At 34.6% G+C, this 72,089-nt stretch overlaps 2 protein-coding genes and 2 long non-coding RNA genes across 4 annotated transcripts in view; 1 reads left to right on the forward strand and 3 right to left on the reverse strand.

Annotated features, from left to right (window-relative positions):
* The first annotated feature begins 11,941 nt into the window (after nucleotides 1–11,941).
* Nucleotides 11,942–15,036, forward strand: LOC126891105 (uncharacterized). The gene is made up of 3 exons (XM_050660281.1): nucleotides 11,942–12,234; nucleotides 12,464–13,074; nucleotides 13,221–15,036. The coding sequence occupies exons 2-3, from the start codon at nucleotides 12,470–12,472 to the stop codon at nucleotides 15,034–15,036; spliced, it is 2,421 nt and encodes an 806-aa protein (XP_050516238.1). The 5' UTR covers nucleotides 11,942–12,234; nucleotides 12,464–12,469.
* Nucleotides 15,037–37,940: 22,904 nt separating this feature from the next.
* On the reverse strand, nucleotides 37,941–40,110 carry LOC126892874 (uncharacterized). The gene is made up of 2 exons (XR_007701030.1): nucleotides 39,699–40,110; nucleotides 37,941–39,074 (listed from the first exon to the last, which is right to left on the reverse strand). It is a non-coding gene; the product is annotated as an uncharacterized LOC126892874 (long non-coding RNA).
* Nucleotides 40,111–53,802: 13,692 nt separating this feature from the next.
* Nucleotides 53,803–55,947, reverse strand: LOC126890902 (uncharacterized). The gene is made up of 2 exons (XR_007700486.1): nucleotides 55,562–55,947; nucleotides 53,803–54,936 (listed from the first exon to the last, which is right to left on the reverse strand). It is a non-coding gene; the product is annotated as an uncharacterized LOC126890902 (long non-coding RNA).
* Nucleotides 55,948–66,653: 10,706 nt separating this feature from the next.
* Nucleotides 66,654–72,089, reverse strand: part of LOC126891106 (piggyBac transposable element-derived protein 1-like) — a 6,570-nt gene continuing 1,134 nt past the window's right edge. The window contains exon 2 of the mRNA XM_050660282.1: nucleotides 66,654–66,678. Within this exon, the coding sequence (XP_050516239.1) occupies nucleotides 66,654–66,678 (25 nt within the window). The remainder of the gene's footprint in view (nucleotides 66,679–72,089) is intronic.

The raw sequence follows: 72,089 nt of genomic DNA on the forward strand, positions 1-72,089 counted from the left end.
GCGGACATATGTTTATAAAGTAAACGGTCATTATTTTTCCATGCAGAATTACACTTTAAAGTTGACGCACTTATTTAGAAACAACCTGTATTGATGAAGAACGCTGCTAGTTATTAACGTACCTAACTTTTTCATTATCCAACATAAGCGAATGAATCAAAAAGCAAAATGTTAAGATAGCCTAAGGTTACAGTTGAGTTGTAATTTCAATATTTTATATACGCTAGAATATTCCACAGGGTGTTCCAAACTTTGAGGAAAAAACACACTATCATTGTTACATCCGGTATACAATGACACTTATCATCTGTTTAGCAACAATATTATTACACCGATATTCTTGAAGAATAAAGCTATAACATATTAAAAAAATCACTAAAATCGGACAACAGGTTTAGGAAATATGAGACATTATAAATGTCCCATTTTGAAGATGGTGCGTTAATTTTGGCGCTTAGTGTATAATAATGTGTGTTAAACTTCAATAAGTCATTTTTAGGGAGAATTGACTTCGTTTGACCGTTTGACTTGACACACCGTTTGACTTCTGAGGCATCCATTTAGTGTGTTTGTTATACAGTGATGAGCGCGCTAATAACCCGCAAAATAGCACAAAAAATGGAAAACGTATTAAGTGGTGAGATAAAAAGAAATGAAACTAGTCGAGTTGGGAAATTTAGCTATATTAACCTAGAAATTTACATTTTATTGATTGTTTCTCACTTTTACACGTATCAGAGGAGTATGTCAACTAAAGCTGTCACTGTGACAGTGGCAGTTTCCAAACTCGTCCGATACGTCTAAAGATGGGACACAATCAATATATTGTAAATTTGTAGGGTAATATCGCTAAATTTCCCAACTCGACTAGTTTCATTTCTTTTTATCTCACCACTTAATGCGTTTTCCATCTTTTGTGCTATTTTGCCGGTTATTAGCGCGCTCATCACTGTATATACATGCATAATATATCTACATTTTTATGTGTTCTGACTGGTTCTTGCTGAAGTTTTAATTCAAACATTTAAAATTATGAATCATTTCGAAAACAAGATAATTCCACCAAAATTAAAAAATTAATAACAAAAAAATCAAGTAACATTTAGTCATTTTTGTCTTTCGAAAACATGTATTTATAATACATAATATTTGTATAAAATATTTCCTCTCAAAACAAGGAACCTGGTGATTTTTGTAAGAATGCTGATGATACGTAGAGTAGTAAATGTAGTGGACTAAACAAAATCTCAAAAGCAGATGAATGCAGTTTATATTTCCATTGTGCTCTTGAATAATACTTTTTATTATTAACACTAAAAAATAATTATTAACTTACATCTTGTTCATGTACTGGCTGTGAATCAGAGACTTTTTATTTGCCTCAACAAGCTCTATATTTTCACTGCAGTTGAAAATTTCTCTGGTGGCACTTGACGACGAATAAGCTGGTTGTTTGTTTAACAAGTCTTCCGACTCTCTAGCCTGGATCTCAGACCCACGAATGTATTTGTTGATCTCGTTATAGTAGTATAGGTTTGATATAAATCTGTAAATGATAATAAATCTTAATGTTTTTTACTTATTCGACAGTAGACAAATCAGTACAGTGGAACCTCGATAAGTGAGATTAATCGGGACTGCAGCCGATCCGGGTTATCCGGAGAATATGGTAAAAAGTAATAAAATATGGTATATATACTTATAGATAAACTACATTATGATTGCAAAAACATGAAATATATGCACAGTACATCTAAATTACGTACAGTTGTATACACTACTGTTTATTTCTTGTTAAAAAACTCAGTCAAAGTGAAAAAATGTTTGTTTTGTCTTGTGGGTTATCGGAGGCCGACGTATTGGGGTTCCACTGTAATATGAAGGCTTACTTGCCTTATAATATAAAATACTTACATCGTCAGAACCTGCACCACTTTTGAGGGAAGATGCTACTTTCTTGGCTTCGGCCAAATAGGTTGCCCTAAGCGAGTTATATTTTTTCGAGACATCCACTGCTGTGGTGCCTGGTCTCACCTCAGACAGCTCTGTAGCAATTGTCTCTAATGAGCTTTGCCAGGCATGTCGATTTTCGTACAATGCCGACTTCACATTGTATAAATTACTATAATGTCCATAAAACTCGACCAAAATTAATACCTGCTGTCTGGTCCACGACATTTTTTAAATGAAATGTTTAATTTTAAAAATTCTCCAAATGGAAACAAAAACCACGCTACAAAGTAAAAAACAAACAAACAACAAACATCAAATATCGGCTGACGCTGTAGTAGGCAGTACTACCAATGTAACGTGTCGCAGGGTGGCAAACAAAACTTCAACCAATCACGTGCCGAATTTCATGCAATTTTCGATACAAGAACATGCATAGTTTCAAACAGGGCACAAATGTACGTACAAGAAAATGTATATAACTTTCTAATATCAGAAACGATATAAGAAAATGCATAGTGTCATACAGCCTTTATGAACGGTGCGGATTACGGAAGCGCACTTGACATTCTTGCCAATCGGGTGGATGCACGGTGTGGCTACTATAACATCAATTCATTTTTTGCCAGAGGCATCGTTAGAGATCTGGACGCTCTATTGAATGAACCCAATGAACTGCTGAAACTATTCAAATGACACATGCACAAATTACAAAGTGACAATCACGCTATTTGACAATCAGGTCATCAATCCTGATAAAGCACCAGCCAGAGAGCACACATATAAATTCAATGAGCCTGTTATTGACGACGTTGCTGGAATCATGGTTGGCGATCATACAGCTGCACGAGAAATTGTTATTAGTAGAAGAAATAATTATCTATAGTTCATTGCTGATACACACCGTTCATATGACGCTCTCCAATATCCGCTAATGTTGTGGAAGGGACAAGACGGATATTGCATAAATATTAAACGAGACCCCGTTACACGTACTTCATTCATATAAACTTTTAACTTGATCATTGCTCATTTAACAAAAAATTTAATTGATGAAACTTAAATAATTTGAATCAATAATTACAAATATATTATTATAGGAGCCGAAACAAAAAAAAACGTTAGCTCGAAAGATTATTATGCGTATCGATTGATGAGTAGACGCGGTCAACATCTAATCATACCGTTTATGTATTTTGCACCTAGGACTTTTCTATTGGTTCTTTGCGGTACGCGGCATTATTTCAACCATTGGGCGGTGAAAGGCCAAACACGTATAGGAAATGTTATTTGGTGCGAAATGAATAAATGTAATGTTAAATAATATTAATAGACCGAAAAAGAGGACTTTTAGTAGGCAGTTATAAGAAGACTGATTTTAAAATATTTCTTAATGTATTATGAAAGAATCAAAGAAAAATAAAACCAAATAATTTACATAATTAATAAAAAAAATGAAATTTTTAAAATGTAATATTTATGCGAAATTCAATGTCCTTCGCTATATTTAGTTATAATTGTATATTCTTATAATGCTACAAGTTCAATAGACATTAGCTGTACTGCCTTAGAGGAATACTATAGAAGACGGCTTCGAAATTTTGCAAATAGTACCTAGAGATGCAGCCTAAACATTACTTTTTAAAAGGCAATTAGAAAAAATAAATATTTACAACAGGAAGATATAATTAAATTCTCTAAAAAATTATACAAAGTTCCTTGTGAGCAAAATAATAGTGTACTTTACGAAATCGATATAGCAACAGGATTTTGAAGCTGCGCAATTGGAAGATTGCGCATGTTGCAAGCATCAATCTACGATTGCACACTTTTTAATATATCTTTTTGCAACATTCTAGCTACTAATCCTGAATATCGATAAAAAAAGATCCTGAAGATCCTGAAGATCGAAAAAGTTCAACCTTTTTCATTTTATAGCGGGCTTGCAGGATCCAGTAAATACATTAAAGAACATTATATTAATAACAGCATTAATAGCATTGACAAAAATAGTGTTGGAGAAGATATTCTTTTAAACAAAAACGAAACAACTGAACAACAAGAATTTTCTTTTGTAGATTTTATTAATACGCTACAAGACAAAAATATAGAATTTGGAACTGATTCATCAACGTTACAATTACTGCACGAAAGATTATCCCATAAAATCAAAACGGCTTGGGAAAGTGTTTTAAATACGGCAAGAAGTTCCTCCGCAAGGCGATTTGGACACAAGGCCAATGTAAGAGTTCAACCAACATCAATCAGCCGAAGAAATATACTAGAGGGTATATAACACATTACCATTTCAAGGACCACCTAAAGATGAACCTTCTAAAAAAGGCTAAAAAGTCGTCACAATCTTCTGTCCAACATTGCAGCAAATCAAACAAATACACTGAACATGGAGACATTGAATTTCGCATACATATGACATTTAAAATATTTAATTTTTATGTAAATATATTTTGTTTTATTTAAATTGGATTGTTTTATTTTTCTTTAATAATACATTAACAAATATTTTAAAATCAATATCCTTTTGACTGACTTCAATAAAAAGTCATCTTTTCTGGTCTACGAATATTTAACATTCCGTATATGAATTTTGCACCAAATAACATTCCACATACGTGTTTGGCACCTCGCCGCCTATTGGAAATATAACTGCATGCCGCTAAGAACCAATAGAAAAGTCCTAGGTGCCAAATACTTATACGGAATGTTTAGATGCACGTGATCAGGATAACGCCATTCTACGATATCGTGAGCTTTGTCAACAATTCATGGTCGACATGTACGTAAAGATAGAGAGCGAACGACGATACCTCTGATTTAATTAAAAAACCTGCATGCGGAAGAATATACATATTCACTTGGGAGACGTTATTATTAACAACGTTGACGCCACTGAGATTGGTAACTCTGTCATTCTACCATCATTGTACCAGACAGTCCACGTCATATTCAAGAATATATACAGGATGCTCTGACGTTCGTACGTGAATATGGACAACCGTGTTTATCCATCACGTTCACATGTAATCCTAAATGGCCGGAGATTACATCTTTGCTATTGCCTGATCAAAATGCAATACATCGTCATGACATTACAGCACGTGTGTTCAAACTAAAATTGAAGTCTTTAATAAGGTTCATTACTAAATTACATGTATTCGGTCCCATACGCTCCTGGATGTATTCGGTTAAATGGCAAATGCGAGGTTTACCTCATGTACACATTTTGGTTTGGTCGATCGACAGTAGTATGACTGTGTTTCGAGTTAAAAATACTAATGTGAATGCTCCTCCTGTTAACAAAAACGCTCTACCGATGGAATAACACTGTACCAAATTGGCTGTTACATTAGTACCAATGAAGCTGTTTGGCGTATTTTTGGTTTCCCAATTCAAGAACAGGATCTAACAGTTATTCATTTAGTCATCAATCTTGAAAACGGCAGCGCGTATATTTCACGAATGACACAGTGATTAATCGTGCTATAAATCCACCAAAAACTACACTCACCGAATTTTTCAAACTGTGTAATCGTGGATGCTTTTGGCGCCTTTGCTCGAGTATTATTATATTCAAAAGTACCAAGCTATTTCACATGAGCTCGAACAAAAGAATGAACGCCCCGCAAGCAAGGCACACCGTTTGATGCATATCCAATTCTATTCAAATCAAACACCTTGGGACGGGGCGAATATTTACAGTCATTCCAAGGCAAACTGAGTACTTTTATCTTCGACTGCTATTGGTTTATTTTTCTGGTGGATCCTTTTTTTTTTAGATGTACCAGGTGGAACTGGCCAAACATTCCTTATTTCACTAATTCTCGAAAAGATACGATCAAAAAATAGCATCGTATTGGCCGTTGCATCATATGGCATTGCAGCAACTTTATTGGTTGAAGGCAGAGCAGAATATTGAGTATTTAAGATGCCACTAAATATTCATAATAACCCAGATGCAGTGTGCAACATAAAATACAATCGTCCATGACCACTGTTTTGAAACTGGAACCTGAAACTGAAACCTGGAAACTGAAACCATGACCACTGGAAAATTATCATCTGGGATGAGTGCACGATGACGCACAAACATTCGCTAGAGGCGTTGAACAGGACATTAAAATATATAAAGAACATCAACAAACTATTTCACACTGCGTTAGTCCTATCAAGTGATTTCAGACAAATACTTATTGTTATTCCACGTTCAACGTACGCTCATGAGATCAATGCTTGTTTAAAATTATCGACATTGTGGCGTAATGTTGAAAAAAATACAGCTGAGTAAATATGAGCGTTCAAACGCTTCAACAATCATCCATTGAAATTTTTTCAAAACAACTATTAAATATCGGCGATGGAACAGCTACTACAGATGAAACTGGATGCATTAAATTACCGACCGATTTCTGCATACTCGTTGATTCGCAAGGTGCTCTCATTGAACAGATATTTCCTAATTTCCGCACACAGTACATAAATCATGAGAGCTGGCAGAAAGAACAATCTTGGCAGCAAGAAATGTGGACCTGAAATATATCATTGCTGGTCGTAAGTCTAGATTATTGGAAAAGGGAGAGAAATGTGAAAATGAATACTTGCTACGCTTGTAACAGATTTAATAGGTTATTTATTGGTTATGGCTATCCCCAAAAATAGCTCTAGAGTAAAGAATTTTTAAAAGAAACCTTAAAATTTATATTTTGTAGGCAAACAAAGGATTATTTCAGAACAGAATTTAAAAAGAAATTTAAAATCTAGGGGTTCTTCAAAAATTAAATAGAGCTTGTACAAGTCAAATTATTTGAAACAAACTTATGGATGAAACTTGTTCTATAATTTATTATAAAACTCATTATGAACATCAAGAAGAACTACAACATTTAAGAATTTCTAAAGCCAGCAAAGAAACCATTGCCTCCAAACTGCTCATGTACGTTTCTCCAAATTAGTAAGAACTATATCATTAATAAATTATTCTTAAGCAGTGTTTTAAATTTTATTTTTTTAACATTATTGACTCAGTACGAGACAAAATTTCCAATGATCTAAAAGGAGATGATCTTTTGAAATGTACGAACATCGTATAACAGTCATTTTAAAGATTACCCATACTAACAGAGGAAGTCAATAGAAAGAAAATACCACGATTAGTAACTCAATAACAATCCATAACATATCGAGTTAGTAGATATTTTATATTTTAGTATTATTTATTTATATATCTACATATTATTAATATTATTTATAATTTAAAATAAGATATGTATATATTAAGGTCAGAATTTGATATTAGTTTTGAAAGTAAACTAAAATAAGACCTAATACTTACGATGTCGGGATAGTATCACGAGGTTTTTTCCTGGTTTTCCCTCGTGAATTTTCCTGTCACAGTTGCATGTGGTTGTCTTTTTAAAGACAGATCACATGTTATGATTTTTTTGTCACGGATATTCTTGAGTTGGGGTTGATTTCATGTAATCGAATGAACTATCTTTCAGTAAAGTCGTCCCAGCAACGCAACTCATAAATATTGGCAATATCATTTTAAAGTCTTCTACTTTAAAATGTATAATATATGTCTGAATTGCCGATATAAATGAGTCAGATTAAATAAATTATTAGAAGAATTTTTTACTAAGCAACAACATTTTTGTTTATATTCATTAATATTTTTTGTAATTTGACAACGGCATCCGATTTGGACGTCGAAACGTTGATAAAATATTTTTTTTAGTAAAATTGTGGCTTATTTCCCATCAAAACTAGTTAATTTTAAAGATGGATATCGCCAAAAAGATAATTACATAAATGTCTTTTAACGAGTCCAACAATGGAAAAAGTGGAAAGAAAATCCTGTTCATTTTTATTAATATCAAAATGTTGAAACTAATTTATATTGTTTACCAATACGTGATTTCTATTGAATATTTATGAACAATACACAAATACAAATGCTCAGTAAATTTGGAACAAACACAATATGTGTAGATAGTACAACAATTTTAGTTATTGATGAATTTCACATGGGATTTCCAACTGCATTTATGTTACAAATAGAAAAGATACGTATATCTATGAGGTGTTTTTTAATGAGGTAAAAAAGTTGTTGGAGAAATAAGGACAAAAACATTTATGTCAGATATAACCCCAGAGTTTTTTATGATGATTAATCAAAGTTCATGGGATCTACTGAAAAACAATTGTATTGCTCCTGGCATGTAGATCATTCCTGGCAACAGAATCTTAATAAAACAAATGATTCAGATGATAGCAAATGGGTATAAAAACACTGAAATATCTTCAAACTACTTTGGATGAGATGGAATTTGAAAACGAATTGAATGTGTTTTTAAATAGTCTTCCAGCAAAGTATGTACACTTTTGTTGAACATTTTTCAACCTATTATGTACCTAACAAGTTAAAATGGGCAAATTTCCATAGAAAAAAGTGTGGCATAAATACAAATATGCACATAGAAAATATGCATAAAATTATTAAATATATTTATTTAGAGGGAAGTCAAAGCCTTTATTTCAGAGCATGATCTGGACGTTATGTTAATATCTGAGGCACATATGACAGACAAAAGCTACTTCAATATACCCAAATTCTCAACATATATAACTCAACACCCTCTAGGAAGAGCCCATGGAGGCACTGCTATAATTATAAAAAACAGCATTAGACACCATGAAATAATCAAGCATAGTGAAGTAAACTTACAAGCCACGTCTATCTCAATAACTGATTGGAATAGCCAGCTTATACTATCTGCAGTTTACTGTCCACCAAATAAAATTATTAAAGAAGAACACTTCACGACATACTTTAACAAGCTCGGAAATCGCTTCATAGCTGCTGGTGACTATAATGCTAAATACCTTCATTGGGAATCAAGACTCATAACTTCTCGATGTAGAGAATTATTAAAAAGTGTCCAAAACAATAATTTACTAACGGCATCCACGGGTCAACCGACGTACTGGCCAACCGACACACGAAAAGTGCCTGATCTCATCGACTTCTGTATTGTCAAAGGTATCTCTCTAAACTACTTGAAAGTTCAACCTTTGTTCGATCTATCATATGATCACTCTCCCTTCATTATTACTCTAAGTACACAGGTGCACCACATCACAAAACCACTAGTTTTATCCAAGAGCCTGGCAAACTGGAATACCTTCAGAAATATAATAAAAAATAGTATAAATTTAAACCTACCACTAAAATCTGAGCAAGATATAGAAGAAGCAGTCAAACATCTAACTGTAAAAATTCAACAAGCCGCATGGGAAGCTTCACCTGCTATATCATATGCTAAGAGACCGGGCTCATACCCGCTCTATATTAAAACCATTATATACGAGAAAAGACAATTAAGAAAAAGATGGCAGACCACCCGTGCTCCAGATGACAAAACCAAATACAACAGAGCAACCCGTCAATTAAAAAAGGTCCTACACGAACACAAAGAACAAGAAATAAACTATTTTCTAGAGAATCTGTCTAGCTCTGAAGAAAAGAACTACTCGTTATGGAAATTGTCTAAAAAACTCAAAACACAATCACAAACTAAAGCACCGATAAGAAAAAATGATGGCACCTGGTCTCGAAGTGACGAAGAGAGGGCTAACACCTTCGCTGAACATCTTCAGTCAGTTTTCCAATAGCACAAGAGAGAGGTTCCCGAGAACGAAGAGAAATTTATTACAGATATAGCAGATGAACCAGATGTGTCTTCCCACCAGAAAGTTAAAATTACCGAAATTGAAGAGGTAATCAAAAACCTAAATACCAAAAAAGCACCTGGATACGACCTGATAACAGCACTAATTCTCAAAGAACTACCTGAAGAAGCAACAAAGCTACTAATATACATATACAATGCTGTCCTAAGATTGTGCTACTTCCCCTCCCAATGGAAGGCAGCACAAATCATCCTAATTCATAAACCCAACAAAGACACAACCCAACATTCATCCTATCGTCCTATTAGCCTTCTGCCTTTACCCTCCAAAGTGTTTGAGAGGCTTCTCCTGAAAGAATAGACACTGTCATTACAGAAAAAAACCTAATACCTCATTACCAATTCGGATTTCGACAACAACATGGCACAATCGAACAGGTCCATAGGAAAGTTAGAACCGCAAGAGATGCACACGAGAACAAGAAATATTGTACAGCAGCCTTCCTGGATATCTCCCAAGCCTTTGACAAGGTATGGCATAAAGGTCTAATATCAAAACTTAAAAGACAATTGCCTCATCCAATCTGCATGCTCCTACAATCATACCTCACCGGCAGATCGTATCAGATAAAACTAGGGGAGGCCCTCACTACTCTACATCCCATCCATTCTGGCGTACCCCAAGGAAGTGTCCTTGGACCCACACTGTACCTCCTGTTCACAGCAGATATACCAACTTCAGATCGTACAACAATTGCAACATATGCTGATGACACTGTCCTAATGGCTTGCCACGAAAAATAGACTTGAAATATGGTTTAAACTGTGGAGAGTCAAAGTTAATAGCTCCAAGTTAACACACATTACGTTTACACTAAGGAAGGGGATCAATCCAGCTGTAACCTTTAACAACACACACTGCCAATAAGAAGTGACGTCAAATACTTGGGGATTTACCTAGACAGCCGCCTAAGCCCGGCCGCACATCAAAGAAACATGAAACGTAAATTACGTTTCATGGAAATAAACCACTGCTAAACAAATATATATCCGGCCATTTATGAGACTCTCCGAAAATAAAAATGTGTCATGAGCATGAATCACACTCGTTTCATTAGTAGGCGGACTTTGAGATTTTTATAGCAGTGTTTTCTTTTCATGAAACATGTTTTTCGTTTCATGTTTCATGTTTTTCGTTTCATGTTTCTTTGGTGTGCGGCTTGGCTAACATGGCAAAAGCATATTTGGAACAAACGACTGCAACTGGGACTCGTTTATAGAAAGATGTACTGGTTCATGAATCAAAAATCACGCCTAAGTCTAGACAATAAACTTCTGATCTACAAAAGTGTACTGAAATCCATCTGGACGTATGGCATCCAAATCTGGGGAACTGCCAGTGAAACAAATTTACTCACGATACAGCGCTTTCAATCAAAAGTTCTAAGGCAACTGTGCCAAGCTCCTTGGTACATTTCCAACGATAATATACATAGGGATCTCCAAGTCCAAACCGTCAAAGAAGAAATTGTTTCTCTGTGCTCCAAGTACCACAATAGACTACAAGTTCACCCAAACATATTGGTCACCAATCTCCTGACACCCCTACAGAACAGAAGACTAAAAAGAACAGACACTCTTGACCTCAACACTAATTAATCATTCCCACTTATTACTTTATTACTATTGTATTACTATTCAAATTAATTTAATTAATTTATTAATAACTGTACTAATTCAATCATTATTGTACTCTTTTAGGTATTCACCACTGGGTGAATACTGACTGTGTCACACTCTTAACACTCATATGTATTGTTTATTATCATTATATATAAAAAAACTAAGTTGATAAAATGTGTGTGCCGATAAAACTTAAAAAGGATTCCCGATACGATAAAGGGACTTATATAGTGCAATAGCCCTTTATCCCCCCTCGAACAAGTAAGTTCCCGATTTAACTTAAAGGGCGTATTTTTAAAGATATAAGGGCTTTTCCTAGCAAGCTTGGCTAGCCCTAGACCTGGATCCTCCACCAAATTTTTAAATATTCCCAATTTCGCCCCTTCGCCAAACTTTTAAATATTCCGGTATTAACATCATTATCATCATTATATATAATAAATATATATATATATATATATATATATATATATATTTGGAGTTAAAGCGAGATAAGTTTAGTTATTCAAATTATTAATTATTAATTCTGAAAATATTTAAAAATTTAAGTTTTCAAATTTCGCGCCTTTACTACTTATGCTATAGCTGCAGAACTTATTGTTACGGCGGACGATAATGTCGAGGACATTCTAGAATGTGTAAAAGAAAATACTCTCGAACTTTTCCGAATATGCTAGAGCCTAGCTCTCTGAATATATAAGGGCCCGGTATCACCCGCCAGAGTTAGTTCGATTTGAAAAGCGATTGCGAAAGGAACTGAAAGAAGTTATCTGTGAGCATTTATTTTGAAGTATCACGTGTCAGTATTTTTAATAGTGTGTTTAATTAATTCTCGATTTTGAAGCCGAGAAGAAAAAAGTCGTCTGTGAGCCTTTATTGTGAAATATCAAATGTAAGTATTTTTAACCGACTTCAGAAAAAGGAAGTTCTCAGTTTGATTATTAATTATTTATATTAATTATTTTTGAAAAAATAATTATTTTTGAAAAAATAATTATTTTTGAAAAAATAATTATTTTTGAAAAGATAATTAATAGTGTCTTTAATTAATTCTAATGGTTGTTTTTCTTTTTCTTTTAATTGTTTGTCTATAAAATGTTTATTTAATTTATATTTTACAGAATACAATGCCTAGACGTAAAAAAGGAGGAGATCTTGCCAGTTCTGCAGCGAAACGGCGGAAACAAAAAGAACATAGAAGAAATGAAACGGAAGAAGAGCGCGAAGCACGTTTACAAAATCAACGAACTAGGATGAGAACTCTGAGAAGCACAAAAAATGAAGAAAGAAAAGAGAACGAAAGTATAGAAGAATCGAGAATTTTAAAAGATAATTTAACAAAGGAAGCATTCCACTACGAACCGACGAAAAAATATTACAATCATAAACATGTTGTGATCGGAAAAATGGATAACATTTGCCAATTTTGCCACGCGAAAAAATTCAGTAAAGAAACAGCAGGTCTCTGTTGCATGAATGGAAAAATTCGACTACCACCACTGGAAGCACCTCCACAGGAATTTCTACATTACATGACCGGGGAAACACAAGAATCAAAACACTTTCTTCAAAATATAAGATCATATAACTCCTGCTTTCAAATGACTTCTTTCGGTGTTACTTCGACCAACACTAATAGAAATAAATTTGAATATGTATTTTCAATTCAGGGGCAAATTTATCACAAAATAGTATCGTTACTGCCAATGCCTAACAAAGACTATAAATTTCTGCAAGTATATTTCATCGGAAATGAAGAACAAGAAATTGATCAACGATGCACAAATTTTAATGGATTGAGTCGCGAAATAATCCGAAATGTACAGAAGATCTTACACAGATACAATCAATTGATTTACATATTCAAAACAACATTAGACCGCATGATTTTAAAATTGTAATTCGAGCCGATAAAAGACCACCTGGAGAGCACGAACGTAGATTTAATGCACCTCAGATAGATGAAGTTGCCATCGTAATTGTAGACAATGAAAATACAAGCCGTGACATAATTGTACAACGAAGAGGAAAAGGACTACAACGCATTGCAGAGACACACCGTTCCTATGATGCTCTTCAATATCCATTAATATTTCTGCACGGAGAGGACGGATACCATTTCAATATAAAACAAGTGCATCCTGAAACAGGCATAGAAACAAACAAAAAAGTCACTTCCAAGGAGTTCTATGCTTACCGCTTAATGATCAGAGACAATGAAACATACAATCACATACTCAACACTCGCCGTTTATTTCAACAATTTCTGGTAGATATGTATGCAAAAATAGAAGCAGAACGGATGCTTTACATAAGACTGAATCAGAAGAAACTACGCACAGAAGAATACATCCATCTTCGAGACGCGATCATGAATGACGGCAATATTGACGATATTGGAACAATGGTAATCTTACCCTCATCATACACAGGAAGTCCAAGACATATGCATGAATATACTCAAGATGCCATGACTTACGTAAGAAAATATGGACGACCTGATCTCTTCATAACATTTACATGCAACTCATCATGGCCAGACATCAAAGAACAACTAAAATACGGACAAACCTCCATGGATCGACACGACATAATAGCCCGAGTTTTTCGACAAAAACAAAAAAGATTTATTGAAGTCATCACAAAATACCACATCTTTGGAACCGTTCGATGCTGGATGTATACAATTGAGTGGCAAAAACGAGGATTACCTCACTCACACAATCTCATATGGCTACACGATAAAATTTATCCCACGGATATTGACAAAATCATCCAAGCAGAATTTCCCGATCTACAAAAAAAACCGGAACTGTACAACATAGTAGTGAAAAACATGATTCACGGACCATGTGGATCATTAAACTTCAATGCACCATGCATGAGTGATGGAAAATGTACAAAAAAATATCCAAAACCGTACTTGGATGATACAAAAACTGAAGAAGACGGCTATCCGAAATATAGAAGACGATCACCGAAAAATGGTGGCTTCACAGCAAAAATAAGAATACAAGGCAAAGACGAACTGGAAATAGATAACCAATGGGTAGTACCATATAACCCACTACTTTCGAAAATGTTCCAAGCTCACATAAACGTTGAATACTGCAATTCAGTAAAATCTATTAAATACATATGTAAGTACGTAAACAAAGGTAGTGATATGGCAGTATTCCAAATAGTCCAAAATAGCGAACAAAATAACAGAAATGATGAGATTCTTATGTACCAAATGGGAAGATACATCAACAGTAACGAAGCAGCATGGAGGATTTTTAGTTTTCCCATACATGAACGCAAACCAGCTGTGCAGCATCTAGCAGTACACTTGGAGAATGGACAAAGAGTTTACTTCACAAGAGAGTCGGCTAGAAAAATTGCAAGCGAACCACCTGAGAACACAACATTAACAGCTTTTTTCCAACTGTGCCAAACGGATTCATTCGCAAAGACATTACTGTATGTTGACGTCCCTATTTATTATACGTGGGACAAAACAAGGAAAATTTTTCAACGACGAAAACAAGGAATGCCTGAGGAGGGTCATCCAGAAATCATGAAAGCTGACACAATAGGTCGAGTATCCACTGTACATCCAAACAATGCCGAATGTTTCTATCTCCGGATGTTGTTACACGAAATACGGGGACCAACAAGTTTCACAGATCTCAGGACTATTAACGGCTACTAATGCCAGACGTACAGAGAAGCATGTCAACGCTTAGGATTATTGGAAAACGATAACCACTGGGAATTAACACTACAAGAAGCTACACTCATAGCTTCAGCTGAAAAACTTCGAGAGTTATTCGCCATAATTCTAACAACATGTAACCCATCGAACCCAAAACAACTATGGGACGCTTTCAAGAGGAGTATGAGTGATGATATATTGTACCAAATACGACAAACTAATCCAGAACTGACTATAGAATTCAATGATGACATCTTCAATGAAACACTCATTCGCTTAGAAGATAAATGTTTAGCAATAAATAACCAGGCTTTAGTAGAACTTGGAATGCCAGCACCACAAAAACGACAGAAGATTAATATGGGAAAAAGGGAAAGACAACATAATAGCCGACACTCTAACACAGGATGAGGACACTGAAAATAAGGAAACAATTACTCTACAGGTGGGACTAATTAGAGTAATACAAGAAGAAGGGGTATAAGACGTAGATTAAAGTAAGGAAATATACAGGGAGTTGGTTTTGCCTCGAGAAAATTTATTTAAAAATGCAGATAAATTTTATCGAATACAAGGCGGGGATTTGTTATATTTCTATTTGATATAAAAATTAAAATTTGATAATTATAAACAAAATTCAATTTAATATAAAATATTTTCCATTTTCTCAACCACGGGCATATAAATTTAAAACAACCTGTATACAGAAAATTGTTATATTTAATTTTAAGAAGTGATTAGAATAAGCGTACGAAACTCGGAACAATGTGATTAGACAAACAAAGTGAATGACGCGTACCATTATCGTTCTTCTCGGAAGGTCGATCATTAGCCTATGCTATAAGACTAAGTGGAAATAGAGAATAGGTCATTAAAATTTGTATATAGTAGAAAGTAATTTTAGAATGGGAATTAACTATTTTCTTTGAAATCCATTAAGCATATTTAGAAAGTTTAAAAATTGGTTTTGAGGAATACTGCGAATGAGAGTTGGTGGTGGAAGTTTGATTTGTGAATCTGGAAGGGATATTTAGAAAATAGGGGAATGAATGACAAATAGAGATCAGAATGTTTTGAGCTGTCGAGAAGTGAAGTCGAGTAGTAGACGGTAGTGTACGGAGAGTGAGAAAGCCGGTAGTTCCGTGAGTGTGGAGTATCTATCGTGGAACGAGAAGTAGGCCAGGTCGAGAGTAAAAGAACCTCCTTGAGCCAAGAGTGTCCCGGTAGCTGATAGCAGTTTCGAAAAAGGTAGAACACAGCATCACGACCGAAGCAGGAACGAGAGCTATTCGAGCTAGTTTTTCAAAGGAGTACATTACTGGAAGCCAGGACGAGGTTTGATCGCAGCCAAGGATAGCAGGAACGGGTTTTGTGTGAGGACATTTTCAGTTCACCAGGAAAAGGTCAGTCTCATTTGTTTGGACATGAATGTATGGGTTTTTTCGTATTAAATTCCACATAAAAATTGAATAACATAATCAATAATATCAGAAAAGCTTCATCAAACTTAAATAGAGTTGTTGCTAATAACTCCTAATAGTTAAATGTTAATAAAAACTTTCAATTGAAAACCAAAAGGAAATAAGATTCCCATTTGTAAATGTTATGTTTAAGAATAATAAGAAATAGCAAATATTAAGCAGTGATTGCTTTTTAAATAAAATAAAAAATATTTTAATTATAATTGTAACCCATATTTGTATTTTTTTTACTCTTTTCTTTTCTATCCCGATTAGGAACCATTAAGAAATATTTAGAAGCCACGCAAGTAAGTAATTAATTTATAATTCGCCCTGAGATTGAAAACATATTGATATGTGATCTGGTTAATTAATTAGATTAGTATTAATACATTGATTAAATTAAGTGACATATAAGAATATTATCTCATATCAATAATCAAGATCACAACAATATATATATATATATATATATATATATATATATATATATATATATATATATATATATATATATATATATACATATATATACTCCAGACAATAAAATGAAAAACGTTGTTTATAAGCAAATAGTGTAAAAAATGAGCGAATGTTTTCAATAAATTTTTTTACTATTACGTCATAGTTTATTTTTTTATTGCAACTACCGCGTAATCTCATATCAACTCCCGGGCGAAGCCGGGTATTATAGCTAGTTTTTTTATAAAATAGATTGCAATAAAATGGATGTCAAAAAAAATTAGAGGGAAAGACTGTACAAAGGCTTGATAAAAGTTTAAATATTTTAGAAAAATTCCTTAGGAGTAAAACTATAGAAAGAATCATTAAACTACCTAAAGGTCAGTATAGGGAACATACCAATAAAATTTACAGTAGACATCGTAGTGCTTTAACTATAAAGTATAATTTAAAAGTTGAATCCCAGGGATTTACTTCAAAATACTAATACTGCTGGATTAACAGAGGATAATATTTCAGTAACAAAAATTAAATCTACACTATGTTGTGAGCTGACATGCAAATTTTGCAACATATGTGTGCACATTATGAATGTTCGTGTATGGATTACAGTATTAAGCAAACTATTTGTAAAGATATCCACTTTGTTTACAAATAAAAGATGTACATCCTGGAGTTACCAATATTATTAACAAAGATAAGTCTTTTGAAGTTAAAAATTTAACTGTAAATATAAACAATGCAAAAACAATGTATTATACCAGCATCGCTAAAGAAACTCCTGGTGAAATTCTCATAAAACAAACTGAGTCGACCGCATTTCAAGTTGTTGAAAATATTAAAATAAAACCTCAGAGTACCGAAATACTAGAACAAGTTTTGCAACACCTTAAATCAGCGGTCCTTCTTAGTGGTTTAACAAACATTCCAAACTTTGATCATAGTGCGCCTCCAGTCTCAATATCCCCAAACAAAAAAATAGAAAAACAAATTTTATTTTCAACAAAGGAAAAGCGGTCAATTTTTTTTATTTACACAAATAAACCCGCATCAACCACTAAGGGTTATTAGCGGGGGGACATACACAAACAGTAAGATACATATCATTACATAAAAATGCTTTACAATCTTTTATATAGTTTAGTCATTTTGAGATAATTTAAATTAAATATTTAAAAGCTTGCTGGATAAGGAAAGGATGTGAGAAATGTTTAGGGAGATCATTTAGAGACGTATGTATTTTTGGAGGTTTGATCATCCAGGGAGGAAAATTTACATAAATGGTTATAGTAAGACTGAACTATTTTAATTTAAAACCAATACGTTTTATTCGCTCAGGAAATGGTAGCATGTTTCTTGCAATGTTTACGTAATGATCAGAAGATATATTTGTTCTGTAGAATACTGTTGAGTAGGTTACGTTGCTTTTGTTTGCTGAAATTCTGGCAACGTAATTTAGTGATAGAAGTTGCCTTCGTTGGCTTAAAGTGAGTTCATTAGCCAGAACTATTAAGCTACTTACTGGACTAGTTCTTGTGGCACCTAAAACTAATCTCAAGCACGTATTTTGAATGTAGTCAAGTTTTTTAAAGATGTTTTGTTAGCAGTATCGTAGCATAAACAGCCGTAGTCTAATTTACTTCGTATTAATGATCTATATAGATTAAGTAAGGTTGTTGTATCAGCTTCCCAAGAGGTATTTAACGTGGCTTTTCCATTTTAAGTCACGTTCAAAAGAAAGTCCTAAGAAATTTATTTCTTCTGACTGTTTCAGCGTAACTCCGTTAAGTGTTAATTGAATATCAGGATAGTCTTTCCTTTTGCTACAAATTAAATAACGTGTCTTTTCGTCAGAAAATATAAAACCCGTGTTTTGCGACCAGTTTTCAATTATATGTAAGGCAGTTTGCAATATATGTGATCCCAGAGTTACATTGTTTGTTTTTAGATAAATGACTAAGTAGTCTGCATATAGGCTAGTAAATACAAGCAGCTTTATTTGATGTACAATACTATTTATTGCAATTAGAAAGAGTGTAGGACAGAGTAGATCCTTGTGGAGTGCCATTCTGCAGTACCCGTCTGGAAGATGTGAATCCATTGGCTCTACCTCGAAAAGTTCGTGTTTCTAGAAAATTTTTAATAAACGACAACATATGCCCTTGGACATTCCATTCTTAAAGTGTTTTTAGTATAAGATATCTCCATGTTGTGTCAAAAGCTTTTCTTATGTGAAAAAATACGGCCAATAAGTGTTTGATTGTGCAGAAAAATTCATGTACAGCTGATTCAAGGGTTATTAGATTGTCTGTTGTGAATCTACCCATACGAAATCCACTTTGTCTGATACTTATTAGGTTATTGTTTTCGAGTTGCCATTTAAGACAATAATTAAGGATTTTTTCTAAAAGTTTGCAGGTACAGCAAGTAAGTGATATTGGACGATAGGAATTTGGATCGCCTGTTGGTTTATTATATTTAAGGTTTGGAATTATAGTTGCTTGCGACCATAGATCAGGAAAGTCGTGCTGAATGAAAATATTATTAAAAATATCAACTAATATTAGTTTTGCATTTAGAGGAAGATTTCGTAAGAAAAGAGGGTGGATATCATCAGGACCTGGCGTCGAATTTTTTGCGCTTAAACAAAATTCTAATTCTTGAAGACTTATGGGTTTGTTTATTGGATTGTCGTTCTCGGTGATTTGTATATTTGACGATTCCATTAGATTTTTATATTATAGAAAAGATATGCTATAATTAGAATCACTAGAATTAAGTTCATATATATCTGCTAGTATTTCTGGAATATCTTCCTTGTTTGAATGCATTTGGTTATTGTATGATAGAGTATCTATGCCTCGGAAGTATTTTGTTCCTTTTATTATTGTACTTTTTTCCATATGTCGCCTAAGGAAGTGGAAGGATTTATTGAAGCCACATACTTTTTCCAACTGTCTCGTTTTCCTTTCTTGATCAATTGTCTGCTTTGTGCTCTGAGATTTTTAAACATTAAAAGGTTATCGATAGTTTTATGTTTAGACATAGTAAGTGCTTGCGTAATTTCGTTATTCCACCAAGGAACTGGCTGCCTTTTACTAGATTTTGTTTTTCCCACTGCGATTATTGCTGCAGAAATAATATTATTGAATAGTTCCAGATTTTAGTTTGCGGTATTGGTTAAATTAAAGTTGTTTGTTTGTCCTTCTATAAGTGTTCGATACAAATCCCAGTCAGCTGACTTTATTTTCCATGTCTGGTGAATTGGAAAAATCGATTTATCATTAGTATGTATGTTTATTGTGATAGGGAAATGATCACTATCATATAAATACCCCAATGTGTCCCAGTACAATAAAGTAGATAGCGACGGACTGCATAAAGAGAGATCTATAGCTGAAAATGTACCATTGTATGAATTGAACCTTGTAGATTTGCTAGTGTTCAGTAACACTAAATTTAAATTGTCGATGAGATTGTTGTTTAAGAGATTACCACATTTGTCGGTTTTGTTACTTCCCCAGGTACTGTTGTGATAGTTAAAATCGCCTAATATTATTTTTGGGTGTGGAATTTGGTTTAAAACATTGCTTAGTTCAGTTATATCTAAATCAGTAGGATGAGGTAAGTATACGTTGCAAATATTGATTTTCATTTTATGGGTGACTGACACTTATGACTAACTGCAACTATTTCCAGATTTGTTTGCAGTTGTATTTCGGTTGACTCTATGTCATCCCTTACGAAAATTGCTGTTCCGCCGCTTGAGTGATCTGCAACTCGGTTTCTTAGAAAAGGAACATAATTTTTTTAATGTCACATTTTGATGCTTGAAATGGGTCTCTTCTAGGCATATGACTAAAGGAAGATATTCGTTTATAAGAAGCTTGATGGATTCTATATGATTAAAATAACCATTGAGGTTCCACTGTAATATGAATGTATTATTCGCCATTTTAACTATTTATTTGAGAACCTGATTCGTAGTCAGTTTCGTCAGCATACGAAAGAGTGCTTAGAAGTAGTTTCTTCTTCAATCTGGTAATATTGTTTTTTAAACTTTTATTTTGTGTTTGTGAATATATAAAGTTTAGAATTTCTTTGATTTCATCGCTTTCATTTGAATAATTTTTAGCAATAAGTTCAGGATGTTTTGAGTGAAGGGAATTTGACAGAAAATCACATATTTCATGAAAAGAAAGTGTGAAGGAAGGGCTTTTATTTTCATTTTTTTCTTTAGTGTCATTGAGAATATCTGGAATAAGGTCTTGAGTTTTAGGCTTTTTATTTTTTTGTTTTTCAGTAGTGGGAGGAGGTAGGTCATTTTCAAGGATTTCGGGAGAGGTGGAAATTTGTCTTTTAGTAACATGAGTAGCTTCAGAGATTTTTCTATCGCTTTCAATTACTGAATCTTGGAATATTTGTGGTTGTGACGAAATCTGTAGTTCTTTGTTTGTAAGGAAGTGCTTTGGTCGTTTGTGGCTGATGCTAATTCGTGATTTTTTGTGATGTTAAGTTTCGGTTTCTTTAATGACTGGGTACCTTCTTCGTGTTCTTTTCGTGGTTGTTCTTCTGGCTGGATATATTCTTTATTGGCAGAGTTAAGTACGTTCACTGGATGGTCAGTTTCCGTTTGATTAATTGGATTACTTAATGATGATAAAGAAGGACAGTCAGAATCTTGATGTCCGACCGTCTTGCATCTGGAGCAGTTTAAACCGTCTATCGAAATGTATATTGGATATGATGTATTGTCGAATGAAATTAGGAATGAATCAGGAATCGATGCATTTTCTAAAGGACTTGTGAAGATTTGCCTTCTAAAGCTAAGCACGTGGCTGTATTCCGGGTCGTGCATGCCTACTCGTAGAAACGTCATATTAGAGACAGATTTTATACCCATAGTTTTTAGGTGCTCTTCAATTATGCTATTAGGTATAGTAGGACATACACTAGATATGATTAATCTCTGGGCAGGAGTTATTATTCTTCTTACTTCAATTTGGTTGCCGTCAATAATTACATATTTGTGGGAGCTAAGAAATTGGTCAACTATATATTTAGACGAGAGGTATATGCAGATGCGGTTGTTTGCGATTTTGGATGCCCAAATAACATTTTTGGGCTGTACTATTGATCCAACAGCTTTTACATATTCGAAAACTTGTATTCCTTGTATGGTTGAAAGTGTGATACCTTGGTCTTTTGAAGGATCTTTAAAACTGTTTAACGCATGAGAGTAAGAGATATGTGACGTAGTCGGTGTATTTCGTGAAGTAGTAGCCAACTCCGGTTCAGCCATCGTCCCGTTGAAAATTTACATGCATTGGAACAGTGGATCTGAAGCCGTACCTGGCCACTTAACAAAATTAGACGGCAGCCTAATTACTTGAATCAGCAAAAAGTTGTCGAAAATCGATAATTTGGATTAAAATCGATAAAACATTGCCTTTTAACTTCTGATTTTATGGTTAGATATAAATAATGCAATTTTGTACTCACAGAATCGTTGGTTTTTTAACACATTGTCACATTTAAATTTTATCTTGCAAACAATGTAAAAATTAAATTATATTTCAACTTTTAACTACTTGAATTTATAAATTTGTCAGGACCGATATAAAGCTGTAAGATTTGCTCGCTATCAGGGCCGGACAGGTCAAAAATTGTTAATAATAAAAAGCCCAATAAGGACGAAAAAGTGGTTATTACAGAACTTTTAAATAAATCCCTTGTTAAATTCATCAATGCAAACAATGATCATAACTATCTATAGCTTGTCTGTTTTATTTTATTTTGTGTTAACTGATATTCGTATATTACTTACTACCAGTGCATATTTAGATTATTTCAAGGAATAACTTTTTTAACTGCACTACTACTAATAACTTTTTTATAAGACATTAAACATATTAGGATACGTCACTACAAAATTCAGTACAAGAAACATTAATTTGTATAGTAAGTACATAGCTTGTTCACAGTGTACCTAACAAAACTCATAAAACATAAAGTATATAAAATATGTAACATTTTTTACAAGTGGAACATGAAACTACTGCAGTTTGTCCTCAAGATATATAGAATAATAGGATTTTTTAAGAGTAAATCTTTGACATTTGTTTTTAATTTTGTGGAAAGTGGTATGCATTTCTTTTACTGTTTTTGGCAAATGGTTTTATAAAGTCAGAAACCATATATCTGAAAGAATTATGAAATCTCGATGTTCTGTATTTAGAAACTCGGAAAGATTCAACACTTCTTGTATTATAATAGTGATTGTCTGAATTTATTGGATATGTATTGATGTCCTCTTTTACATGAAGTAAACATTTATAGATGTTTAGGCAGTAGAAAGTTAAGATTTGATGTTAATTAAAAACTGCAAGTTCTGACAACTATACACACATCTGATGTTGTGTGTTCGTCACAACTGGTGCCGAAATTTTTCAAGTTAATAGAAAGCTTTTTCACAGAGAATAGAATTCTCTGGGATAACTGCGTCGATGTGTGCACAGACGGCGCGAAGGCGATGACTGGAAGAACGTCGGGCGTCATTTCAAGAGTAAAAGAAAAAGCCAAGCAATGTAGCAGTAGCCACTGTGTCGTCCACTGCCACAGCCTCGCTGTGAAAAAAATGCCGCCTTCCTTAAAAGTAGTCTTGGACGAAACCGTGAAGATAATTAATTTTATCAAATCACGACCACTGAGTACAAGGCTGTTTAGAGTGTGGTGCGATGACATGGGCAGTATACATTCATCTTTAGTTCTTCGTACGGAAGTAAGCTAGCTTTCTCGCGGCAAATGTTTAGCTAGGCTCTTTGAAATGAGAGCTGAAGTTAAAACCTTCTTAATAGACAGCAATTTTGCCTTGGGTGATCGACTGTGTAACGAGCATTGGTTAATTAAATTTGCATATTTAACAGATATTTTTAACAAGGTCAATGAAGTTAGTCTCTCACATCAGGGAAAGACAATAACTGTCTTTAAAGCCAATGATAAAATACAAGCGTATAAGAAGAAATTAATTTTTTGGGCAGAATCGGTGAAAAATAAAAATCCGAATAGCTTTCCACTAATCACAGAGTTTAGAGAAGAACTGGAACCGGACACACCTGAAGCTGTCTTTAACGAGTTCCACACTCATCTGCTAAATTTACTTGAAAACTTCCATCATTATTTTCCTGACGAATTCCACGACAAAATTAAAGAAAACTTCTGGGTTGCAGATCCATACCTTGTATTAAAAAAATCAGCTTCCTTAACATCTCAGCAGTATGAATGCCTGATTTGACAACGGATTCTGCAATAAAAAAACATTTTGAAAGTAAATCGCTAGTAGATTTTTGGTGTCAACTCAAAGACAAATTTAAAATTTTGTCAGATAAAGCGAAAATTATTCTTCTCCCTTTTGCAAAAACATACTTATTTGAAGCAGCATGATTACATTGACCTATGCGTCCAATAAAACAAAATATAGATCTCGACTGAATGTGGAACCTGACATTGTGAATGTAATTAAGTTTCTTATGTTTGCGATTGAAAAAAAATTCTCGTTCTCTGTGGCACCTATATAGGTTTCAGGTGCAATATGGTACGTGCTCCCTACAAAATTTCTGTCCTGAATATCCTCGACAAAAAAACTTTGGGAAACACTGATATAGAGTAATCTACTAGGGGCCAAAGTGATAATCTACTATAAACTAGGCTCCAAATTGGTTTGAAGAAAGAAACTCGTTTTACAGTTCTCCTTTCGGTGAGGTAAACAAGAGAAAAATTAACTTTGGAAAGCCAGTTCAATACCTTCTTTATAAACCTTTACCGTTATTGAAACAGTTGGAGTACGGAAAAATTAATGAAACTGTAGCTATTGAAGCTTATGTTTCCAAAATAAAAAAATATAGAAAATCAGTGTGCATTGTTTATGTGCTTGGAAAAAGAGTATCGGTTTTCCCGGAAGAGTATCGGAGCTTCCTCTGACGGGTTAGTATATGACAATAAGATTATGGAAGGTAAGTGCCCGTGTTCAGCCTGAGAAGAACACCTCTAGAGGCAGCCAAATCCATAAAAAACATTTTGTAGCGTGTTAAGTAAGTGATGATGGCTACAGAAAAACCATAACTATTATTACCAAATTCAGGGGCAGTTCTATATAAAAAAAAAACAAAATAATCGTTTCGTTTTTATTCAATTCGAGTTTCTTGTCATCCCCTGACACCTGGTGTTTTGGAATCTATCCCTTGCTTTACAAGAAGACTGAATTGCACCATAACGAAACGAAAAATAACTGCAGACACTAAAATATTTGCAGCGGAGTGTCGTTAGACTATCCTCTAACGGGGAATGACGAAATGACTGAAAATAATTTCGACCACCAGTCTCGTGAACTTTAAAATCTCTTAGCAGCTGAGATTCTGTCATTTATATTTAATTTTAAAAATGCTTGGTACTGAATGTCGTAACCTCGTGTAAACCTTATTTACTGCAAAAATTTCTTTTATCTGCTCGAAATGGACCAAACTAATAATGTGTAAACTTCGGGCTAACCAATGATGATTGACCATATTCTTGAATTAATTATTTAAACATAAAAACTTCATTTACAAACAGGGATATATTTTTCGTTTGATTGCTGCTTTGACAATAGTTATTTTTCTATATAATAATATCAGTTGTTAGCGTCAACCATAGCAACATCCATCATAGAATCAAAGCTTACATTAAAAAATATAAAAAAATAAATTTTATAAAATGTCAAACACCCATTGCATCCAGCCTTTGTTTGAATACTTCAGGACATACTACATCCAAACGGATGGACTTGGAATGGGATGTCCTACAGCCTTTTGGAATGTCTGCAACCGGTCTGATAATGGTATACTGCGCACAAATAACAGTAGTGAAGGTTGGCACTTTAGGTTTAACTCTCTACCCTCCAATGTGCATCCAACAATAAGGAAAAGTATCCAGAATTACTAACCAGACGTATACAAGACCTTGAAAACGACATAGAAGACATTGAACAAGCAAATAATGTCATAACGAAAGCACTAAAAGAAACAGAAAGGGAGTGCTGCCCGACTGTCGTGACCCATAAAGAAAAATTAAGCCAAAATACCAAAGAGTTAATAAGTAAAAGAAGACAATTGACGGAAAAATACGACTCCAACTACACAACACTGAAGAAATTAAATAAAGATATCCACCGATCAATCCGAAAAGACATAAGAGAAAACAACACAAGAGAAATAACTCACATAATTCAAGAAAACAAAGGTTTAAAAGTTTTGAGGCGTAATACGAATAACATCGGTAACAAAAATATGTACAAAATCAGAAACAAAGATGGCAACATTGCCACGGATAAAGCCGAAATCCTCAAGGTTGTCGAATCGTTTTATCGCGAAATGTATGAGAGCACCAACGAAAGGCAAGATCAGCCCCTGCCCAAAATCACAAACCAGGGATCAGAATTAATGCCAGAAGTAACACCACATGAAGTTAAAAAGGCACTTTCAGAAATGAAAAATAATAAATCCCCTGGCGATGACGGAATAGTAATCGAAGCAATCAAACAAGGTGGAAATAAAATTATCCAGGCTTTGGCCAAACTTTTCACCCAATGCATTTACCAAGGAAAAACTCCTTCTCAATGGAACAATGCAGTCATTGTTTTATTACACAAAAAGGGTGACATAACAGATCTGAAAAACTACCGTCCTATCAGTTTGCTATCACACATATATAAACTTTTCACAAAAATTATAAAAAAAAAAAGACTGGAGGCTAAGTTAGACTTCTATCAACCTAGAGAACAAGCTGGATTTAGATCTGGATATAGCACTAACGACCACTTACTGGTAATAAAAAATCTAATAGAGAAGTCTGCGGAATACAACAAACCATTGGCACTGATATTCGTGGACTACGAGAAAGCATTTGATACCATAAGCCAGCAGAAAATGTTAAAAGCATTGACAGAATGCCGAATAGACCATCGCTACATTAACATGATCAAATATATCTACCAAACGGCAACGGCTAGCGTAAGACTGTCTGAACAACAAACAAATACATTCTGTATACAGCGAGGAGTACGGCAGGGAGACACCATCTCACCAAAGCTGTTCACAACCCTTTTAGAACACACATTTAAGAAGGCAGATCTAAACGAATATGGTATCAATATAAATGGAGAGAAGCTCAGTCATTTGAGATTCGCAGATGACATTGTCCTTATAGCCGATCGTATGGATGATGCAATAGTAATGTTGAACAAATTATATTACGCTTCCTTAGAGGTCGGACTAAAGATTAATATCAACAAGACGCAAATAATGACTAATCTGGTGCTAAATCGTAATATTGTTGTTGATGGAATGGATATTGAGCAGACTGCATCTTATAAGTACTTAGGACATGAAATTCGGTTGGGACGAGATAACCAGACGTGCGAACTCCCACGTCGCATAGGATTAGCCTGGGCAGCGTTTGGTAAACTTAACTATGTATTTAAATCGGACTTGCCCATATGCCTCAAAAGGAAAATCTTTGACCAATGTGTGTTGCCTGTACTCACTTATGGAGCCGAAACATTAACACTAACAAAAAAGGTAGTGAACAAGATTCGCGTAACTCAGAGGGCTATGGAGCGCCAGATGTTGGGTGTCTCCCTGAGAGACCGAATCCCAAACGAAGAAATACGCCGTAGAACAAAAACAACAGACGCTGTCGAAAAAATCGCGTCGCTTAAGTGGAATTGGGCAGGACACGTCGCCAGATTGCCAGACAACCGATGGACAAAACGTATTGTCGAGTGGAGGCCGCGAGAAGAAGCACTACGGAGCAGAGGACGCCCACTAACCAGATGGGCCGATGATTTGAAACATGTTGTCGGTAACTGGATGCAAGCCGCACAAAATAGAGATGAATGGAAAGAGCTGAGGGAGACCTATGTCCAGCAGTGGACGCGTACGGGTTGATGATGATGATGATCCAGAATTTGCAATGTGAAGTAAACCACATGTTTATCGAATATGAAAAGTTGTTAAAAGGAATTAGGGAAAATGGTAAAGCTAGCAGACGGAGAATCGAGAGTCAGCTGAGGGTAATTATTGCAAATCAGGCAGCTGGAATTTATGAAACCAACATGGACTTTTTGGATGTTTCACAGTGTTTGCAGGGATATTTAACTGTTAACGTTTAATTTTCTTTGATACGCTTTTAACAAGATAATTTTAACGTATATGATTTTTGTTGACTGACGATTATTTAGATTTTTATTATATGTTTTGTTTTTAATCCAGTTTGTTTGACACACGTAATATCATACCTTTTAAAATTTCAAATAATCGTACGTTTTGACAGATGAATAAACGGCCGTGATAAACCTGGTTTTCCATCACGCATGAAGGAGCATATTGTTTTTTCCTTGCTGTATGTTGGAAACGACATTAGATATCAGATATATCATTATAAGATTTTGTATGTATCACAACAATTTTCCACTAATTTCAATCCCGATGCTAGAACCACAACCACGCAGCTCTAGGAAAGCTACACAAAGCTTTTCGATTATTTTGACTTTTTTAGTTTAGTGTTTTTGGGAACAAAGGGTACAAAGATAGGCAAAATGCCCTCACTCCCAGAATTCAATTCAATTAATTTTTTTACGTTTCATGCAACTAAAAAATGGGATAACGCGGATTTTTAGCTCGCCACCCCCCTTACCCCTCCCCTCACAGCCAAAAACGTAGATTTTTAGATTTAATTTTTTTTAGCTGGGTTCCAATTGATTTAAAAATTTCAAAAAATTCACAGTGTAGCTGAGGCTTTTACAAAACATGTCCATTTTTTATGGACCCATAGGTCGAGTGTACATAACCTCAAATTTTTTTTTTAACTTTTATAAAACCTATAACTTTTTTTGGAGGGGGCTGCAGGTCCAATTTTTTTTGAATTTTGTGTATTTTATCAAAAGCTATCTCTCTGATTTTTTTCAGATTTTTCCGTCAGGTGCGCCATTTTGAAAAATTAAGAAAACTGTTTTTTTAGGGGGTTTTTGAAGATTTTCTCCATTTTATAGACTGCAACATAGATAAACTCAAGGTTTTGTTAATAGATTATGTATAATTTAAAATAACTGAGTATATTAGGATATTAAAAAATTTGGCGAAACACTTTTAAACCCCCCAAAAACCATGTTTTTTTAAAGGTTTGTAAGGATTTTTGCGGGTCTAATTATATTTTTTGAGATCGATAGGGTCTGAATATTTTCTTTTTTTTTCATTTTTTTACGTTATATATGATTAATTATATATATTAAAAAATAAGACTAATCGCATTTTTAGCCCACCACCCCCTCCCCCTGTCCCCACAAAAACGTCAATTTTTCTATTTTTTTGTTTAGTTAAGTTGCAATTAATTTAAAAATTTTATGAGGCTTCTACAAAACATATCTATTTTTTATAGACCCGTAGGTCGAGTGTACAATACATAATATAACCTCAAAATTCCTTTTTTATTTTTTTAAAATGCATTTTTTACTTCCAATCGATATTTTTTTAAAACGTCCAATGGATTTACATCTCTCTCGCGGACGGCCGGTTTAATACGTGCTTAGCGTTCATTTTTAATTATTAAAAATAATAGTAATAAAATAATGACAAAAATTTCTTCAGGCTTCTGCAGGGGAGGGGGGACTTTAAACTTTGAGTTGGTCACTCTATGACTTTCATAATAATAATTTTTAATCGAGTTAATAAGCCTTGAAAATGGCCATTTTCGCGTTTTTCAAATTTTAAATTGCATGTAACTCGACAACAGTCAATTTTATAGAAAAATCACAAGAGACCTTTTTTGCTCAGGTTGATCCAGAGAATCTAAAACAAATTTGTCCTAAGTGAAAAAATTGATTTTTTGAATTCGTTTAAAAAATTGTTTAACAATTTTCCGACCGCGGTACGGCCTGGCACCATGTCGATTTGTTATAAGGACCTGTTTTTGAATAAGTTTGTGGAAAAAAATGAATCGAAATAATTTACCTAATGGGACAAGCATACAGCATGGACTATTTGCATTATGAGCCAAACGAAGATGGTTCGGAAAACAGAAAACGATAGATACTGTTGTAGACGCGAGTTGCGCAAACAGCAACATATCCATAGGCTGTTGTTCACATGTAGCTGCCATAATATAATATTTATCGCATGGAAGATATTTTACAAAAATCATCAAGCCAGCAGAATATCTTACAAAACTCTTTGACAATACAGATGTTATACCTGTAATAGACGAAGACAGCGATGAAGACTTTAGAACTGAAGTGTAATACCAACGAATATACTCTCCGAGTAGCTACGGAGCTATATATTCTTTGGTAATACTTTCCTTATTCTTTTTATGGTGTTTTACGTGGCAGTAAACTTGAATCAAAATGACATTATAATAGGCAGAGCAGAGATATAGGTTATGTAGATGGTACAAGCACATGTTTGAATAATTAAAATATGTATAATGGAAGGTAATTAGGGTACCTACTAAATACAAACTAACAAAGAACAAAATGTTTTGATTCACAAAACGACAAGAAGTAGGATATATTAAAATAATGTATTTTTCTTTAATTTATTATTCTGTTTTATTTTTGTTTTTTGTATCCTACCCAAAAGATATCACAATGACATCTTTACTTTATATAAAAATATTGCAAAAATTTGAAATTATTTTGTTAAATGTAGTTAACTTGAGGACAAACTCAGCAACAGATATACTGAGAAAAAAAATTAAAACGAAAAAATGATGATTTATTGGGCAGGTTGAGAGGGAGGAGGGCTAAAATTGGGCTAAGGCTTATTTTTTTAAACACATCAAACGTAAAAAAATTAAAAAATATTCAGGCTGTATTGATCTCAAAAAATATTAGGCCTGGATCCCGCATGCCAAAAAAAGTTGATTAATAGCAAGCTGAAAATATCTGAATAGTTTAACGGTGTCTAGTCGGACAAACTTTGATGTAGGTATGGAAACAGGGGAAGTTTTAATTGTGAAACGTAATTTTAATTGTGGAACGTGCCAACCTGACAAGTTTATGATTGTGAAAACTAGCAGGTTGTTTTTAAGTTTATTCAATAGCAAATTATATAAAATATCCCTAAAACTCAGTTATTTCAAATTATACCCGCATTACCCATAAAAAAACCTTAAATTAATCTATTTTGAAGTCTATAACATGGAGAAAATCCCTAAAAACCACCGAACAAACCAGTTTTGCGGATTTTTGAAGATGGCGCACCTTACGGAAAAATCTGAAAAAAGTCAGAAATATAGTTTTTGATAAAATACACAAAACACAAAAAAAATAGACATAAATCCATCACCAAAAAATATACGTATTAAAAAACAAAAAAGGAGGTTATAATATGTACTTACACTCAACCTTCGTGTCAATAAAAATAGATGTTCTGTAAAAGCCTCAGCTGTGCGTGTGAATTTTTTGTAATTTATAGGTAATTTAATAATTATTAACTATTCTAAATGGGAAATAAGCCTAGCTCTAAATTTGACTAGAAAATTTAGAAAAGTTAACTACAAAAATGCCACAAAGAAATAGCATCAGAATAACATTCATAATTTAATTGCAAACCAACTTAAAAAAAATCGAAAAATTTATATTTTTGGCTGTGGGGGAGGGGGAAGGGGGCTAAAATTGCGGTGAGTCCTAATTTTTTAAAATGATATAGAACATAAAAAAAATAAAAAAAATATTCAGGCTGTATCGACCACAAAAAATATAATTAGATCCGCAAAAATCCTTACAAAACTTTAAAAAACATGGTTTTTGGGGGGTTTAAAAGTGTTTCGCCCAATTTTTGAATATCCTAATATACTCAGTTATTTTAAATTATACATAATCTATTAACAAAACCTTGAGTTGATCTATGTTGCAGTCTATAAAATGGAGAAAATCTTCAAAAACCCCCTAAAAAACAGTTTTCTTAATTTTTCAAAATGGCGCACCTGACGGAAAAATCTGAAAAAAATCAGAGAGATAAAATACACAAAATTAAAAAAAAATTGGACCTGCAGCCCCCTCCAAAAAAAAGTTATAGGTTTTAAAAAAGTTAAAAAAAAATTTGAGGTTATGTACACTCGACCTATGGGTCCATAAAAAATGGACATGGTTTGTAAAAGCCTCAGCTACACTTTTTTAAAAATTTTTAAATCAATTGGAACCCAACTAAAAAAAATTAAATCTAAAAATCTACGTTTTTCTCTGTGGGGGGAGGGGTAAAGGGGGTGGTTAGCTAAAAATCCGCGTTATCTTATTTTTTAGTTGCATAGAACGTAAAAAAATTAATAAAATTGAATTCTGGGAGTGAGGGCATTTTGCCTATCTTAACGGGGGGTACCCTTTATGGGCACTACTATTCGATATAAGGTTTAAAAAAACGTAATTTATTGAGGATCTGTGTGCATCCATAAAAAAACTTTTAAATTTATCCAAAAATTAAACCACACGTAGCTGCTCGGAGAGAGGCCAGATGGGAGAAGATCTGTAGGACGGTCTAGAAAGAAGTGGAAAGATGCAGCCAGAGAAGATTTGGAGAGAATGGGAGTAAAAAATGGGAAATAGCAGCACAGGACCGACAAACATGGAAGGTAATAGTAAACGTGGCAAAGACTCTCGAAGAGTTATAACGCCATTGATAATGATGTTTTTTTTGGTTTTTTTGCATTACCATCAAGATTATCGTTTTCAGAACCAGCAATTATCATCACAAATAGGAAATGTTTTGAACAGTTGCATATGTTGCACGATTTTTGAAAGAATTCACAATTGGAATTCGATATTTGGTAATCGAAATTACAATTCATGCTTAATTTTAATTGCTAATCATTATTTTTGTACCAAAAAGCGGTTTAATGGCGATTGCTGTAATAGCCCTATAACTATAGCTCATATATACACTAATGAAACGCAGATAGAGCGAGTAAAACAGTCTTGCTACCTGGGAACTATTATAAATGAGCAGTGGAGCAGAAAAGTTGAAAATGTTGGAGGTATTAAGCAACAACGGTTCTCCTTTAAAATCAATATGACGGCTAACGCTTGAGCGGAATTCAGTCGCAATTTTAAATTTACACCTCTATTGACTTCCCCTAAAGGTTAGAACTATAAAATTTGGGACAGCTCGGAAACAAGATTCAATTCAATAATTATGCTCCCCCACCCCTTTTTAATATATTCCAGCTTACCTCGGAAAATATTAACCGCACGAAAAAAAATTGTCAAAAAAAATTGTAGGAAATCATATTTGAAACAATTTTAAATATTCGTAAAAAAAATGAAAAGGATCAAAATTATGTAAAGGTTAATTCTCTCTATTTTTGTATAGGTACCTACATTTTTGTTGTAAAACTAATAATTGACGAGATAATTCAATAATTATGCTCTGTCACTATTTTCCCCCATAACTCGGAAAATATTGACCTCATAAAAAATTACAATAAACAACATTATAGAAAATTGCATTATCAACAATTTTAGTTCTCATACTTTTTTTTTCATCGAAAAGTTGAAAATTGCGGATACATTGAGTAAAACCAGTTCTCGTTAAAAATCAAGTTTCGACTAATGCAACAGCGGAATTCAGTCGATATTTTAAATTTACACTACTATTGAACCCCCCTCAAGATTAGAAAAATAAAGTTTGGAGCAGCTCGGCATGCAAGGTAAGGCGTGTAATTCATCTAACCCGACTGGACTATAACTCTCATGCACTGAGGCTGAAAAACATTTGCTTCGATTGCATTCACGGAAAAACTTTTAGAGAACTATTCCGCAACAAGTATTTCTTGGGGATTTTTTGTGGGGATATTTTCATCATCATCATTAATGGCATTACAACTCTTTGTAAGTCTTTGTCGCGTTTACTATTGCCTTCCATGTTTGACGGTCCTGTGCCACTAATTATCATTGTCTCACTCCCATTTTCTCTAGATCTTCTTTGACTACCTCTTTCCACCTTTTTCTAGGACGTCCTATAGACCTTCCATCTCGCCTAGGGCTTCCAATCCCGCAGCCTGAGTTCAATCTCGGTATTTGCGGGACTAAGAATTTTCAATCCCGCGGGATTTCGGTATTTGCGTGATCCCGCATATTGAAAATAGTCATATTTATATAAGGCAAATTAAACAATAAATTAATCAACTAACTCCACATTTATTAAATTATTACTATTAGTATGAGATCAAAACTGTTTTTCTTCACAAAAAACAGTAACAAATACAGGAAAAACAAAATATCTATCTTCAAAAAATACACCAACAAAATTTAAAAAAACAACCAAAAAAAAACCATTTTGAACTGAAAATTAATATAGTTGCTATATTACTTAGCTATAAGTTACTATTTATTATTTAGCTTAGCTAAATATTTCAATTGAAAATGTTTGCAAAGGAACACAACATATTGGATGGTATGAATAAAAAGGGAGTATAAACTCCAAGTACGTTCTCATGAGTATGAGCATAAAGTAAAAGTTTATACTACATTTCATATGAATAAAAATATGTTGATGTGATGAGTTTCTACTCACCGTACACAAGAGTAGATACTACCGCGTGGAGTATGTACTCCAAAATTTGGAGTATATACTACATTTTTATTCATACGAGCCAATATCTAAATCTAAACTGTCATCTGCCAAAATCCTGCATATTTTAGACACAATATAGCCAGCAGCAGAAAATGCCCATTCGGCTTCCATATGTCGACGGTATTCCTTTTTAGGATTTATATGTAAATGTAAGATATTTTTCCATTGACTCACCAGATTCATAGAGTCATTTCTATTTTAATAATGGACTCAAGTGTATTAGCTCTCGAGATGGCGACGGGCAAAGTAAATACATTACATGCTGACGATACAGTTAACTCTAACTCCTGTTTCAATGTAAGATCAAGATCGGAACCCGATGATGGAACCTCTACATTGTTTCTCACGTGTTTCTTACTTGATCAGCCTCTTCGTCATCATTGCTCTCAGATGAATTTAAAGGACTGAAGTTTATTCCCGTTACAAAATCATTAATTTCTTTTCGAAGTAAACTTTTCGGTGGGAGATGAACAGTTTCATCGTCATACGACACTTGGTAACTACGAGGCTTTCGGAGATAAATCAGTAGTTCAGTCACATTTCTACGTCGTTGTAAAATACGGCGCAAAGACAGTTTTTTGATAATTTTGAGCGTAACTACAGCAGTAATGTACGCTTTTTTCAGTCCCGCAAATCCCGCGGATCCTGCACCTGTAATCCCGCATCAAGCGGGATTGGAAAATGACGCGGGATCCCGCAATACCGAGATCTCGGTATTGCGGGATTGGAAGCCCTAATCTCGCCTTTCCCAGAACACATTGTTTATAAGGCGATTGTCGATACTGCGTATCACATGCCCTGTCCATCTGAGTCTATTGGCCTTTGGAAAATCTGACTAAATTTTCCTTTCTGAATAGAGACTCTAGCTCGTTATTGTATCTGCGTCTCCATTTGATTGTCACGCTGTATCTGCAAGTGCCATATATTATTCGAAGGATTTTACATTCCCACACCAGAAATTAATTTACTTCTCTTTTGTCTAGGTCAAATTTCTCATCTTTAGTACTATCCTTGGATTAAAACCTTCCACCTGACACCTCATGTGTCATTCTAGCAGGCATAGTGACGGAGGAGTTATATTCGCGGTCAGACGGACAGACGGACATACAGCCTAGGTCAACTTTATCATCTTTATTACCATCCTTGGATTATAAGCTTTCATTTGACACCTCATGTGTTATTCTACCTGGTATAGTGACGGAGGAGTTATATTCGCGTTCGGACGGACCGACGGAAAGACAGCCTTGGCCAAATTTATCATCTTTAGTACAATCCTTGGATTATAAGTTTTCATTCGACACCTTATTTGTAATTCTACCTGGTATAGTGACGGAGGAGTTATATTCGCGGTCGGACGGACCAACGGAGAGACATCATTGGTCAAATTTCTCATCTTTAGTACCATCATTGGATTATAAGCTTTCATTCGACACCTCGTTTGTTATTCTACCTGGTATAGTGACGAAGGAATATTCGCGGTCGGACGGACAGACAGCCTAGGCCAAATTTCTCATCTTTAGTACTATCCTTGGATTATAAGCTTTCATCTGACACCTCATTTGTCATTCTAGCAGGCATAGTGACGGAGGAGTTATATTTGCGGTCGGAGGATCCGATGGACAGACAGTCTAAATCAATTTTCTCATCTTTAGTACCATCCTTGGATTATAAGTCTTAATTCGACACCTCATTTGTTATTCTACCTGGTATAGTGACGGAGGAATATTCGCGGCCGGACGGACAGACGGACAGACAGCCTAGGCCAAATTTATCATCTTTAGTACGATCCTTGGATTATAAGTTTTCATTCGACACCTTATTTGTCATTCTACCTGGTATAGTGACGGAGAAGTTATATTCGCGGTCGGACGGACCGATGGAAAGACAGCCTTGGCCAAATTTCTCATCTTTAGTACCATCATTGGATTATAAGCTTTCATTCGACACCTCATTTGTTATTCTACCTGGTATAGTGACGAAAGAATATTCGCGGTCGGACGGACAGACAGCCTAGGCCAAATTTCTCATCTTTAGTACTATCCTTGGACTATAAGCTTTCATCTGACACCTCATTTGTCATTCTAGCAGGCATAGTGACGGAGGAGTTATATTTGCGGTCGGAGGATCCGATGGACCGACAGTCTAAATCAATTTTCTCATCTTTAGTACCATCCTTGGATTATAAGCCTTAATTCGACACCTCATTTGTTATTCTACCTGGTATAGTGACGGAGGAATATTCGCGGTCGGACGGACAGACGGACAGACAGCCTAGGCCAAATTTATCATCTTTAGTACGATCCTTGGATTATAAGTTTTCATTCGACACCTTATTTGTCATTCTACCTGGTATAGTGACGGAGAAGTTATATTCGCGGTCGGACGGACCGATGGACAGACAGCCTAGGTAAAATTTCTCATCTCTAGTACCATCCTTGTCCTTTAGTACCATAAGCATTCATTTGACAACTTTATTCGGCAAAAATATTTCTTGGGGATTTTTTGTGGGGATATTTTGTCCAAAAAAATGTGTGTCTCTGGCCATGTGTTATGGATACACCGATACTGCTTCTAAAAATTAGGATTCATTAACATTATTGACACTTTCCTGGGGGTCTGAACAAATAATCCCCGTACAAATAATCCCGGACAAAAACTCACCAGAAATTATCCCCGGACAAAAAATACCCACAAATAATCCTCGGACAAAAAATCCCGGACAGATAATCCCGGGATTATCTGTCCGGGATTTTTTGTCCGAGGATTATTTGTGGGTATTTTTTGTCCGGGGATAATTTCTGGTGAGTTTTTGTCCGGGATTATTTGTCCGGGGATTATTTGTTCAGACCCCCAGGAAAGTGTCAATAATGTTAACGTGTAACAAAGATTTACCACTTTGCAGTAGTATTTGTTGAACTAAAATGATAAGATGAAATGAATGAAGGAAGGGTGATGAACTAATAATGGAAGTATGGAGAGACAGAGGCAAACTGAATAGAGTTGGCTAGCAAGAGAACAACTTGACACTCAAGGATGGATACGGCTCGTTTGCATGCCTGTCAAAGAACAGTAGCTCAACCTAAAGAGAGATGATGACTAGAAAAGGGAAATCTTAAGATAAAAATATATGTTCAGAAAATAAATTAAATAAATATAATAATATAATAAAAATAGAAGAATATAGAAGATAAATAAAATAGACTGAATTGTGGGCGCCAGAAGTTGGAATGGACCAAACTTCCAGGTATCTTACACTGCTGTAAAATATTCAATATATTAAATTATTAAATTCAAAACTGGGAAAAAAAAATAATTGGTATACAAAACAAATAAATATTTATTATATATAACTATCTAGATTATTAACAACCTCTAAGTTATGACAAGTGTAACTATGTAACTCTAAAATGACAATGAGAAATAATTACCTATTGTGATATAAATATAATTACCTATTAAATTATTATTGGAGTAGCTTTCCTAGGAAGCATACCCTCAACTTACATCTAGGTTAAATGACAACCCTTCACCAAATAATAGTACGAATAAAATACGTACAGCCTAATTGAATACTACCTGATAATATAATAATAAAAATACCTAATATAAATAATATTTTTATATAACTCTCAATGAGTTGACGGGTAACAAGTCCCTAAATGAACCAACGTAGTACTGGATACAAAAACCCTTTTATGACTAGTGGTTCTTAATAATAATAACAAGTAAAACTAGTACCGTCCTGAGGGGCTAGGTACTAGGGATTGATTCAAAGTTAATATAAAAAGGAAATGATTGATACGTTAACGTTAAATAATATTTGCAAAAAACTAATAAAAATTGATAAAGTATGAAAGCAAGTTAAATGATTTTAAAGTTAGAGAATTAAGACAATTATATATTTAATTTACATGGGAACAAGTCTAAAATTAATACAAACCAAGGGTAAAGAACATATATGTGGGAAGAATATTCGAGCTCGAAACTTCTACCAAGGAATTATGTAAATTTGGGGAACACTATCAACTTTAGGTATGGCTCTGATAAATTACAGTATACTTATGTTTTTGGAGGAAAGAAAAAATATATGTAATTAAATTATGAAAGTATAAGTATGCTAAATGTCCTGAAAAATTAAAAAAAACAGTATGTCTTTAACCGTTACAAATAAATGTCCCCAAAACAAACCCCTTTTCACAGGTTCCAATGTTCCTTGATGTCTAATACCCAAGTCCGTGGTACGAAGCTAACACCAATGTGGTGTAACGGTCCAACCGTTACTGAAACTGCCCCTCTGAGGGTTGCAGGAAGAAGAACCAAAATAAACAAGATCAAATGGGAGGCTGTATATCCTCCAGACCTGTCCCTTGTCGATTGAACCCTGGAAGTGCCTACCCGTGGTGTTGTTGGGTCTTTATAAGTTCATATGTCGTTTGAGATTTCTCCTGAAGGGCTAAAACCAAAAACATTCCCAGTTTATTTCCAATAAAACCTGTTATAAAAAGAAGTAAAAGAGAGAAGTTGACGAGGAAAGGTTTTTAGAAGAGAAGACTACAAAAACTCGACCTTTCATTGACCCCAAAAAAACCTATCTACCTTGACATTTTAACCATAGGTTGTGATAAGAGTTTTAACACATATGGCCTTGATTAGAATAGAAAAGAAAACTTACAATTTAAATGTTGGATGTGATATTTTTGTTATTTTAACAAATAATATGTTTTTTTTTTCAAAAGTAGTTGTATATGTATTGTATAAAGAAATAGGTACTGTGGAAATATATGAACATACTAGATATGGGAAAAGAATTATGAAGTCTATAAAGTAAGATTTAATAAGTTTCAGGAAGTCATGACATAATTTTCAATAGGTTTTCAGAACTGGAAAATTTTGATGAACATAACCACATATTAAGTATATTCTTAGAGATATTTTCTGGATACATTATAGACACTGCAATATTCTACATCAAAGTCAATCGATGACTTGATTTAAATTCAATCCATAATGAAAATAATATTACAATGGCCAAAACTAGGACGCCATAATGAAAAACTAGTACACATAAAAAACATACCGGTGCAAAATCCTTCTTCTTACAGTTTCATTATATTTCGTCACTTTGATTCAAACACAAACTTAATAAAATAACTGGCAATACAGTAATAATTGAACCATGCGGCTAAAATATAATTTTCTCAATCACTTATTGTAAGAGATTACACCGCCCTTCTTGGCACTTCGCAGAGAACCATCACCCTCCTTGCTCCGTTCGACTTGATGACAGCTGGCGACCGGCGTCAATGCCAACTTCAAAAATCTATCAGTGATGCCACAGCACCTAGGTATGACGTCATCCAGAGGATTTTGTGCGAACGGCTTGTTTTAATTACGAGAAAAATAATTTTAACCATAATTAAATAAGGTGTTCCCATTAATAATTACTTAGATAAGTGATGGAACGTCACATTCCTCTCCTACTGGGAGAAAAAAAAAAATTTATTAAAATTTTTTTTTTATTTATACTCTAAATATTAAACTAAAGTAGTAGTAGTGTATTATTTCGCGTTGATTCGCCAGATTACAAAATAACCACAAACCAAGGAATAGAGGAAAGCAGGAGAGTCCCTGCAACAGATATCATGACTTACAACAGATGACTCGAAGTCATATTAAAATATCCTCGGCATTGTCTAAAGCCAAAGATAAACTAAATAATTTACTAAAGTTCATAATAACAAATAAATGTCGAATGGGCCCGAAATCCAAAATTGAACTATCCAGGGACATCAGATTTATAAAATGTATATCCAAGGACGAACAACCAGGCAAAGGTGTGAGCCTGTTCGTACAATAGCGCAAATAACTATACTGAAGTAAGACCAAAGAAATCAATAACTACAATAAGTGAAGAATCGAACACTTAATCCAAATTTGAACTAACAATGGACACCAGATTCGTAATAGCATATCCAGAGAAGAACAATCAGGAAGATTTGAAGCGTTTTACATGTCTGCTCATATGGGAACAAGGAAAGACTATCTATAGAGATACTGGGGGGTAAGAATGGGGCTAAAGAAGAAGAAGCAGACACATAAAGCCTCGTTGCGGGACGGCAGCTCATTTGTTGTGCGGGAGCTAGGTCGTAGATTCGTTAGGGAGGGTGAAGGGGTGTTAAGATGACTACACTACCATAACTAAATACATAAGGGTACTTACTCTGACTAGAGGATCTTTCTACTATTTAACAAAAAGGGACGCCGTTTGAAATAAATCCTCTATTTCACCTATGGGTACTTACTGGATACTTTCTTACTTACGGGTACCAATCGGGGGGACAATCATCATTGATTCCTCTTTGGGGTTACATTGGGACAACATCTTTCCTTATTATTGGCTTCTATGCCATATTCTTTCTTTTCTTCTGAACTAAAACTTTCATACAGTTGCATTAGTTTTCTGTTAAAACTTTTCCAAAGGCTACAGAAATGAGATGATAGATACACTTTCACAAACATTTATTTAAAACTTTACGGTGGTTTTTTTTTTTTTAACAAACAAAAAAACTTTTAACAGGAAATGATTTTACAGGACAAAATATCTACAAATCTTTTACATTACAAAAAAAATCTTCAATTTAACATAACAAAAGAATGACAAAAGAACTTGTTGGACAGTGTATGTCAAAACAAAATTTTGACGCAGCTGTCAAAGGTCAAAGTCACTGTCATTTTAATTTACAAGTTGCATCATGAAAGCACAAACAACTATTATTTTTCAAAACTCTTTACCAACAAAAATATTTATCCATTTGGGATCCTTGCAAAATTTAAAAAAATATATCATACCATATTTAAATAAAATCCTTTATCACACGTCACAAACTACACGGAAAGGGGGTTCATCTACAAACAAGCAGGGTCATCGACCTGAGGTGGGCTTCATGGCTTCCTTTTTATTTCGGGGCAATCAACTGGATAAACATCACGGGACTGGAACTCAAAATGTCTACATCAGGACATCAATCGGGACTCGGAAGACTTCATTTAAACAGGAACTTGGACAAGATACAGGGACTTCATACCACGCCGGCGTATAGTACTGCGTCACAACTCAAACACAGTGTAAGAGCACCCAACTTCACTACGGGGTAAAAAAAAACATCGTGCCCTCACACTAGATCTTCCAGAACGACATACTATACCCTTTACCGGCGGGTAACAAAAGGCACCACGCCCTTTTGGGGTGAGTCGGCAAGCGATCTTCACGCTTGAAGAAATCAAACCGGACTGATCTGCGCTTCGGTCTGAAGCCACAGATCGGGGAAAATACGACGGAAGTACCGAGCGATTTTGATCCTTAGGGATGCTTAGTTGACAAGAACTCAACTTTCAGTTCAAGATTTGTTCTAGAAAGTTCATCTACGCATTAGAACTGTACTTTTGTCAACACTTCTTACAAATTCTGTTTTTGCGTCTCAAATAAACAGGAATCTTGTAACACATTGAAATGTTGCTGCAATACTTCATGGCTGTATACAGGGTCGGCTTGGGATCTTATAATGATATTGAACTTCACAAAATAAATTGGAAAATAGACATTTTTTTTGGGAATTGGGATATTAAATTAATGTTGGAGTTTTTTCAAACGCTACAAAGCCTCCGCGCAAAAGAGAAACCTGGATAAGATTATCCAGTTTTCGATAACAAACAGAAAAAAATCCAACATGGACATCTTAGGTGTGACAGGACAAACAATATCAAAATATTTAGATAATGGCTAGTGGGGATTAAACAAAACAAAAAAGTCGTTAGGGATTGGGCTAGCGTGCCATCAATCGCCAGACTCTTTAAAGTCGAGTAGACTTAAATGTTTCTTGACTCTACTAAGAACTGTAGGTGACAAGAGTTTCTGTGCCTTGGGAAAGAAACTAAACTTGTGCCCTGTGTGGACCTCGCTGACATCCACAGCAGTAACACAAGTGACATACCAGGGCAGACACAGCCTTGTCACCTCGTTGCCTAACCGCGAGCGGTTCACAAAAACTAAAAAGTTGATGTTTGACAGATAAACATCTGCCCAAACTCTGCTAACACCTAGCGAGTTTCACGGGACATTTCGGCAACGGTTCTGCAAAACGAGGATTTAGACAATCCAGTCTAAACACCTCAGTGAGACAAAATCTCACCAACAACTTACTTCAACAACTCATTCAAACAAGACAGGGCTAGACAAAGGGGTATATGACAACAACAAGGGCTAAAATCAAAACAAGACTAACAAGGGGGAGGGGGTATGTGTGACAACAACAAAAGACCAAAAAGACTAGTATACTGGGTTCAAACAGGATATCAAACTTTTTAAACAAGACTAAGGGAAATGAACGCAACATATGATATAGAGAACACTACATCATTACGTTTTCAATCAACAGTCCAATCCAGGACATAAGAACCTTTCATGAACGTTCACTAGACAACTCTCTCATTTTCAAATCACAAGCTGGGGAAAGACTTCATTTTCAAAACAGGGCTACACTTCACTTTTCGAAACAGGGGATAGACTTCATTTTTCAAGACAGGGGGGTTGGGCTTTACTTTTCAAAACTGGGGATAGACTTACTTTTCAAAACTGGGGGCATTTCATTTCTCAAGACTGGGGGTGGACTTTATTTTTCAAAACGGGGGGCTACTTTTTCAAAACAGGGGATGAAAGCAACACGCAAGGGGAAGACCAAAGGGACATTGGAAAGTATGACAGTTCTGACGAACAACCGCTTCCATTTATCGACCGAAAGCAAGCTTCACCTGTACTCAACGCGGCCAGATCCTAACCTCACCAGCCTTGTCACAGCTTCTGCTCTTGGCCTACTTTCAATCAACAAAGAGAAGAGAGGTCAACTAACTATTCGCCAAAAAAAATCAAACTCCAGCACGGACACGGGCTAACAGACAACACGGGCTAATAGACAACACGGGCTAATAGACAACACGGGCTAATAGACAACACGGGCTAATAGACAACACAGGCTAATAGACAACACGGGACAACAGACAATGGGCTCTAAAACTTCCAGACAAAACAGGGATAGACAAACAAACAGACAACAACATACTTTTTGACTTCTAGATATACTCAGGGACTTACAAACACAAACAATATTGAAATTTGGTTCCTATATGAGCTCACACGGGATAAGACATTTCTTGCTCCGACTACTAATGAAAGTGTTCACAGATAGCTGAACAACACTTCCTTCATCACGAGTATTACACTTGTGACATGTCAGATACAAAAAGACATACTTCATTCACGGGGGGACTTCAACTACTTCACTGGGGGGGAGACTTCAACTACTACTTCACGGGCTCTTTTTAACTAACCTCTGGCATCCTTTTGACACCTACAAAGATAGATTAGTCAAAAAAAAAAACAAGGGGCAACACAGACAAGGGGGGGGCTTTTTCAGGGGCTAACTTCTACACTTCAAGACAGTTATTCTCAAACAGTGTCGACAGAGAACGCTATCTTCAAATCTAAAAGTGACAGCTTTTCTCCTGGCTGCTTGAAAAAAAACACAGAAGTGGGGGGCCTCTCCACGGTTTCCCTCTTCACTTCTTCACGGGGCCACTTCTCAAGGGGATGACTTCTCAATGGGATGACTTCTCCAACTAACCTGTGGCATGACATACACCAACAGAGATAGGCTTCGCTGGAAAAACAAGGGACTACTCTCACACAGACTATACGGGGCTAAGCTCATACACGGACCATACCAACAACATCACACATCTAATCAAATGACCAAATCAATAAATCACAAAAAAACGATTATTCTGTAAAAAAACTGTTGATCTATAGGAATACATGCAAAAAATACAACATACTGTTATACTTCATAATTGGATTCAATATTCAAAATATTTAACGTTACTTTTAATCAAAATTTTCAAAAAAATTTTACGTTACTTTTTTATTCAACTGTTTGTCTATATATTTCATCAATATTTTCAAAAAAATTCAATTCAATGCTTTCATCATGGGTACAATATCAATACAATACAGTTAGTACGCTACAATAACATACAATTCTGTTCTACGATACATACAATACAATACAATACCAGTATACATATGGGGTTACAAGTTAAATACACTATGATGTATGAAATGGTACATGCCTATACAATCAACAGCACGACCAAATCAACATCACAACAAAATGTGTACATACTTACACCTCTTTGGAAAAATTATTAACATTCTGCAACAAAAACTACAAAAATGGGCTCTTTCATGGGGACTAACAGACTGAAACAGTTTCGGGGGCACTAACAGACATGAAACAGTTTCTGGGGGCAAGACAAGAGGAATCTGGGCTAAACTACATGGGAAGACTTGGGCGATATTTACTCGGGTCAAACTTCAGGGTGTACGTTACAAATGTAACACTAAGTGGGGGGTGGCTAAAGACATTGGGGACTAGTAGATAGGCTAACTACTAGTTGAACATGTCTACAAGCTAGACTTGTAACAATGGGCATACAAAACATGACACGAGTCGAGCTTCCATGTTATCGGAAACACTTGCACCACAAACTGAGATCGGCTACCCAAGACGGGCACTGCCTAACAGTTGTAGTACAAATGAGACCGAAAGGAGGCTAAAGGGATATGGTAGTGGGCACATGCTAATGGGGTCAGGGGGTAGAAATAACACGCCCCACGTTGTCGGGGCCAGCCGAAGCATTCAACTGGACAAGACAACTACTGGATACTGAAGGAGGCAGAAAAATGAATCGGCCTGACACGTTGGGCGCCATTTGAAGCGTTTTGAGCCCCACACGTTGGGCGCAATTTGATGCATTTTAAAGCCCCACACGTTGGGCGCAATTTGAAGCTTTTTAACATACAACTGGAGCCGGAAGGAGGCCAAAAATGAAAGTTGGGCACAAAAGTGACAAAAGAACTTGTTGGACAGTGTATGTCAAAACAAAATTTTGACGCAGCTGTCAAAGGTCAAAGTCACTGTCATTTTAATTTACAAGTTGCATCATGAAAGCACAAACAACTATTATTTTTCAAAACTCTTTACCAACAAAAATATTTATCCATTTGGGATCCTTGCAAAATTTAAAAAAATATATCATACCATATTTAAATAAAATCCTTTATCACACGTCACAAACTACACGGAAAGGGGGTTCATCTACAAACAAGCAGGGTCATCGACCTGAGGTGGGCTTCATGGCTTCCTTTTTATTTCGGGGCAATCAACTGGATAAACATCACGGGACTGGAACTCAAAATGTCTACATCAGGACATCAATCGGGACTCGGAAGACTTCATTTAAACAGGAACTTGGACAAGATACAGGGACTTCATACCACGCCGGCGTATAGTACTGCGTCACAACTCAAACACAGTGTAAGAGCACCCAACTTCACTACGGGGTAAAAAAAAACATCGTGCCCTCACACTAGATCTTCCAGAACGACATACTATACCCTTTACCGGCGGGTAACAAAAGGCACCACGCCCTTTTGGGGTGAGTCGGCAAGCGATCTTCACGCTTGAAGAAATCAAACCGGACTGATCTGCGCTTCGGTCTGAAGCCACAGATCGGGGAAAATACGACGGAAGTACCGAGCGATTTTGATCCTTAGGGATGCTTAGTTGACAAGAACTCAACTTTCAGTTCAAGATTTGTTCTAGAAAGTTCATCTACGCATTAGAACTGTACTTTTGTCAACACTTCTTACAAATTCTGTTTTTGCGTCTCAAATAAACAGGAATCTTGTAACACATTGAAATGTTGCTGCAATACTTCATGGCTGTATACAGGGTCGGCTTGGGATCTTATAATGATATTGAACTTCACAAAATAAATTGGAAAATAGACATTTTTTTTGGGAATTGGGATATTAAATTAATGTTGGAGTTTTTTCAAACGCTACAGATTTATGGAACAATTCTCACCAGTGCCAAATAATACAAATAGTAAACATATCAAAGTCATCCAAAAACTCATTAATCAAAATATATATTGGAATCGGACACTTAATCCAAAGTCGGACTATCAATGGACACCAGATTCATAAAGCATATCCACAGAAGGACGACCAGGAAGATTTATGGACCAATTCACACCAATATTAAATCACATAAATAAATTAGGTATACGTACACCCACATCCGGTAGTACGAGCCTATACAACCAAATAAACAAAATAAGTGAGGAATCGGACACTTAATTCAAAATCGGACTATCAATGGATACCAGATTTATAAGAGCATATCCAAAGAAGAACGATCAGGAAGATTTATGGACCAATTCTCACTAATACTAAACTAAACAAACTAATGTCTAAGGAAAGAAGTGGGAATCTACTAAAAATAAACAATTGATTTGTTCAAACACCTCAAATACTAAACTAAGGAACCTACTATGTATATGGGTAGTCAACAACAACCATACTATGAAGTACGAGACATAATATAAACTAAGTACTTCCCTAACAAATGGTAAACATGTAACTGGAATAATTGGACTAATTACACAAGGATGGTTAGGAAATGCTGCAGACATTTCCCGACCAGAAATAATTTGATGGATAAACATCAGCGTACTCTGCTATGAAAACATAGGTGACGAAATCGGATAGCAGTGATCAGTTGCTGAATTTCGAACCCACGCATTCACTAGGTTACCTAGGAACCCACATTAACAGAGTATTGGCTGACTAGTTCTTAAGAAGAAATCCATACATACATCAGAATTCCAACTAATTCCAGAATCATACTGTGTAGGGCATAAGGACATAAATTATTACAAAGTATTTAAGATATCTGTGACAAATGTTGATAAAGTAAACCAGTATCAAGTTAAGAACCACCACATCTTTCCAATATGGCAAATCTAATAACAAGATAATAAAAGATACATCTATAAAAAAAAAGTAGGTAATCAAATATCAAAAATACAACATACAACCTGAGAGAAGTAGTGTATAATATTGTTAGTTCCATAGTTCCATACCAAATATCAATATTAAACCAACATACTTGTATGAGCCCATATTCAAATATATAAATATATAATAATCAACAACCCTTCTATACTAAGGGGTGAGGTGTACACTCTATAAGGTACAAGTAGGTTCTTACTAACTGGATAATCCTACTAACAGCATTAGTAATTAATAATGTTGATTCATAATAATTAAAGTGCAACATTAATAATGAAAAAAAAAAGATAAGCTCATACATAAGAGTACTACATAAATAATTAACCTAATGATTCATAAATTGGAAGTCATCTAACAACCATGCCAAAAGATAAAAATGGAGCTATGTACCTGCTCTATCTGGTGAATAAAACATTAAACTAAAATACTGAATCTTAATAAGGATCGAGCTAAAGACAAATAGAGGAAGAAGTTAGCTCAAACAACCCTATAAAGTTAATCTTCTTCCGAAGATGACGAATCAACCTCATCCATGGTGTTATCAGGCAGTAAATCCTTTAGGTGAAATTGTCCAATTCGTCTGTTAGTCGAATTGTCCTTCAATTCATATACTAACGGAGATATTACTTTCACAACCGTACAGGGAATATATTTCTGGCAAAATTTTGCCGAAATAGCATCACCCTTATTAGACTTTACAAAGTTTCGCTTCAACACTCTATCTCCAACGAAGAATCGCAGATCTCTTTTCCTCAAATTATACTGCCGCTGGTTCCTTAAATAGGAAGTTTTTAACTTCTTCCTAATGTCAGAAAAAATTTGAGGTAGAGTCTGGAGATCATCTAAGCGATGAAGGTTATCGGATATCTGGGGGAGATTTGTGGAAGTGTCTGAGATTGCACCAAAATAGTCACCAGATAAAGCAACATTTCTACCAAAATTGAGATATGCCGGAGAACATTGGGTCACCTCATGGACAGAGGTCCTTATGGCTTGAGCGATGGAATGGATATATTGATCCCAAGCTCTGTGATCTGGGAATGTATAAGACCTAAGGGCTGTGACGATACTGCGATTCACTCTCTCAGTATGATTGGCTTGAGGATGGTAGGCAGCATTATAAAAGGTCTTCTGAACCTTATATTTAGCTAAAAGATCTTTAAAGGCCTTTGATACAAACTGAGGACCGTTGTCACATGACACAATTTGGGGAACACCATACACCAAAAAGACTTGTTCTTCCAAATATTTCAAAATTGCTGGAGTTGTGGCCTGACGAAGAGGACAAACTAAAGGAAATTTGGTGAAATAATCCACAACTACCAAGCAATAGGTATTACCCTTGTAGCTCCGAGGATACGGTCCAATGAGATCCATTGAGATCATCTGCCAAGGAAAATTAATGTTCCTGAAGGACCCCATAAGTCCAGCTTGTGGTAAATTACTTGGTTTACAAGTAGCACAAACCATGCATTTAGAAATGTACTTTTTAATAGACTTCCGCATGCCAGGCCAATAATATAACTCAGCAATACGATGAAAAGTTTTATAAAAACCAAAATGTCCAGCAGTAACTTCATCATGAGACATACGTAATATGTTTTCCCTATTTGGCGTAGGTACAACTATTTTCCAATCTGACATATTGGATAAGGCCTCTATAGGACTTAAGATATGTTTGTAGAGTATATTGTTCTCTACCTTAAAATCGGGATAATTTTGTGGGTCTTGAGTAACCCTATCAATCATATTCTGATACCACTCATCAGGAGTTAATGTGGACAAATCGAATACATTAAGGTCATGGACACGGGAAAGAGCATCAGCAACCACTACACCGTTGGCCTTTCGATGAACAATTTTATATGAATAGGCAGCCAGTTTGCATATCCATCGGGAAAGTCTCTGAGATGGGTTTTTCATACTATGAAGCCATACCAAGGAACTATGGTCCGTAATTATAGTGAAATTACGACCCTCTAAATAATAACGGAATGCTTCCAACCCATGTATGATAGCTAAGAGTTCTTTCTCCGTGGTGGAATAGTTTTTCTGGGCCTTATTTAATTTCTTACTCGTGTAGGCTATGGGATGTTCAGAGCCATCTTTCAACTGAAACAACACGCCACCAGAAGCAGTATTAGAGCAATCAGTCATCAAATAAAAATGCTCGTTAAAATTAGGTGACATCATAACCGGTGCGCTAGTTAAAGCCTCTTTAACGCGCCTAAAAGCTTCATCGGCCTCAGGAGTCCAAGTAATGGTCTGCCCTTTTTTTCTGTTCTTCAAAAGATCAGTAAGAGGTGACAACAAGGTAGAGTACGAAGGTACAAACCGGCGATAATATCCACACATTCCCAATATCCTACGGACTTGGGTGGTGGTCTTAGGTATAGGAAAATTCTTAATAGCAACTATTTTCTCCGGATCAGTCCTTAGACCCTGGTTATCCACAACATAACCCAGAAACTTAAGACTAGGACGACAGAACTGACACTTATCCAAATTAATCGTTAGATTAGCTTCCTTAAGACGTAAGAATAACTTATCTAAAATTTCCATATGAAGGGAAAAATCAGGAGTGACAACCAAAATATCGTCCAAATAATAGAAAACATAGGGCTCTAACTGTGGACCAATGACTAAATCCATCAGACGACACATTGTCTGAGGAGCAGAAACAAGACCAAAAGGCATGGTGACAAACTGGAATAATCCTTTACCACTGACAGCAAAAGCAGTATACTTCTTGCTCTCTTCACTCAGTGGGATCTGTAAGAAGGCCTTAGACAAATCTATCGAAGAGATGTATTTGGCATTCTGAAGTTTGCTCAAAATCACATCAATTCGGGGAATTGGATAAGCATCCCTGTTAGTGGTGATACTGTTTAGTTTTCGACCATCAAAGCAGATCCTGAAGGATCCATCCTTCTTCTTTGTTAACCAGAGTGGGGAACAATAGGACGACGTTGAATGTTCTATGATATTTAAAGCAAGCATCGAATCTACTTCTTTTTCTAAATCTGCCTGCCAGGCTTGAGGTATGGGATACTGATATAATCTGAAAGGAGTAGGATTTCCCACCTCAATAGTGTGAGATATTAATGAAGTACGACCTAGTTTGTCATTTGAAGAAATAGTAGTAAACTGAGAGATCATATTCTCCAATTGCCTTTGTTCAGAACTAGATAAACTGGAAAAATCATGAATAGCACTAAGGGTAGACAGATTAAATTCGGATATGGAAAAAGAAAAATCAGAACAACTTAAGGTGCTATTAAAAGCATTGAAGAAGTCCATACCTAAAATTATAGAATTCTGTACAGAAGGAATAACATAAAATGTAATTTTCCTACATAAATTTGCCACTGTGATTTCAATTTGGAGTTTGCCTGTAATAGATTGGACTGTACCATCTGCAGTAGATACATGCAAAGATGAAATGGGCATAATGGGAATATTAGCATTTTTCAATAAATTTAATGAATGTGCTCCTATCAATGAAATATTAGAGCCACTATCTAATAAAGCTAAACACGATTGTCCTAAAATTTGAATGGGTAGATATGGCCTATTATCATTTTGTTTCCTAACTAATAAAGAGTTAATATCTAAATCTAAAATATTTGGTTGGATACAACCATTATATGGAACTACTTCACCATCAAAATTATTATTATACTTAACACTACCAATTAAAGAAGAATTTGTGGCTTTGCAATCCTGTGAATCATGTGCGTTCAACGTATCATGACTAAAACTTAATTTCTGGACTGATTTTGATTTGTGGTGTGTGCTTGTTTCCTGAACGATACCTTCTTCCCTTTCCGATTGGAAGATGGGTTTGAGTTGCTTGGTGTGCTTGGGCCAGCTGTCTCGTTTTCTGATGGGGTTTGATTCCCTGATTGGGTGTTGGACGGAGAAACGCTCAGGGGACGGACCTCCGACATTTCGTTTCCCGAACACTTGAAACAATTTCTTTTGAGGGTATTTTCCCTACCACAACCGTGGCAGAAAATACGAGTTTGAGGGATACCACAATCATTGAACTTATGATTAGACTGGTGACAATTCCAGCAAACAACGGAACTGAAAACAGAAACATTATGTTCAGGGCCCTTATTTTGCCAAGAACGTTGTCTAAAGGAAGTTGGTTGAGAAGAAGAGGTAGAAGAGGGTCGAGATGAAGATGGAGGCTGAGAAGACCAGGATAACGTTTCCTCCAAACGTTTGCACTTTACAGTGAGATCATCAATACTCTGGATGTCCATAAGAGCTAACTGTTGATGGTAAAAAGGTAATAAACATTTTAAGATGATCTTTATTTTGGACAAATCAGATAAAGGAGTGTCTAAACGGCTACACATGCCTAAAATAGTGTTAATGAACATAGTGACAGACTCCCCTGGTTTCTGCTTATGGTTTTTGATTTCATCCAAGAGATCATCCTGGTATGAGTAAGGAAGAAAATCTGACTTCAACTTGCGAACCAGATCAGACCAACAAGATAAATTACCTCTATTATTCATGAACCAGGTAAAAGCAGGACCAGTAAACAATTCAGCTGAAGCAGCAAACAAATTTTCTTCAGAGACACCTCTAGATACACGAAGACATTCGACCTTTTCTAAAAATGTAATCACATCATTGTGCTGTTTTTCACCGGAAAATGAAACACCCCATTTGTGTACTTGCACGGGTTTGGAGTATGTGAAACTAGGAACGACACTGACTGGAGCATTAGGAGTAGATGTGGCTATGGGGTTAACCTTAGAATCAAGCTCACCCTCCAATGTAAGGATTTTAAGAGAAACAGACTTTTTAAAAGGTTCCTGCTCTTCTGTAGTACACTGTAACAAGTGTACCCGGCCAGAAATATGAGCTAGACGAGATATTAATCTAACATATTCATTGTCCTGTACAGTTCCCCTAAACTTCTCTATTTTCTTCGACAAGCTATCCAACGTTTCGGATATTCCTTTCCGTTGGTCCTCAAAAGGGATATGTACAGCCGAAAGTTGGGTGAAACTCCTATTGCCTGCTTCTTGCTTCAAAGCACCCCGCAGAAGATTGCGTTTTCTATCGACGGTTGCTGACTCCTCTGGTACTACGTCCCTAATTTTCAACTCATAGTCCAATTCGTCCACCAGAAGATGTTCAACTTTAAAAGCACACATGATGAAAGCAAAAATTATTGACAAGCAATCCAAAAGTCAGAAATACGAAATATACTTAAGTTTGTATGCAAAATATATAGGTACGGAGAAAATATTAGCAACACACCAACAAAATCAAAAATGGCCAGCAAATATATATCAAATAAATACAGTAAATAAGGTATAATCAGTAAATATAGTACCTAAATATTGAAAAAAAAAATTTTAGCTATTATACTTGTACCCAAAAAAAAATATGTAAGTATTAACGATCAACTGTACATACAAATACACCACTGGCTGAAGGAGTAAAATTTGCAATAATAATATTATATAATATATATGTTAGTTACTTATACTTCGTTTCAAATTCAACCTAGAATGTAAGCTGTATGACAACCTATAAAAGAGGTTTCAAAATCTCAACTAATTAATAGATCCAGCAGTGACAGTATACCTGTTAAGTATTAATAAGTAATTAAAAACAAAATAAATCAGAACAGAATGTATAAAAAGATATCAGAAGGGAATAATATAAATAAAAGAAAAAAAATGAACTAAAAGAACTACTGTCTTAGAACCTATAAAAGGTTGGCCCCACGTTGGGCGCCAATGTAACAAAGATTTACCACTTTGCAGTAGTATTTGTTGAACTAAAATGATAAGATGAAATGAATGAAGGAAGGGTGATGAACTAATAATGGAAGTATGGAGAGACAGAGGCAAACTGAATAGAGTTGGCTAGCAAGAGAACAACTTGACACTCAAGGATGGATACAGCTCGTTTGCATGCCTGTCAAAGAACAGTAGCTCAACCTAAAGAGAGATGATGACTAGAAAAGGGAAATCTTAAGATAAAAATATATGTTCAGAAAATAAATTAAATAAATATAATAATATAATAAAAATAGAAGAATATAGAAGATAAATAAAATAGACTGAATTGTGGGCGCCAGAAGTTGGAATGGACCAAACTTCCAGGTATCTTACACTGCTGTAAAATATTCAATATATTAAATTATTAAATTCAAAACTGGGAAAAAAAAAAATTGGTATACAAAACAAATAAATATTTATTATATATAACTATCTAGATTATTAACAACCTCTAAGTTATGACAAGTGTAACTATGTAACTCTAAAATGACAATGAGAAATAATTACCTATTGTGATATAAATATAATTACCTATTAAATTATTATTGGAGTAGCTTTCCTAGGAAGCATACCCTCAACTTACATCTAGGTTAAATGACAACCCTTCACCAAATAATAGTACGAATAAAATACGTACAGCCTAATTGAATACTACCTGATAATATAATAATAAAAATACCTAATATAAATAATATTTTTATATAACTCTCAATGAGTTGACGGGTAACAAGTCCCTAAATGAACCAACGTAGTACTGGATACAAAAACCCTTTTATGACTAGTGGTTCTTAATAATAATAACAAGTAAAACTAGTACCGTCCTGAGGGGCTAGGTACTAGGGATTGATTCAAAGTTAATATAAAAAGGAAATGATTGATACGTTAACGTTAAATAATATTTGCAAAAAACTAATAAAAATTGATAAAGTATGAAAGCAAGTTAAATGATTTTAAAGTTAGAGAATTAAGACAATTATATATTTAATTTACATGGGAACAAGTCTAAAATTAATACAAACCAAGGGTAAAGAACATATATGTGGGAAGAATATTCGAGCTCGAAACTTCTACCAAGGAATTATGTAAATTTGGGGAACACTATCAACTTTAGGTATGGCTCTGATAAATTACAGTATACTTATGTTTTTGGAGGAAAGAAAAAATATATGTAATTAAATTATGAAAGTATAAGTATGCTAAATGTCCTGAAAAATTAAAAAAAACAGTATGTCTTTAACCGTTACAAATAAATGTCCCCAAAACAAACCCCTTTTCACAGGTTCCAATGTTCCTTGATGTCTAATACCCAAGTCCGTGGTACGAAGCTAACACCAATGTGGTGTAACGGTCCAACCGTTACTGAAACTGCCCCTCTGAGGGTTGCAGGAAGAAGAACCAAAATAAACAAGATCAAATGGGAGGCTGTATATCCTCCAGACCTGTCCCTTGTCGATTGAACCCTGGAAGTGCCTATCCGTGGTGTTGTTGGGTCTTTATAAGTTCATATGTCGTTTGAGATTTCTCCTGAAGGGCTAAAACCAAAAACATTCCCAGTTTATTTCCAATAAAACCTGTTATAAAAAGAAGTAAAAGAGAGAAGTTGACGAGGAAAGGTTTTTAGAAGAGAAGACTACAAAAACTCGACCTTTCATTGACCCCAAAAAAACCTATCTACCTTGACATTTTAACCATAGGTTGTGATAAGAGTTTTAACACATATGGCCTTGATTAGAATAGACAAGAAAACTTACAATTTAAATGTTGGATGTGATATTTTTGTTATTTTAACAAATAATATGTTTTTTTTTTTCAAAAGTAGTTGTATATGTATTGTATAAAGAAATAGGTACTGTGGAAATATATGAACATACTAGATATGGGAAAAGAATTATGAAGTCTATAAAGTAAGATTTAATAAGTTTCAGGAAGTCATGACATAATTTTCAATAGGTTTTCAGAACTGGAAAATTTTGATGAACATAACCACATATTAAGTATATTCTTAGAGATATTTTCTGGATACATTATAGACACTGCAATATTCTACATCAAAGTCAATCGATGACTTGATTTAAATTCAATCCATAATGAAAATAATATTACAATGGCCAAAACTAGGACGCCATAATGAAAAACTAGTACACATAAAAAACATACCGGTGCAAAATCCTTCTTCTTACAGTTTCATTATATTTCGTCACTTTGATTCAAACACAAACTTAATAAAATAACTGGCAATACAGTAATAATTGAACCATGCGGCTAAAATATAATTTTCTCAATCACTTATTGTAAGAGATTACACCGCCCTTCTTGGCACTTCGCAGAGAACCATCACCCTCCTTGCTCCGTTCGACTTGATGACAGCTGGCGACCGGCGTCAATGCCAACTTCAAAAATCTATCAGTGATGCCACAGCACCTAGGTATGACGTCATCCAGAGGATTTTGTGCGAACGGCTTGTTTTAATTACGAGAAAAATAATTTTAACCATAATTAAATAAGGTGTTCCCATTAATAATTACTTAGATAAGTGATGGAACGTCACAAACGAATCCTAATTTTTAGAAGCAGTATCGGTGTATCCATAACACATGGCCAGAGACACATAAGGTTAAGGCCCCTCATTCCAAACATACTGGTTGTAATGAAAAATTATAATAACTGTTAAGCAACAAAATATGAAAAGGTATATTGACACAAACAATTTGGGTAAATTATTATATTTTGTTTTATTGTAGGAGTAAGGATATATATTTGTCAGAATACCCAACAGAGATATTTTTTAAGTATACCCACAACCACCTAATATGAGTTGCAGATGCTTTACGACATAGGACTCAATAAGATGATGTTATAGAAAAATTTACAAAGCTCTTTTCGAAAGGACATTCACCCTCATCTGCACTAAATATTTATAAGTCTGAATTGCAAGAGAAGTATGAAAAGGAATATAAAATTGTGGCAGATGGGTCAAAATGTCCCACACATAGATGGTGCTATGAACTTTATTATAAAATATTTAATAAACAATATGGTGATCCTTCACGCAGTGAAGTCGTTGCTTATTTAAAATTGTTTATTGAACAATACAATGCAAAATGTGGAGAGTTATGTGCAATAATGGCAGAAGATGTAGAAAATTTAGTTGTGTGTATATGCTCACCGCTAATGAAAAAAGTTCATAAATATGAAAGATCATCAGGTGAAATTATGTTTATAAACTCATCTTTTTAAAACTATTTTAAATAGTGATAGTTTTTACGGAAATTCATTTCCCAGTATTATCATCAAAGATGACAGTGCTGCAGAAAGAGCTGCATAAAAAACCTATTTTCCTAATTCCACTCTTTTATTATGTAAGTTTCATGTGCTTCAGGCAATAATGCGTTATCTATGGGATAATAAATATGAAATTCATGCAGACGATAGGCTTCTAATTTATAAATATTTTAATAGTCTGTTACATTCACCTTCTGAAGATGATATTCGTGATAAAGTAAAGAGTTTTATGGTATGTGATCTTCTTCTTCTTGTAGTGCCTATCCGTTTCGGATGTTGGCGACCATCATGGCAATCTGCACTTTGCACACTGCTGCTCTGAAAAGATTTGTAGTGGTTGTGTTGAACCACGTTCGTAGATTTTTCAGCCAGGAAATCCTTCGCCTTCCTGGTCCTCGCTTTCCCTCTACTTTTCCCTGCAAGACCAGTTGCAGCAGTCCATATCTCTCACTGTTCCTCATGATGTGACCGAGGTATTCGATTTTGGCTGTTTTTATTTTGATTAACAGCTGTTTTTCTTTTTTCATTCTCAGCAAAACACCCTCATTAGTAATGTGGTCGGTATAAGATATCTTCAGGATTCGACGATAAAGCCACATCTCAAAAGCCTCAATTTTCTTGCAGGTGGCGTCTGTGAGAGTCCACGACTCAACTCCGTACAACAGTATAGGAAATATATAACATCGTAGTAATCTGACTTTTATGGGTATCGACAAATCATGACATTTGAACAGCTTTGCCATTTTTTGAAATGCAGATCTTGCTTTCTCTATCCTACATTTGATTTCTATAGAATGGTATGTGATACTGTCAAAAAATATGCAAATTTTATGAAATATTTCTAAACCTATATTATCATTTAAGTTAATAACTAGGGGAAATAATACAAATAATTTTTGTGAAGCAGGTTTTAGAATTATAAAAGATAAAATCTTAAATCGAGTAAAAGCTTTCAGTATTGTACAAATGTTCGATATTTTAACAAGCAGGGCCTGGATTCCGTGCACTGTAGATATCTACAGTCGCCTTCTATCGATGTCACGTGTCATGAAAATATTTGAATTTTTAGCTTTAATTGAATTATTTTCTAGTTTTGCTAGGTTATACTCTAATTGATGCTGAAGTGACACTTAGTAAAACAAGAAAATATTTGAATTAAAACTAAAAATTCAAATATTTTCATGACAATTGCCATCGACAGAAAGCGACTGTAGTTATCTACAGTGCACGGAATCTAGGCCCAGTTTAGAAAGTTATTATGAAAGGAAAATAAGCGATATAATAAACAACTGATCAGAGGTAGTTAAGAAATCGAAATGTGTATTTTATGTGATGAAAAAATCGAAAATCTTAAATGTATCCAAATTGACCTGAATATATTTGAAGTAATGTCAGGTGATAAAAAATATTTCGTCAATTATAGTGATGAACTATGTTCATGTACTGTAGGCAGTCAAGGCGCTCCTTGCAAGCATCAGCTTGCAGTTGTAAAACAGTTTAATTTGACATCATCGTAGTAATGTCAGGTAATGTCAGGTGATAAAAAATATTTCGTCAATTATAGTGATGAATTATGTTCATGTACTGTAGGCAGTCAAGGCGCTCCTTGCAAGCATCAGCTTGCAGTTGTAAAAGAGTTTAATTTGACATCATCGTAGTAATGTCAGGTAATGTCAGGTGATAAAAAATATTTCGTCAATTATAGTGATGAATTATGTTCATGTACTGTAGGCAGTCAAGGCGCTCCTTGCAAGCATCAGCTTGCAGTTGTAAAACAGTTTAATTTGACATCATCGCAATTTATACCTTTTGCAGATCCCCCAGCAAAAATAATCTTGTCTAAATTCTTTATGGAAAATCACCCAAAATGAAGAATGGTTTGCCTCCTTGACTAGTTCAGCAGCAAATAAATCTTCTTCTGGTTTTTCCCTTATCAATAAGTCACGTCCATTACAAATTCCCTTAAACAATAGTTAGGTAGGGTTACCACAACCTAATTGTAATGCAAATGTTGCTAATGTTGATGAAGGGTGTTAAATGATTCAGGAAGTATCAGAATTATTTAAAGATAAGTTTATGAAAAATCCCGAGCTGTATTTCGATGCTTTTAAGAAATTTCATGAACTTGCAACTATTGCTGCTAAAACAGATTCAGCTTTAATCTTAGGATTACACACATTTGGAAAATATACGAGAGCTGGTAATCCTCTGATATTCAAAAAGAAAAATCTGCAAGGAGACAACCGCACATGAGTCCAGCCGACATCCATTTCCTGAAGGAAAAGAAAAATATGTGGGCGATCGCTTTCTAATAGTGGCCAACCCCCTAAAAGACAAAGGCTGGAAGATCATGCATATCCAAAAATAAAAAGTTCTTAATGTATCATTAAAGGAGAAATCAAATTGTAAAAGAACAGGAGCTCCTAATTCTTTACAATTTTGTGTAGAAAATAATATCAATTTGGGCAAATAATTTGTCATGGTATTTCTTCTTCTTTCCCTGTTTGACTATTTTCCTTCGTTATGTTCATGGTGGATGGAGTCACCGTTCGTATTGACATAAATGCACGTCAAAATCCGGCATAGCAAGCATTATTGGAGTTCATACAAAAAAACTACTTTTTGAAGAAATCGCAATAAGTATTGTGGTACAGTATTGTGCGAATTAATGTGAACAGAGATCGAAATTCAGTTTTCATAAGTTGGCACACCTGCTGTGCCTATTCTGTCAGCTGTTTTGTCCAAAAAACGTTATTTACGTATAAACGTAAAAGTTATGACCTCCAGCAAGATTTACAAAAGGCTGAAATAAAAATTCACGACTCAACGGTACGCAGACGTCTCTTAGAAGGAGGGAGAAGAGTCGTGAGATCGCAGAAGAAACAACTTCTGACAGCGCCTATGATAAAAAAAGACTAAATTGGGCAAAAAATACGCTCATTGGAGTGCAGAAGATTGGAGAAAAGTGTTATTTTCTGATGAGACCCACTTCCTAGTGCAGGGCCAACGGTCAAAATTCGTACGAAAGGCAGTCAATGAGTCACTTTCAGCTAGCCATGTTAACCAAACAGTTAAACATCCCACCAAAAAAATGTTCTGGGGCTGTTTTTCATACTCAGGAACTGTCACTCTTATTCCTGTTGAAGGTATGATGAACAGTGAAAAGTACAAAGCCATGCTAGGGCAACGCTTAGCTATAGAGTTTGATAAAGTACAGGCTGAAGGGACTGCAATTTTTCAACAAGATTCAGCTCAGTGCCATGTATCGAAGGTTATGATGAAATACTTCATGGATAATAATATTACCCTTCTTGATTGGCCTGGAAATTCACCTGACCTTAATCCTATTGAAAATTTGTGGGCAATATTTAAGGCTAAACTGCAAAAATTTGACTGTACGGCAAAAACAAAACTGGTGGAAGCAGTGATTAAGGTGTCGTTTAGAGATGAAGCAATCACAAACAATTGCAAAAAACTTGTTGATTCCATGCCTAGAAGACTCCAGGACATAATAAAGGGGGACTCCAGGTAAAAGGGGGGACATATTAAATACTGATTATTGAAAAAATATCATGTAAGTGTACCTAAATTTACCTGTCCCATAATAGGTTGTTGTAAGGGGTGAACGTCCCTCTGCTAGGGGTTGGATATAAGGAATACACTAAATACTCATACTATGTTTATTTAATCACTATATACGCTAGTAAGGAGTTGGTGGACAAAGTCTATATTCTAACTACACTGATGTCTAAATAATGAATGATGAATAATGAATGATCTCTGCTTTATTTTCTCCGTATCTATAAATAAACTCGTAATTGTTTTGTTATGATTGACGACACCGTTGTGGTCGTGAAATACTCATAATATCAAAATCGCTGACTTGGTGTTCTCGAAACGAGCGGCCTACATTGCGAAATCAATGCCACCCATTTATTTACTATAAACAATACTTGTAGGTGTTTGTGTAAGACCTTTAAAAATTAAATCGATATAGATTACTCTTATTTCTTTTGATGCTAATATAAATCCTGTACAAACCTAACTCGGACTCTCATTCAGAAAGCAGTTTTAAACAAGATGAGCCCAATCCCGAAAGGCACGAAATAAATGAGCAAACGTTTAATAGGCCTATTAAAGAAGTTTCTGAGGAAAGTGGAGAATCTGGAAAGAAAAACTCAAAGAAGAGAGTTAGCAATGAAAGCTTGTAGGCAAAGAACATTAAGAAAATAAAAGTACCTAAATAAAGACAAGGCTTATAAAACCAACTCATTGACACTTGTGGATAAGAACACTCTAAAAACTGGCTGGTGATAAATTAAGGTTTAAGTGCTCCTTAAAACTATATTTAGATGTCTTACAAAAACTTTTAAATGCTGTTGAGTTGCCTGTCACCTCTTATAACATAATGACCTAATTAATTAACACACTTACCACCTGCGGGAGTCATATGTTGCCCTAAAGCCGCATCCATAGGAATTTTATCCATCCTTTGGATTTTAAGATATTTATATTTATATAAGACTTTTAGTCTATTTGTAAAAGGTTTCAACCTTTGTATTGTTGGGTGGCTCACCATGTGCTTGTAACACTGATGATGCTCTTGTTACAGAGCGAAAACGTTTTGTTTCTATGTTTGTAGCCCTATAGGGGCTTTTTAAACTAATATGCCTTTTACCAAGACAAAATTTTTTTATTAAATTTTACTTTTACATGCCTTTCTTAGTCTTCATGATGCTAACCGGAGAAAAGAGATTTTATATCTAAGTTAATGGAAGAAGTACACCCAAAGTATAGTTACAGAAGGAGAACTCTCAGCATGCAACAAACTACAGGTACCATTGTATTTTAGATGGAAATAAACTAGTCTGTAAAAACATGTTTACCGATGCTTTTTGTCAACTTATCTTACTACTGTAAAGAAAACTATTTTGTCTGGTATAATACTTGAAGATCAAAAAGTAAACCTCATAACCAACCACGCATAGATCCATTGACAATAAAAAGTATTTATGACCACATCAATACATTTTCGAGAATTGAATCACACTACTGCCGAGCTGATAATAAAAGAGATATAGATGGTGACAAATCTATCTGAAATGTACAGATTGTATAAAACAAATTGCATTGAAAAATGAGTTCCGCTTGCTCAAGACAAGAGTATGAAAAAATATTTTAACACAAAATTTAATATTGGATTTTTCATTACCAAGAAAGATCATTGTTCTTTATGTGCCAGTTAACAGAACAGTACAGAGCAAGAAACACAAAAAATATAAGAGGAAGTAAAAATTCACAAAAAAGAGAAAGAACTATCTTGTGTAGAGAAACAGCCATACATAAATAATAGTAGGGATCATAACTCAAACACTGTTGTTGCTTGCTTTGATCTTGTAGCTGTATTTCAACTACCAAAGGGCAAATTTCTACATTTTATTATAAAAGAAAACTAAACACCTTCAATTTTACAGTTTTTGACGCCACATCTAAGCAAGGCCATTGCTATACTTGGCATGAAGGGTGTACAAAACGTGGAGCCTTAGAAATCACTGCATTTCTTTATGATTTTTTAAAAGAAAAGACTAATGGCAAGTCTGTTAGTTTGTATTCTGACAACTGCAGTGGTCAAAAAAACAAAACCACGTTCTTCTATTAATGTATCTCCATAACCTACAAACTTTAGACATTCCTTCAATTACTCATAAATACTGAATTCTAGCTCACATTCAAAATGAGGGAGAGAGCATGCATTCTTCAATTGAAAGACAGTTGAAAAAAGCCATTAACAAGAACCCTTTTTATATCTCTAGCTAACTAGTCGTTGCAGTTCAAGTGGCAAACAAAGAAAAAATACAATTTTAGGTAAAAGAAATGGACACATCAGATGTATACGACTGAACTGCAATAGAAAATTCTTTTCCGGGTAAACATTTCCAATACTCCATACCAGGTGAGAAAGTAGTATGGGCGAACATTAAAGCATTTCAACTAAGGAAATCAATCTCATTGACTGTTTTTTTTTGAGCAAATGTTTTTTTTGTTTCTTATGTGAAGTATTCTTATGAGCAAAACGACATGATGTCTTTTAATCTGGACGATAAAATAACAAAAAGAAAGATGGTTCTCTTGTTATGGTGTCTAGCGGAAGTACTTGCTCTTCACTGACTTCTAGAGGTGTCCCAACTAAACCTAGAAAAGTAAAACAACAGCTGCCGAACTCTATATCATTAGTTGATTTATCAGCCAAAGAGACCCTTCACTAAGTCAAATTAGCATATCGAGTTCCACCACGCAGCTGAGACAAGGGCCGAGGCAACAAAGACCAAACAAATAATGAAAACAACAGAGATGAAAACCCTAAGATCCATAAGAGGTATCACTCTCAGAGATAGAATAAGAAACGAAGACACATTGAGAGAGCTTGGCGTTTAAGACGTAGTTAGATGGACAAGAGCATGATGACGTATAAGGAGAGACCACGTAGATAGGATGGACCCTGAACGTATGGCGAAATGGGCGAAGACACAGATGCATAACACCAAGCGACCCATAGGAAGGCCCCAAAACGATGGTACGAGAGCTAGAGCTCCGGATCGCATCAGAGACTGTAACAGAAGAAACAGGACATAGTCCTATTAAAAGAAGAAGAAGCTCCACCAGGAATTTCACTTCAGATAAAAGCGGATTTAATAAGTTTATGTGATTCAAGATTATGTAATACCAACGCCTATCATACTTTTTCCATGGGTTGAAGACCAAAAACAATAATGAGGATAAGTAAGTCAGTGTAGTTTATTCTGTTAACGTGTACTGAATACAGCCTAAAAATAAATGTAGTTTTTTTTTAAGATGGCAGTGTCAATAAATATTGTAGCGTTTTCAAGTGTAACATCCAAACCTATTTTATAACCTTGTGGAAGAAATTTAATTTAATGTCATTTAATTTTGAAAACAAATCAGTAAAATCTATAAATAAACGTAACATTTTTAAAAATTGTTGAAACGTTCAGTTCAATATTGTAACAACTCAAATTCCTTTCACTTAAGCCAATAAATGAAAAATGTTTTAAAATAGATATACATCAGTGCTTTTTAAGACTGTACAAGACTAATTTGCCTAAACTACAACTAACTGAAAAATGAAAATAAACAATAATTTTCTCTCAGGAGTCAATATTATGGCATGAAAAACTTTAAACCCGTTTTTCTCAAAATGGCTGATTTTGATATAGTACAGTGTTGCACTGAGGCAGCAATATATATTATATATAAAAAAGATAATCGTTTTGTTGAAAATCTTAAGGTTGATCTTTTGTGTGTGATCAATCGTATCTTTGGAGATCAATAATATTGTAAACAAGGATACTGCGTTAAGTTTGGCGAAAACAATTATAATTGCTTCAAGAAGAGTTCTACGGAAACTAAGCTCAGAATAATACGAATTTTAGGAAAGTTAACTAATCGCAAAGTTAACTGCCGTTAAACAGACATTTTACAAGTGATGAAATTGACCCTTTTTTCATATACTATAGACATTTTACAGTCGTAAAAGTAGTTTTAATATTAGATGTCAAGCTGCTAGTTTGGCTTATCAATTTGGTCCTGGTTGATTATTAAAAGTTTATAAAAAAATAGGTAAGACACCGTCAAATATTTTAAAACGTTTTGTAAATAAGAGAATAAAAATAAAAGAAACACGAAAATTAGGTAGACCCAGACGAATGTTACTCCATAATGATAACACTCAACAAGGTCTCACAAATTATGGATTGCAGTGTCATAAACCCCACCTGTCAGATAATGAAATATTCGAAATAATTGAGCTACGTACTTTAGACATAACACCAGAAATTTGTAAATATATAGAGCAACCTACTAGGAGCCAAAGTGATAATCCAGACTGGTTTGAAGAAAGAAACTCTCGTCTTACAGCTTCTACATTTGGTGAGGTAAGCAAGAGAAAAATTAACTTAAAACATTATTAAAACAGTTAGAGTACGGAAAACTTAATGAAAGTGTCGCTTCTTTGATTTTTCTTTTTTTACTATCTGTTTCTTTCAGGACTATACTTGAATCTCTCCACTGAACTCTATGTTCATTATCCCATGCTTGCTGACATATTTGAGATCTATCAAATTCTCTATTTTTAATATAAGACTGATGTTCACTTATTCTAACGTTTAATGGTCTTGATGTTTCACCTAAATAAAATTGTTCGCATTCGCAAGGTATTTTATAAATACAATTCTTTGTTCTTTCTTGTTCATTGTTAGGTTTAGTTTTAGCTAGAATATATCTCAATGTGTTTGTTGTTTTAAATGTTGTGGAAATGTTGAATTTATTTCCTATTGTTTTAAGTGATATAATATGTGGAAAGTGAAAATATAGAGTCCATTGATGCAACTGATGACATTCCTGATAATTTCATACCCGACAATGCTGAACCGGTAAGTGAATTATCATTAAAATACGAGCTGAAAATCGCAAACATTCAACTAGAGGCCTCCACACGCGTAATTAAAAAGCTGGAAAGACCTATTAGCAACCAAGATTTAATTAGTGTAGTGTATGAAGTAGTGTATTCTTTCTTTGGTGTATGTACTGCTACCTCATCCATTCATCAGCCTGTAAGAACCATCCCTCCTGGAAACAAAGTCCTCACAAGTCCTTTGCAGTAAGGCCTGAAATAACGAACAATTCAGCTCTTTAATGTGGGTAGCAAAGCAAAAAGGCTACCCAACTCGTTCAAACTAAGTTTCAACGCAAGAGCTCCAAATCATTTTGTTAAAGAGTTATAATCAAATAATCCAGTTGTCCAAATAATCAGGTTAAATAGTCTCACACACTCATTAACTTCTCGAAATGTATACTAGTGATGTAGTCGAACGAATAGTCACTAATCGAAAAACTCATCCAGCAACAAGCACGACCCAACGATGCAACTAATAAAACATGTGTAAAACCAGAGTGCATTCCTGAATTTTTTTTCTGGAAATCCAAATTTCAGTTCTATGAAATGGATAGAAAAGATGGACCAGTTGGGATGTATTAAGTACTCGAACGAATCTGCTATGATATTCCACATGCAAAGCATATTGAGTGGATGGGCTAGAACATGGTACAATAATTTGAATACATATTAGCCTAGTTGGGGTGAGTGGAGAGAACTTTTCTTAAGAATATTTCCAGAACACCGAGATTTTGCTGGGATCTTAAGGAAAATGATCGACAGATATAAGTTGCCCACAGAAACATGGGAACGCTATTACTTTGAAAAGATGAAACTTATCAGTGCTTGTGAAATAGCTCCTCCACTTCTCGAAATGTATGCTAGTGGTATAGTCGAGCGATTAGAGTCACTAGTCGCAAAACTCATCCAGAACAAAGCACGACCCAACGATGCAGTAATTAATAAAATATTTCAAAAACCAGAGGGCATTCCTGAATTTTTTCCGGGAAATCCAAATTTAAGTTCTATGAAATGGATAGAAAAAATTGAACAGTTGGGATGTATTAATTACTGGAACGAATCTGCTCTGATATTCCACATACAAAGCAGATTGAGTGGATTGGCTAGAACATGGTACATGTACAATAATTTGAATACATATCAGCTTAGTTGGGGTGAGCGGAAAGAACTTATCTTAAGAATATTTCCAGAACACCAAGATTTTGCTGGAATCTTAAGGAAAATGATGGACATATAAGTTACCCACTGAAACTTGGGAACGCTACTACTTTGAATAGATGGAACTTATCAGTGCTTGTGAAACAACTGAAAAAATGCCATTTCGTGCTGAATTTATGGTATTAAAAGATACGATACTCTTGATTATACGCTGAATATTTATCAGCTCTGCGATCTGAACTAGCAGCGTCTTCATCGACCAGTGTACAAATAAACAGAAATGGTCAGAATCATTTTTAAAAAAACAAGATGGCAGACATCCAGAAAAATTGTATATCAAGCATGAACCAAGATGCCACAACTGCAAAGAATAAGGTAATTTTGCAAACAAGTGTAAAAAAACCCAAGATTGAATGCACAAAATGTAAACGGTTGGGACACTTAGAAAAAGATTGCGGAATAAAATCTTTTCAAAATTATATTATTGAACAAGGAGATACTGAGTCAAGTGATAGGGAACTGCTAAACGGGTTAAATAACAATTACTTAATAATCGTGCTACGTAATTAAGTTAAAAATAGTAAACATTTTATTTTTAATTGTGAAAACTTGACAGATGGCAATAGAATGTGCTAAAAATGCGCAATGACTCGACTTCTTTTAACTTTAGTTTTTTAGTTAAATTAGTGATTGGTGTTCAATTTTCCTAAAATTTGCAGTGGTAAGTGTTAATATTGTTCTATTTTAATGTTTATTTTTAATTTGTTTAATTTATTTTAAGATATTAATAGAAATATGTTCATTTTTAAAGGACCAATATCTTGGATTAAAATTTTTTCATATGAGTGATTGTAAAAATCTTTCTGTTAAGCAAATCTCTTCTGTTACTGCTCTATTAGAAAATAGCACATGTATCAAAGATAAATAGCAAAAAAATATGGTAATCTTAATCGTAATTCGAAGGTTGAGCTAAAAAATTAAAGAGAAACATCCTGTTACATCGGTTTGGAGGGGTCAGAGTTATCCATAGTGATATAACCAATAAATTGGAAGAATCAGAGTGTTCAGTATCGGAGTCCACTGTACGCCGAAATTTGTGCTGCAAAAATCGGTCAGCAGATCCGTTTTCACTTCTGATGTCTCCGTTACATTGTTGTTTTATCCCTGATATTAATAATGATAATATATTAATTTATTGTACTTTGGAGGTGTTCGTAGAAGCTTTCTCTTGTATTGACATCTCGGTTGTCCTCAAGTATGTACATATATTGCTGTCACATTGAAAGGTTCGACTAACGCAGATTTAAGTATTTCGAAGACAGATATAAACGAGAGAATCAAAATATGAAGAACGTTAGTCTGAAAGCAGCTGATCCCGGTTTACTAATTCAAATGTTTCGTTGATTTTTATTTGTGAAATTCGTCAAATAAGCTTCCGTCAAATAAGCTGAGTCAAATAAGCAAGTATTTTCTCAGATTTTCTTTTATACAACTCGACACCGCCACAAACAAAAAACAATTCAAATTTCACGAATGGTAAGTCGTTTTATGTTTAATTTTTATTAATAACCTATTTTCATGATGTTTTTTCTATGTGCACCAAGAAAACTAATATTTTCATTTACAGGTATTGTTCTATCCCATTCGACAGCGCTACAAACACTGGACACCATTTTAAGGATGCAAACCTCATGGGGTCTATTTTCAGCTTATCACAAAAACTTTTTTGCCGAAGATGCAACTTTAAGTTTGCTGTTTTTGATCAGATCGACACTGATCTATATACGATATAAGACAAGACAACAGAATTCAAATGCAGAAATAGCCTCTTGTGTTTAGAAAAAAGAGACAGTAGCGAATAGTATTCAAAATCTTGATCTAATGTATTAATGTAATGTACTTCCTAAAGTATTGTTCAAAAAGTTCAGGGAGTAGATATCTTAAGTTTATTTTTATTAATTAGTACGTTAGTATCGGCTTTAGGTTTAAAAAATCGAATGATAATAATATAATGAGTATACAAATAAGTGAAATTCAAACGACTCCACCAGTAGTGACAAAAAGAAATTTACTTAACTTTAGGGAGGTAAAAATGGAAATCAACATCAAGAATTTCCTTCATCAATCAGGACTACGTATAAATTTATTTATAATCATCATTAGGTTAGCATTGATTTTAAAATAGAGAAGTCTATCATTATTATTAAACAAAAAACAGATTTTCCTACCAACAGAGCATCACCTGTATACATTAAACATCAAGGAAAAACTGTAGGGTAAAGGTGAGATAGATGCCCCATAATTAATATTTTAACTTGTAAACGCACCAAGACCGCAACTAATACTTATGGCCCCGCAGACTGCAGACTTAACGGCCGATAGGTTCGTCGGCTTGTTAATTAGTACGGAGAGGTATGCATGTGCGCACATTACACAGATTTAGTAGCGGCCGATAAAAATGTTTGATGAGATTACTGCATAACATTCATGGTGCTAGTTGTCGCAAATTGCTTCTAAGCATTTGTTGTTTTGAGCTATTTTTGTTTTGTTTTGTATACAGGTAATTTGAATTAAATAAAAATCTGAATTGTTCTTAAGACAAATTTAGTAGCAACGTATTTTCGAAGATTACAACACCAAAAGAATTAAAAATATACCGTCTAAAAAAATAACTAATGAACGTGGCAAAGTGACGTTACTATTGAATGACTTTAAATTCAAACATAAATAGCAGCTGGTAGATGGTGAAGACAAATGGGTTTTTGTGACAACCGTATGCAGTGCTTAGTTTTTTACTAAGGAAAACTATGAAGTGGCGAGAATAAAAAATGTCAATCACAACCACGAGGCAAAGATAGCAAAAATCAAGCTGCAAAAATTAAATTTAGAATGCAAAAAAAAGCTTGCGAAGAAATTTCAGATCGCCGTAGAAAAATATAGCTATACCTTAGAGAAAGCATTTACAACGTCAGAAGAAAACAGCAACAACCTTTGCCAAAGAATATAGTACAAACTCAACAATACCTTGAAGACACTAATACCATACACTCTCATAGAGATGAAAATTTGGTTATGGTCAACAATTTTTCATCGAAAATAGTTGTTTTCTTGTAAAACCAATATCGAATTTTTAAGTAAATTAAATAAAATATACATGAAGGGAGCATTTTCCTACTGCTGCCACCATTTTTACCAGTCTTACACTATTCATGGTTTGGAAAATGGAATCTACGTACCGCTTGCATTTTTCTTATTCCCTGACAAGAAGTAATCGACTTATGAAACATTGCTTCAATTATTCATAGAAACAATTTAGACCGAGTTGAAAGTGGCTTTTAAGCCAAACACTGTGTTTGTCGATTTTGAAAACGGTATGAAGAATGCAACAAATAAAGTTTTTTCAGAATCAACAATTAAAGGATGCCCGTCAGAAGAAAGTAGTGAAATTGTAGATATGTTTAAACAAATTTTTATATTGAAATTTTTAAACCTTGCCATATTTACAGGTTCAAACGTACATTACAGGAGGTAGTACAAAGGTAACACTAATGACCCGAAGAATGCGATTTTGGGTTTGACGGTTGCACCTGAAAGTTCGTGCTAGTTTAAAAACGGCATTCTGTTTTTTTGCTGCTGTTCCATGTGGGATCTGGTCTAGTACAAACTGTGTGGATGTTCAAGGGGGATTTGCCGCTTTCGTGGGAGGATTTTTGGAAATATCCACAACTTTGTTAAAAGCGGATTTAGCGTGCACGTGCCTATCCCAAAGTCGCATCTAAATCAAGAAATTAGCCTTTAATCACGAGTCCAATTTGGAATATTTTAAACCCCTAACCTGGCTAAAAAGGGTGAGTGTTAGAACATTTCGTTTTTTTAAATTAATTAGAAAAATTTTAGTTATTTTTTATCCCATCTCTAGAAAGAATATTTTCATAAGTTGCCATACATTCAAAGTTGTTGCAAAGTTTTTTTACTTTTACCAGATTTTATCTTAATTATCGTCAAAAGGCAGATAAACAAATTGTTAAAATGTATATCTTTATTTCCAAAATAATTATTTTAATCATGTATGGTAATTAGTGTTTTCTTGCTTCAGGGTTCTTCTTCTTCTTCTTGTTTCTGTCTGGCTGTAATTTTCAACTTGTTCAACATTGTCATACAAGTCTATGTACATCGGTACATCGTATTTTTGGAGTTCATATCTACCTAAGTCGCAGTGGATTTGCTAATATGGTACTTTTGGTGGCATACTAACCTTGGAACTTTGGAAGTCACGCACGCGGTGAAGTATATCTAAGTATATGAATGAAAATTCGAGGTATGGATCGATATTTATTTTGACGGAAGATTAAGCGCCGTCTATTTTTGTTATGGGATACCTATATAGTTTTTATTAGATTATTTGCGGATTTTTTTCTGTCATTTTAAAATTTATACATAATTTACAAAGTACAGGTTAATTGCGGTTTATTATGTTTCATAGTTACACATACTAGTTTAATATTTAGGTACACTTACTATATTTTTGTAAACTGCGTCTAAGGGGGGTTAAATATTTGAAATAAATTTATTGTTTTTATATTATTGTCTGCGCACGCACTTGAGCTCTCGTGGTGTCCTATTTGGCTTAATTATTTTTTTTGTTGGTATTGAACCACACATCCCTTAGCGTCCGGTACTTTTGATACGTCTTACCTTTTACCGTGCAATTAAATAGAAATAACATATGCATTTTTGATAGCCCTTACACTCCCGAAACAATGTAAGTTGACATATAAAGTTGTTCAGTCTATTTTTTAATTTATATGGGAACAAAGAGATATACTATTTTTTTTTCAGAATTTTGCTATGTCACTTTGACAGATTTTATTGATACTCACGATTGTGTTTCCCAGGAGTATATGCATGACATGCACAATTGTGTGACTGACACATTTGTGAGTATTGGGAGTGTATCACTACTCCCCTTAGAAAACAAAACAAATAAATTACAACATTTTACAACCTTTATTAGTAATATTAAGTACACATATTGTCATTTATTACAAAGGTTAATAATTAGTATATTTTTAACACATTATTTGTTGTGAAACTTAAAACAATTTTGATTTTTGCTCATACAGAGATAAACTTTACATTTGCTGTATGAAACTCTTGACCTACTCTTACAGGATTCCAATCTGCAACATAAAGGATTTTTTAGATCTTCCAAGACAGGCCAGTGATTAAAACCATCATATCTTTTGTCAGTGCAAGGTAAAGGTGACGGTCTCATTTTCTTTGGACGAGGATCTTCATGTTCATCTTCTGTGTCCCCGTTTTCTGTATATGGACTTTTCGTTCCACATAACAAATAATCTGCTAGTTCTAAGCGAAAGGATAATAAATCTTTAATATCTTTTGATTTGTATTTGTTACTTCGGCAGTCGCGACGGTATTCCATCCAACTGTTACAATAGCCAAATCAAATAGATGTAGGATGACCTTCAATGTCCATTTGCGGGTTTTGAAGAAAGTTCTATAACACTCCATCATCTGATCGCGGATATCAACTCCACCCATCTTTTCGTTGTAAATTTTAATTACGTTTGGACATGGAACCTCTACACGACTAGCACTAGCTTTATCCCATCGTTTGACTAAATGTGTGGGTTCTTGGCCAAAAGCCGTAGATGCCATTAAAACGGATTTATTATCTTTCCATTTAGTTATACATATCTTCTGATCACTGCTAACAACCTGCTCAGAATCGCCTCTTTTCATCTGATTATC

This window comes from Diabrotica virgifera, chromosome 9 (genome assembly GCF_917563875.1).
Source record: "Diabrotica virgifera virgifera chromosome 9, PGI_DIABVI_V3a".
Lineage (NCBI taxonomy): Eukaryota > Metazoa > Arthropoda > Insecta > Coleoptera > Chrysomelidae > Diabrotica > Diabrotica virgifera.

Bases quoted from the DNA above. Each gene is read 5' to 3' on its own strand.
- LOC126891105 (XM_050660281.1), top strand. From the start codon at position 12,470: ATGCCTAGACGTAAAAAAGGAGGAGATCTTGCCAGTTCTGCAGCGAAA. The intron at 13,075-13,220 runs GCAAGTATATTT...AAACAACATTAG, and splicing joins AACAAAGACTATAAATTTCT to ACCGCATGATTTTAAAATTG.